At 45.6% G+C, this 71,093-nt stretch overlaps 1 protein-coding gene across 2 annotated transcripts; it reads left to right on the top strand.

Moving 5' to 3' along the window:
- Nucleotides 1–33,177: 33,177 nt before the first annotated feature.
- On the top strand, nt 33,178–70,271 carry JADE1 (jade family PHD finger 1; the record flags this gene model as incomplete). Of its 2 annotated transcripts, none has more annotated exons than XM_079706256.1 (10): nt 33,178–33,249; nt 43,072–43,157; nt 46,218–46,375; nt 48,348–48,535; nt 51,287–51,498; nt 54,446–54,613; nt 55,853–55,969; nt 59,567–60,088; nt 65,569–65,686; nt 69,145–70,271. In XM_079706256.1, 10 exons carry the CDS (start codon nt 33,198–33,200, stop codon nt 70,053–70,055), a joined length of 2,532 nt encoding a protein of 843 aa, XP_079562382.1. In that variant the 3' UTR covers nt 70,056–70,271. The 2 variants fall into 2 exon arrangements, with proteins under 2 accessions (XP_079562382.1, XP_079562381.1); XM_079706255.1 differs by having other exon boundaries at nt 33,198–33,249; nt 48,384–48,535.
- Nucleotides 70,272–71,093: the final 822 nt, after the last annotated feature.

Below are 71,093 nucleotides of genomic sequence, written 5' to 3'. Positions count from 1 at the left end.
CATGGTATTAGTATTTTTGTGTAAAGGAATCTGTATATTTAGTGTTTTAAGTTTTTATAATGTTTAGGAGAATACGACCTATTGGAATGACACATTGTACGTGTAATGCTTATTTAAAATGTGTAACTAAGTAATTTATTTACACTTGTGATTTTAAGTGGAAATCTTTCAAATGTAAATACACTATTAGACATTTAAAAAACTTAAAATTAACCTATTTATAAGATTAATTTATTAGATATATGTGAATTACTTAAGTACTTGGAAAGTGTTTTTTGGTTTTGGTTTTGGTTTGTGTTTTGGTCAGACAACTGAAGAACTTAAAAAAAATAAATTGAATATATTAAATTTATAAATGTAGTTAAAATATTTAAAGTAGGTTAATTAACTGTGACCAAACATTCATCAAAAGTCCCCTTAGAGGGACTTCGCTGCTGGTCCTGTGGTTAAGACTCTGCACTCTCAATGCAGGGGGCCCTGGTTCGATCCCGCACGTCTCAACGAAGATCCTGCATGCGGCAATTAAGACCCGGCGCAGCCAAGTCAAATACAAAAATAAATATATATATTTTAAAAAGCCCCTTTAGAAGGGGTTGTTTAAATTTAGCTATATCTATAAAATTTTATAAATTTATAAGCTTACAGGAAAATCTCCTTGGGTTTTTATTTTGTAAATTCAAGCATTAATTTTTCAAAACCAAAGTAACTTTTGAATACTTTTCCTTGAATGCACAAAAGTTAACCTTAAGTAAATAGATTCACTTTACTTGGATGGCAGTGGGGAAAGGGGGAGAAGAGAGATTTTGGCTGATGGGACAAGTCTTGCCTGACTAAGCTTGGGCCTGACTCTTGTTCCTGCCTGATGGCTGAGCTGGTCCACCAATATGAGCTCTTCCCTGCTAGGGACAGAAGGGGTGAGGGGGAGGGCAGGGAGCCAGGCCTCCACCTGGATTGTCTGTTCCCCCCTCCCACCTCCTTGATCTCACTGTGCTCTGTGCATGTAATAAGTGCATCACTAGCCTTAATACCAATTTACAGCATGATTCTCGCTCTCTCCAAAGAAGCTGAGCACGTGGTATAATGGTCTTTATTAACTTGCTCTTTGATTGTCCAAGGGACTTCTAATGGACCTGCAGGACTAATTGTGGCTGTATTAAGTAGAGAGTACAATAAAAAACATCAGAGGGTCCTGGACGTAAAAGCTGCAGATTCACCACATTGTAGTGATATGACTTACAGATATAAAACAAAAAACTAGCCAAACATTGATTAGTATGGGGTAGCACAGTCTCACATTTAGCTTTGGGTTGTAATATTGAAGTTTTAAATTTACTATAACTGAACTATGCCTGAACACCCTACCCAGCTGGGTTGTGGGCAGGAATGCTCTTGAATTTCCTGTTAACTGGGGCTTCCCTGGTGGCACAGTGGTTGAGGGTCCGCCTGCTGATGCAGGGGACACGGGTTCGTGCCCCGGTCCGGGAAGATCCCACATGCCGCAGAGCGGCTGGGCCCATGAGCTATGGCCTCTGAGCCTGCGCGCCTGGAGCCTGTGATCCGCAACGGGAGAGGCCACAACAGTGAGAGGCCCGCATACCACAAAAAAAAAAAAAAAAAAAAAAAAAAATTTCCTATTAACTGTATTTTTGTGTCTTCCATGAAAGTTCAACTCCCAGTTCATGCTTTTTGCCGGGGATGGCATCTAGGTGCCTGAAGAGAGCCTCAGCAGTCCTGAGTGCCAGAACAGGAGCTGCTCTTTGTCTCAGGATGTCCTGCTCTTCAAAATGGCACCTGTCTAGTGCCTGACCCTGCTGCCCTTCCCATGGGTTTTAGCATAGTTTCCTATTGCTGCTGTAACAAGTTATCACAGACTTGGTGGCTTAAAACAACGCTTTATTCTCTCATAGTTCTGGAAGGTGTAAGTCCACTATCAAGGTATCATCACCTCCTGCTGAAGTTTCCAGGAAATACTTCCTTGACTCTTCCTAGCTTCTGGTGGCTCCTGGCAATCCTTGGCATTCCCTGGATTGTAGCTGCATCATTCTCATTTCTACCCCCATCTTCAAATGTCCATCTTCCCTCTGTATGTCTCTCTGTGTCTTCATGTGGCCTTCTCATTTGGATGAGAAGTCAGTCATTGGGTTTAGGGCCCACACTAATCCAGCAAGATCTCATCTAAACTAAGGGCATCAGCAAAGATCCCATTTCCTAATAAGAAAGGTCACATGCTGAGGGTCCAGGTGGACATGAATTTGGGGAGATACTCTTCAACACAGTATATCATTCAACACACAAAGGTACTGGGGCTGCAAGTTCAGACCATGTTTAGAGCCAGGTGCTTGAGGACGTAGAGTGTTGTGATGGGGATGCTGAGGTTTGCTCTCTACCCAAAGAGGAGGCATCAAGTGCTCTATTCAGGAGAGTATCATGGTCAGAGTTTCATGAAGGATTGCTTTGGTCACAGTGTGTAAAATAAATTGGAGCAGGGAGGGCTAAGGAGGAAAGAAAACCAGTTTTACCATTGGATAATCAAGTGATAGGTAATACAGTCTTGAGTCAGGATAGGTGGTATAGGAAGAAGAGCAAGGGACAAGTGGGAGACGTATCGTAAATTCAGAGTTAACCAGACTTGGCAATTAATATGTGGTGGGTGGGAGGAAGCGAGGGAAGAAAGGGAAGCATGTAGGGGGCTGAACAATATGGGTGGTCCCTGAACATCGTTGAGTGGTTGCCAAATGACAGATAGTATTACCCAGAGGGCTGGGATTAAAGAGAAAGGCAAGGCTTGAGGATCCCACAGTGGTGGACCCCAGTGACATTATGAGTGGTTAAGTAGTTGGAAGTAGGCTCTTTCAGTTGGGATTACTTCCATGAAAAGTATTCTATGTTTGTGTAAGAGGATTGCATGGCATAGGCCTCACCTGCTTTTGCTTTTTTTAATTAAAAAAAAAATTTTTTAAACAAACCCAATTTTTATTTTATTTAATTAATTTATTTATTTACTTTTGGCTGCACTGGGTCTTTGTTGCTGTGCGCGGGCTTTCTCTAGTTGTGGCGAGTGGGGGCTACTCTTCGTAGTGGTGCGCGGGCTTCTCATTGCGGTGGCTTCTTTTGTTGCGGAGCACGGGCTCTAGGAGCTCAGGCTTCAGTAGTTGTGGCTCATTGGCTCTAGAGCGCAGGCTCAGTAGCTGTGGCGCACGGGCTTAGTTGCTCCGCGGCATGTGGGATCTTCCCAGACCAGGGCTCGAACCCGTGTTACCTGCATTGGCAGGCGGATTCTTAACCACTGCACCACCAGGGAAGTCCTGTTTTTGTTTTTTTTAATACTCTACCTACATCAGGTTCTTTGTCTGGATAATGTATCTTTAATTTTAATAGATATTGCCAGGTTACTTTCCTAAAAGGCTGTAACAATTCATTTTACTGGCATTGTATGAGAGTTCCCTTTCCTCCTTATTCCCACGATTAGTAGGTATTTCGCTCTTTAATTTTTGCTATTTGAAAATATGACTTCTTTAAATGGCTGCAAAACATTCCGCCATATCAACACACTGTAAAATACTTAAACATTTTCCTATTTTTGGACATTAGATTGTTTCCCATTTTTTGCTGTAATAAAATTAATAACCCAGAAATGGGCATTTTTATACATAAATCTTTGTCCATCCAATGATACTTACAATGAAACTTATAATTTGAAAGAGGATGACATAGGTATAGTTTCCTCAGGTTCCTGCTTTGTTGTTTTTCTTCCTGTGTGCCTTTCTTTCTTTTCACTGATAATATTTTGGGTGGACTGAGAGAGTTATAAGAAAGGGAAAGGGTTAAAACAAATAGATTTTTAAATTTCTTTGAATTCTGTTAGTATATGCTATTCCTTATTCACTACCAAGTGATCTGGAATTGTATTAAGCTACTATTAATTCCCTAATTTTACTATATGCGTAGATGAAGTTTCTCATTTTATGGAGGGAAGAACAAGTTCATCCTAGTATCCTAGCACTGTCTGTAACCTACAAAAACAGCTTAACTTTTTATTTTCTTAGACATCGAACTTCTGAAAAGCATCAAACTTTTCTTGCCATGATGATGAAAAAAAAAGATGAGATTTAAATCTTGATACCATGAATGGTATATATTATAATATATGACTGGAAAAATAAACAGCCTTTTCTATATTCTTCTCCCTTAAATTTTAGCTATTAGAGTCAGAATGCTTCGATTGCAGAATTCTCACTTGAGCAAGGTTTTTATATAACATTATTCATATTCTTGGCCTTGGATGCCAATTAAGTCTCTCAAGTCTAAAATTGCTTTGTTTGCTTTTTAAAGAAATCTGCCCACCTTACAGACCTACAAGTTAACTAACCAGCCTGCATTCTTTTCCCCCCAGAGGACTTTGCTCTGTTGGTTTTCTGCCAGCTCTTCCTTTCAAACTGAAATAGTTCAGTTTCTCTGTTTCTAGAACATAGAATTCATTACTCCTGGATTTTTGCCAACAATGTCCCTCTCATGTTTTTAAAACTAAGATGAATGTTACAGAGTGACCTAGTGGGCTCGACCCATCATTAGAAGTCAGTCAGTGATATATTAGATGTCTGCATGGATGCTCTGTTCTGGGTAGTGGGGCTGCTAGGGGAATGGGCCTCTGGGAGGGTGGGGAGGGCATCCAGGGCAAAGCCTGGGGACTGGAGGGGAGAAATATGTGTGAGAGATTAGGTAAGATTTGGCTGATGTGAGGCAAGACTCAGATTCTTTCCCTGCCCTCAGGGCCCTGGTGAGTCTCTACCATAGAAAGGGCATAGTCATTAATTCCTTTTGGCCATTTAGATGGAAAACAGAAAGCCAGGTGACAGAGAATATTTATAAAGGGCTCTAAGAAGAACCACTCCATTTTTTTTTTTTTTTTTAATTTTTCAGTTCTCCTTTTCTCTTCCTACCTCTGCAACCCTCCTTAGCCTCTTGTTTCTACTAGTAGTGAAAAGGTGGGCCTTCCTGCAACAAAGCGGAAGTCTTACGAATGTATACATCTGCACCACCTTAGGCCAGGTGAATTTTTCATTCATGTGGCTCTGCTGAATAACATAGGGAGATTTCTTTACCTTTTAGGTTACTTTCTAAGAATATGTTAGTGTTTAAATTCTTTTCCATTTGGCTATGTATTTTAAAATTAAGCTTTTCATGTTTAGATAATTGTAGATTCACATACAGTTATAAGAAATAATGCTGGGACATCCTGTGTGCCCTTTATCCAGTATCCCACAATAGTAACATTTTGTAAAACTATAGTTCAATATTATTGTAGGATGCATTCATGTATAATATCATTGGTATTGATACAATCAAGATATATAATATTTACATCACTAAGGATCCCTCATGTTGCCCTTTTACAGTCACATACACTTCAGTGCTTCCCTCACCCCCTCATTATCCCTTGGTAATCACTAATCTATTCTCCATTTCTATAATTTTGTCATTTCAAGAATGTTATGTAAATTGAATCATACAGTATATAACCTTTTGGTATCAGCTTTTTAAACTCAGCATAAATTCTTGGAGATTTGTGTATGTATCAATAGTTTTTTTTAACTGCTGAGTAATATTTCATGGTATGGATGTAGTGCAGTTTGTTTACTATTCACTCATTGAAAGACATCTGGGTTGTTTCCAGTTCTTGGCTACTATGAGTAAAGCTGCTATGAACATTTGTGTACAGGCTTTCATGTGAACATAAGTTTTCATTTCTCTAGGCTAAATGCCCAAGAGTGCAATTGCTGGGCCTTGTGGTAGTTGCATGTTTAGTCTTATAAGAAACTGCCAAACAGTTTTCAAGAGTGGCTGGACCATTTTACATTCCCACAAGCAATGTATGAGCAATCCAGTTTCTCCACATCCTTGCCAGCAGTTGGTGTTGCCACTATTTTTTTTTTCTAGCTATTCTGATAGTAGTGTAGTGATATCTCATTGTGGTTTAAATCTGCATTATTTTCCTGATGGCTAATGATGTTGAACATTTTTTCATGTGCTTATTTGCCATCTGTATTTCCTCTTTGGGAAATGTGTTCATGGTTTTTGCCCATTTTCTAATTGAATTGTTTGATTTTTAAAAATTGTTGAGTTTTGAGTGTTCTCCATATAGTCTAGATACTAGTTCTTTGTTGAATATGTGGTTTGCAAATATTTTCTCCCAGTCTGTAGACTGATTTTTCATCCTCTTAACAGAGTATTTTGGAGAAAAAAAATTTAATTTTGAGAGACCCAACCTACCAATTTTTCCTTTTATGGATTCTGCTGTTGGTGTCAAGTGTAAGAACTCTTTGTCTACCCCTAGATCCTTAAGATTTCTCCTATATATTTTTCTCAAGGCTTTATAATTTTACATTTAATCCATGCCACATATTTTAAAGTAAGTTTTTAGTTCTCTGCTGTCTGAAATAAGCCTTAGCATGTGGAATCCTTTTTGCCCTCATTTTCTTTCTCAAGCATCTACTGAGTGCCAACTGACTCAAGTCACTGATACAATTCCTGACTGGGTACATGATCCTGACTTTGTAATGAGTTAGCTGAGTGATGTCCTTAAAAGCATGAACTATGCAGGTAGACTGTTTGGGTTCAAATCCTGGTGCCACCTCTCAAAAGCTTTATGATCTTTGGCAAGTTACTTAATTGCTCTGAACATCAGTTTTTCATGTCATTCAGATCTGGGTAAAAATAATACCTACTTCTCAGGTTTGCTGCGAGAAGGAAATGAGATATTGGGTATAAAATGCTTAGTGCAGTGCCTGGCACTTGCACAGAAAACATTCAATAATTGTTAGTTGCTCTCCTTCCTGCTCCCTGTGCAGATTCTCTAGGCACCCTCCCCAACTCAGTCTTCCCCACAGCCTCCACTTCTTTCTTTCTACCTCTCCTGGTCTTAATCATTATACTTCTTTTATGAAACCTGTTTAACCTATTTTAGCATTTAATAGAATTTCCTATCTCCAAATTATTGTGGTATTTATATATGTGGTCAGGTTACCTTTATTGTTTCATGTACATATTATATATCTTTCCAAATATGTATCTCTTTGAGGGCATGTTCCTAGCCCTCCGTAGAGTCTAGCTCTATGCCGGGTAACTGTCAAACACTCAGCAAGTCCCCAATACAATGGTAGTGGTGAATCTAAATCACAACATGTTTGGGACTTCCCTGGTGGTCCAGTGGTTAAGACTCCATGCTCCCAACGTAGGGGGCACTGGTTTGATCCCTGATCTTGGGGACCAAGATCCTGCATGCCAGTGCAATGCAGCCAAAAAAATAAATAAATTACAACGTGTTTCATTGAAAGCAATTTGGCAAAATTAATCCAAAGTCTTAAAATCTTTGACCTAGTAATTTACTTTTTCAAAATCTATCCTAAGAATGGTCAAATAGTTAAACAAAAATTTATGCATAGGAATATTTCTTACAGCCTTATTTGTAAAAGTATGGCTTAGAGAAAAACATAAATGTGTAACAATAAAGAATCAGGAATCATGCAAATTCCATTTATATGGTGGATTATTACACTGTCAATAAAATTCCATTTTCCTAACCATGAATTATAGAACTATAAGGATATTCACTAAAGCACTCTATATTAGTAAAGGCATAGAAATAACCTAAACCCCCAACTATATGGATGTTAAGTAAAATATTGTCAGAAAACAGAAATACAGTATGATCCCATTTGTCTAAAAAATGTATGTCTATTTACACATAAATATACAAAAGACAGGAAAAATATACTCCAAAAGTTTAGTGGTAATTGTCTTTGAGTAATAGCCTTTTGGTAATTTTAATTTTGGCTTCTCTAAAATATAGTATTTAATACTTTTAGCATAAGAAAATGAGAACGAAAGTTATCTGTTTTTTAAATGGTGTTTTGGAGACTACTTAATTACACAAATATATTGATCATTCATCCATTGCATTAAAAACATTTATTAACTGCCTACCAACAGTTAGACCTAGTACTAGAAACATAACAGAGAGAACAATTGACAAAGTCCTTGAATCACAGTCTAGTGAGGGGTGCAAAAATTACAACAGTGAGGGAATATAGTGATAATACTGAGTGTCATAGAAGCCTAGAAAAAGGTGGGGTTAGGGAGGTAGGATAAGCCTATTTGGTAGAACTTGAGTGCATTAGAACCAAAACAAGGGGTATAGATAGGGAAGAATGATCCAAGTTTAGGGTTATGCATTTTCAAGGGTTCTGAATAGATACCGCTGAAGAAATGTGAAAAGCCATGGAGCAGGGGGAGGGTTGGGAAGGGGAACTAGCAAAAGTAAATAGCTATGTTGATCACACATTCTATCCTTAAGAGTAAACACAGAAAAAATGGCAATTAATGGTGTTAAATGGGAATACTAAGATCATATTTTTGCTTTAAAAGATCACACTGACTATTGAGTAGGGAATGAATTAGAGGGGGATAGGATTGGAGGCAGGGAGATAAGTTAGATGGTGGTTTAAGTCACTGAGAAGATGGTAGTGGCTGTAGGGATGGAGAGATGAAGCCTGATGTAGATGTGACCTGGTGATAGATTGGATTGGTGGTGGTGGTGATGATGGTGGAGGAGATGTCAAAGGAAAAGCAAGAGTCAAGGATGATGTTTTGACTCCTGGGTTTGCAAATTGTGGATGGTGGTACCACTAATTGAGATATGGAACACATGAGGAAGCACAAAGTGGGAGGGAAAATGAGTTCACTTTGGCTACACCGAGTTTGGACTGCCTGTGGGAAATCCAATGGGGTGTTCAGAAAGTTATTGGAGATACAAGTATGGATGTATGTTTTGGGGGGCAGTCATGAGGGTAGATGAGAACACCAAGAGATACATGTAGAATGAGAAGAGAATAGGGCTTAGGACAGAACCCTAAGGAAAACCAACATTTAAGAGACTGAAAGTGAGAAAGCAAATTGACTCAAAGCTCGTCTGGGACAGAAATTTTTTGTGTGATGTAATTTACAACTCCTTCTGGGAAGCAATTAGCATTCCTGATAAAGTGCGTGAACAGTTTTCTGACAGACTTTAATAAGACTGAGAACTCCTTCTGGGAAGCTAGGGTTACCCATCCAGCTGATTGACTAGCCTAATAATCTTTAACCAGATGTTCTTTTTTTTTTGTATCGATTTCTAAACGTGGCTGGTGAACCATTCCTTTTTTTCTTATAAAATGTCTCAACCAAAATTACTCCTGCAGTTGAATTTTCTAAAAAGCTTCTCATTTACTCAAAAACAATTCGTCTGAGGCATTGCTGTAACAAAAGAGAAAGAGGAGCCTGCAAGAGAATTAGAAGAGGCCAGAGAGATAGGAGAGAAACCAGAAGAGTGTTGATGTTATGTGAAAGAAGACTTTCACCAGGTGAAAGTATTTCAAGAAACAGGGCATGAACAGACAACAGTGTTAAATGTGAGTGAAAGGTCAAGTAAAACAAGGATGAGAAATTGCCCCTGATTTTAGCAGTAAGAATGTCAATGGTGATCTTGGCAAGGGCAGTTTCTCTGGGGTGATTGGTGGGCATAAGTCAGATTTCAGTAGGCTTGAGTGAGTACAGACCATTCTTTCAAAAAGTGTGACTATAAAGGGGAAGGCAGGGGAAGGGAGATTTGAGGCTGTTTCATTTTAGAGGGAGGCAAAAGTATATTAAATATGTTTAGGAAAGAGTCAGTAATCAGAGAAGTAGAAGGTACCTGAGAGAGAAGGGCTAATCTTGAGTCAGAGACCAGAAAAAGGTGAAGCCAGTCTCAGGAGGCTGAACCCAGGTGAAGGGAAGGTCACATGCCTCCCATTATGATAGAAAAGGGGGAGGGTGAGCCTGCAGGGAAGACCTTTGGCAAGTTTGGTGGCAGAAGGTCAGAGGCATTCCTCTCCGGTGGCTTCTGTTACATCTGTGATGTAGAAGGTTAGGAGCTCTGCTGAAAATGCCTAGGTAAGTGGCAGGATGGCAGACTGAGGACAGGGAGAAAGTTCTGAGCAAGATCCCAATAAGAATGGGAGATTGAACTGTCTGGGGAAATAGTGAGTGATTTCAGGACATGGTGGATGTGGAGGATAATGAACTCTTCGTGGAAACAACCAGCACAGGTCTGTGATTTTTTTCCTGATTTAGGCATGAGGACAAGTAAACTGGGCTGTCGTTAACGAAACCACTGAACCTTTGCAGCTCCCTCTGGCCATCCTTTAAATATGACTCCTTAGTTTGGAGCCTAGACTCTGTTTCCTTCTTACTTTATAGGCACTTCCAGTTGATCTCATCCACTCCCATGGCCTCAGTTAACCTATCTATGCTGATGAGTCCTTAACCAATGTTTGCAACCCAGCCTTCCTCTAGAGCAGCAGACTCTCAACCCCATCTGCCTCGCGGGCATCTTCAGTTGTCTCCTGAAGCTGAACTCATATTTCCACTCTCGCATTTCCTTTCCTCAGCAATTTCCTTCCTTTCGTTTGCTCCGGGAGCCAGGGGTTTGTCGTTTTCACCGCGCAAGCCTCTCAGCGCTTAGTGAATGTCTGGTGGAATTTCAAATGAAGAATCCACTCAGTTCTCTAAGCCAGAGGCCTGGGAGTCATCTTTTAATCCAACTTCTTCACCTCTGACATCCAATCCATCACACACAAGTCGTGTCCACAACTAAATGTGCCTCGTGGCAGGAAAAAGAAAAAAGTGAATGATCAAACAATTTTAACAAAGAAACTTAAGTGTTGGCTTTAACTCCTTTTCTTTGCTTCCTTAAAATTGGAACTAAACCAGTGTGTGGGGGGTGCCTCCCTCCCCGCTTTCTCTCCCCCTCCTCCTCTGCACCCTGCAGCCTTAGAGAAAGTGGGAGCGAGTTTTTCATTTGCTAATGATTTGGGCTCAGGTTATAATGGACCATTAAGGTGTTTTGTGGAAGAAAAGAGGAAAATGGAGCTTTCCGGTGAGGGATAAAAAGACTGTGGAGGGGCACCCCACGACTCGAGGGAGGAGGGCCTGGGATCTGACCCAGACTTTTCCGAGAAGCGGGGCCGAGAAGGACCCTGCGAGGGGCCCGAGTTCTCCTGACTGTGGCCGGCTCTTTGTCCGCTCCGGCTTTGCGTGCAGGGACAGGGCTTGGACAGCTCAACCCGTTCACTGCCCAACAGGACCTTCCTTTGGTTGCCTAGACGTTGCTCCCTCCCGGGACGCCACAGGGACCCCGTAAGCCCCAGAGACTTCCCTTGGGCACCTAGATGGCTGGGGGAAGCTCTCACAGCCCTGCCCGGAGCCGGCGCTGAACGGGGCCGCTAGAGACCTCCGGAGGACTGGGACAGCGTTAAGCGTGCCTCCATCACAGGCTGCTTTGCGTACTTGTCTCCCTTCCGTGCGTGATGAGTGGCTGTCCTCCACGTCTCCGTCTCTCACCTGGTAACTGCAGAGAGCCTCCCGCCTCGTGTCTCACCTTCACCATCCCTTCCTCACACAGAAGCCAGAGGTTTTGTTTAAAAACAAAAACCCAAACAACAACACCCCGCTAGACCCCCATCCTCACCCCAACCCCAATCTGGCTAACACTTGTAATCTTTCAGGTGTATGCTTCCCCCGCACCCTGTAGTTAATTGTCATCACCTGTTTATGTTTTTAACTACCCTACGGGCAGAGAATAGACCTATTTGCCTCTTGCAACCTTGTCTCCTGTGCTTCGAATGTGGTGGATGGAAGCAAGATCTACTCAGGTGGTTCTCAAACTTGAGTGTGAATCTGAATTACCTGGAAGGCTTGTTAAAACACACATTGCTGGATCCCCCTTTCCAATTCAGTAGGTCTGGGGCGGGGACGGAAATAATGGATCTCTGACAGGTTCTCAGGACCAGTTGCTGCTGCTGGTTGGAGATCACATTTTGAGTTACCACCACTCTGCGTCTAGTTAGAGAAGACTGGAGGGGTAGATTGGAGCGACTTTTCAGATAAGAAGAAAGGTGGGTGGGAAACAAGCTTTGGAAGTCTTAGAGGTATGGCTAAAATAGAGATATTTGAATTTGATATTAAATTTGGCAAAACTTCCCAATAGTTGACAAGTCTGAGGGAGTAACTATGAGAATACGTGGTTGAAGTGGCCTGTAAATGAAGTTATGATATGCAGGCTGGCAAAGACCTGGAAAAAAGTTACTTTAAAAAGTAAAATACTGAAACGATAAAGATGAAAGAAGTGAAAAGGAAGATTGTTAAATGAAATATGTACCATCATTCCAATTTTATTAAAAATGCCTAGGAAAAAACCTGAAAAGATATGGCAATGTTTATAATAGTTATCCCGATGGGTGAGTTTTATCACCTTTCTTCGTCTTTCTAAATTTCAAAAATTCTCTCCATCATCTTGTTTTCCCTTTATGACTGAGAAAAGCTTCTCCTGTTTTGAACCTCCACAGTCTTGGGCATTTCCATCTGGCTGAATTAAATTATTTCCTCTTCTGTCCCTCTGTCAGACTTACTTCTCTTTAACATTTTAGGGGCTTCCCTGGTGGCGCAGTGGTTGGGAGTCCGCCTGCCGATGCAGGGGACGCGGGTTCGTGCCCCGGTCTGGGAGGATCCCGCATGCCGCAGAGCGGCTGGGCCCGTGGGCCGTGGCCACTGAGCCTGCGTGTCCGGAGCCTGTGCTCCGCGGCGGGAGAGCCCTGCGTACCACACAAAAAAAAAAAAAAAAAAAAAAAAATCTTAAATTGTGCCAGAAGTATGAAAATCAAATTAAAATAATCAAATCAAAGACAAGCCAAAGAAAACAAAGAAAAGGAAGAAAGAACCTCAAGAAGAGAAATAATTTAGTCAGTCCTGACACCAGCAAGAAAGTATCTTGGTCATTGGCCTTCCGATCATTCTATATATTGGAAGGTTGTAACCACCTGCCTGGAGGTTGTAACCACCTGCCTGCCAGGCTGTTGATGACTGGTGACCTCATCGACTGGTCAGTCAGGTAGCTCTATTCCTAATCTCTTACCCGTCACCTCCTGTTTCTTCTCATGGGGTCAGGCATGTGCTGAGGATCATTCCCAACTTTACTCTTCCTGTACAGAGTTCTACCTACTTATCCCTCTTTGAATTAGATCCTCTCCCAGCCAAATAATATCACTCAAAATAGTTATTCTTTTCTGTAATTTATTTATAAAAATTATTAAAATAAAAAACTGCTTGACAACTTAAGCTCTCTTAATAACAAGGTTTATTTGGGGCATAAATTCAAAGTTCCAAACAGTTAAAGTACATATAAACTTTTAGAACACAACCCGTTTTATCCATGAGAGCACTTGTGCAATAAAAATTGTGTATATGTTATTTGTCGTAACATATACCAGTTGGCAATGGTATTTGCCAGGAAGAATTTCTTGCTCATTTCTTTAAAGGAATGAGATATATAGGACTTTGGCATATGTATCTACTTCATTTCAGAGATGAACAATTCTGAATTTTGTGTATAGGCCTTATAATTCTTTACATACAGAGTAGAAACAAATGAAATAACTAAGTAAACATTTATAGGTTTAATCATGTATGGTTTCAAAATCAGGAATATGAATATATACAATTTTTTTCTATAAAAATCTATAATTATGGAAGAAAATAATTAAACTGTATGCCTACAGCAAAATGAAAGGGATATATAAAATTTTAATTATCACCATGCACACTGATCAGATCAGGAAAGACTAGAATCTTGATATTTCAACTACACTGACTACTCTGTACCTATTTTCTTGAATGTCCTTTTATCTCTGATAATAAGGTGTGAATTAACAGGACCATTCTAGAGACCAGGAAATGGTGATCATGAATGATTTGGTAGGTTAAGACAATAAGTGACAGAGTAGAACCAGAAACTCATTTTCCTAATTGCCAGCTTAGTACTTCTTATTCTAGACTGTATTAAATGTGCTGCCACAAGGCAAACCATGTCATTGCTGGTCCCATTTTAGAAATAGGATGTATAAAAGTTTCCTTTGTGGTCAGGCAAAAGACACCTATTTAAAAAATGTCAATGGCTGATCATTAATGACGAAATGTTTTTACACCTTGTTTATTGATTCAAGTTGTCCTCCATTTCTACAAATAATCATTACCTTCTAAGTTTGGTAAGAACAATCAGAAATTACTGAGAAAAGGGATGTTGGATATCATCTTGCCTATCATCTCAGTGGGGAAACTAAGATCCAAAGAAATTTTCCAGAGTTATAGTGTGAGTTGATGGGAGTCTCCAGACTTTTAGTCCAGGGCTATTTATGGCACATGGCACTACCTCAGCAGATCAGTATTCTGAAACAGTGTGGCGTAACTGAGAGGATGTTCCTGGGACCATCAGTCTTGATCAACGTTATCAGTGTTGGGAGTTTGTGTGCCATTTTACCTCTTTATTTTTCTCATCCATTTATTCAATACACTTTCATTTTGTTGCCTGATGTTTTGGGAGTGGGAATAGTCAGAAAAAAACAAGTTATAAGCTAAGTGGCAAATGTGATTTAATTTATTTTTAATTTTAATTTATTTTTTTTTGCGGGGGAATGAGTGAAGTAAGGTTGGCTGGAATGTAGAAAAGTTGCAATTTTCAAGGAGAGAAGGCCAAGAAAGAGATGGGAGGGATGGCCTTCCTACTGCCAGGGCCTCTGCTGGGCACTTTTATGGAGTTATCTCATTCCCCTTAACACCCCTTTAGGTATAGGGCCTGTTAACCTCATTTTATTACTCATGAAGAAATTGAGGATCAGAGCAGTTTTGTAATTTATCCCACAGTCACACAGCTGATAACCTGTAGAGTCAGATTCAACGCAGGGTCTGTATGGCCGCGAAGCCTGTGTCCTTTTACTTTTGCAGTAGAGTATGTGAAAGGTGAACCAATGAAAATAACAGTAACTGCAGTGCAATATTAATAACAGTAATAATGATAGCATAGTGCTTTACATATGTGCTCACTTTGAACGGGATTAAGTGAGCACATAAACAGGACTGATAAGGTGTCTTTGTACTCTTCATTAGTGAAGCAGGCAAGGGAGAAAGAGGACATATACTTAAGATTTCCTTTGGTTTACTTTGCTTTCTGAAAAATAATTGGAAGGCTCAATTAGTTTTGTTTTGCCACGTTTATCAGCTTATTATGTTCTTGATGTGGGTGGATGGGTTGGTGTGTGATTGTGTGAAATCAAACCTGATATATTCAGAACAGTTCTCCCAGTGGATAAATATGCCTTGGGGTTTGATATTGAATTTTTTAATTAGTGATCTCTTTTCCTGTTTACTGAATGGGATTTTTAATCTGTACCCAGGTCTTTTCCCTTCTGAAGCTGAATGTCACATATACTCTTATTTCTTTTGGGGACCCACAAAAGACGTATGTTAAACTCCAATGAAAAAGTAAGTTACACCCCTAAATTAATCTCTGGTAACTAATTTTATATTAGTCTGAAGCTCCAGTTTTAGAATTAAGCCCAATTGTCATATTTGCAAGTCGATGTCCAGTTCTGTAACACTGTGTAACATAAAGGTGGTGTCAATTTATAAATAATTACTGTCTTCTAATGAATTAGTGCTCATTTACAACTATCATTTCGATACAAACTTAGGTAAAGATGGGTTCCAGCTCCAAAACTTGATTTTCTGTATTTAAAAATGTCATTCTAATTCGCAACTCCCCAAAACTGTTACTACGAAAGAACTATGCCATTCAGCCTAAAAATAAAACCTCTCACCCAAACTACACTCCTTAATAGCCACATTTTAATCTACATAATTTTAAACTAAGTTGAAAGAATCCATTTCTAGTGCAGTGATGTCAGACAAGAGTTGGAACTGGGACAGTGTGAAAGGGATAATTTAAAAGCCCACCCCCCTGCTTGTAGACACCTCAAGAATTTCTAGGCTCACAAGAGAGATGAAGGGAGAGATTTTAAAAGCTGAAGAGTGCTGCTCTTGGCAAGCCCCTGCGGACACAGGCCGAGCCGGCTGCGGCGAGGGCCGCGAAGAGTTAACAAGGGACCGAGCCCCCCTCGCCTCGGGCTCTCCGCGCGCTCCCCCCGCCCTCCTGTCCCCACCCTCTCGTTTTGGCAAGGGATTAAAGTGCTCCCCCCTGTGGCAGCAGTGACCCAGAAATGAGTTTGATTCACACAGTCCTTCCTCCATAACCAGCCAAACGCCCGTCCGAGAGTGCCTCCCTGCGCGAGCGCCGGGTGTGTGCGCGCGGGCGAGAGCAGGGGCCCGCCCGGCTCCCCGCCCGCCACTCAGTCCGCCCGCCCGCCGCGGCCCGAACTCATGCGGCGCGGAGCGAGCGGCGAGGAGCCCAGCGCCGCGGCCGAAGCCCTCCGCAGCAGGTACGCGCGCGGGCCGCGGGGGGCGCGCGGAGAGGGCGCGCCGGGCGAGAGTCCGCGCGTGTCCGCGTGTGGGTCTGTGTGCGCGTCCCGATCCTCCGGCGGCGGCGGCGGCGGCGGCGGCGGCGGCGGCGGCGGCGGCGGCGGCGGCGGCGGCGGCGGCGGCGGCGGCGGCGGCGGCGGCGGCGGCGGCGGCGGCGGCGGCGGCGGCGGCGGCAGGACGAGCAGAGAGGCTCAGCCATATTTGATGGTTTTGTTGCTTTGCTCGGGAGTTCTCGGGAGTAATTTAATGCCGAAGGTCGCTGCCTAGTGGAAATAATATAGTACGTCATTAATATGGCGCCAAAAGATTGGGTTCTCGATATGTAGCGAGGAGGGAGGGCACGCAGCCGCCGAGTGCAGCGTTACTATCCCACCAGTAACTTGGGCATTGCCGGGGCGGGGGCCAGAGGAGGAGGAGGAAGAGGAGAGGATGATTTTTGGATCCTGAGAATTGATCTATGTTGGATCAGTAAGTTTTATTTTGATTATTTTTCAGTTTTGGGGAACTGAAGACTTAGAGCTTTTTCTTCTTTTGGGTTTGTGAAGAACATGCGGTTTTCAGGCCAATCATCAATTAAAACGCGTTCAGGAGCAGAAGCCCAGTTTAGTTGGCTTTAGTTTATTAGAATTTTTAAAAAAGCCGAAGTGCATTAGGTTGCATGAAAGTGGAAAGCATAGTAGCAACTTGGTAGACAGATGGCAATGGCAGAACACAGGTCCGTGTACATATATGAATCCAGAGTGTGTGTGACCGTGGTGGTGATGGTGGTGGTGCGGGGGGAAGGGACGACGACTGTATTTGTCCAAACATAGGTGTGTGTGTGTATAGGTACATCTATGTAGGGTGGCCGCAGCCTTAGCTCTTGTCACCGCGTCACCACATGTCCAAAATATTGCATCAATTCAAGGGCAGTGAGGGAGGGGTGGGGGAGTGGAGGGACAGTTTAGCAATTAGATTCTTCCAAATTGGGTTTCCAATGATCAGACCTTTTACTTATAGCGAGACTGCCTGTGAAGTGTAAAACCCTTTATCAGTGAAATTAGGAAGGAGTTGCACTGGTAGAGCAAACTACCGATTAACCATGAACTTAAAACGGATTGCAACTTGCAACCTTTGGCACCATCTGCAAATTGTGGAGGTGGTATCGCTAGGTCTTCGCTGCCTGAAATGAACGTGCAGTGTGCACCCCGGGACTGCAAGTTGCAAAGCCCTTCTTCAGTGCACGTGTCTTGTGCCTGCGAGTGTGTATTTGTGAGTTGGGGGCTGTTGTTCGATAGCTAGCAGGCTTTCCGGGTTGTTGGAGCTGGCTTGCAAATGCGGGAGAGGGATGGAATGTGGAATGTTGACCGGGGAACCGAATCCTGTCGGAACGGTCCCATTTGCTGGAGAAATTCGATCCCTTCCACCTCCTTCCCGCTCCCCCCGCCCGCCTGCGGGCTGGAGGCGGGGCCGAGGACGCGGCTGCTGCTCAAAGTGGTGGAGCGCGGCGGCGGGAGGCAGGTGCACGGCACCCGCCAGTGGGGGTGCCTCAACTTCCGCGGGCGTTTAAATAGCAGCCTCTCTCCCCTCCCACCGGTAATAGGTGACCTGGCGGCCAAGGGCGGCGGGGGGAAGGGGACGGGGGATACCCGGGAGCGAGCCTCCGCGGCACGTGGGCAGGTGCTGGGTGGCCCTGGGGCCAACTTTTGTGGCCCGCCTTTGGCGTTGGAGGAGAGGTGGCTCCTTGTGGAAATGGGGGCGGGCGGCGGCTGAGGCGCTGCTTTCTCGGCCGCGGCTGGAGCGTCACCTAACGGTCCCAGCAGAGCTGCCGGGCCCGGGGTGGGGGGCTTCGGGGGCGGGGACGCCCGGCCCACCGCGCCCGCGCCGCGGGAACCCCGCACAAAGCCCGAGGCGCGGGGGCGGCCACCGCGCTCCCGCCTGGGGAACTGCCCGAAGCCCGTCGCCGTCCCCGCACTGATTCCGGCGGGCGGCCGCAGGCGTTTGTTTGTTGGTTCCGCGCCGCCTTCCTCGTCGGATGGCTTCCTGTGACAGAGGTGATACACAGTTTCCAGAACTGTCTGGGGGCGGGAGCGGGCGCCGAGCCCTCTCCGAGCTGCTCGCGGCCGCCGCTGCTCCCGCTCCCGTCTCACAACCGTTTCTCGCCGGCGCGCCCGCCCCAGCCCGAAGGTGCCGCCCGGGAGGGACTCGGGGAGGGGACGGCGCGGCCGTTTCCAGCGGCGCAAGTGGCTTCTACACGCGAGGGAGCGTTTGATTTGCAACTGGGGCCGAGCGGATTGGTGCAGCTGGCGGCGGCGGGGCGGGAGGAGCGGCGGCGGCGGCGGCTGGGGGTGGCCACTTTCAAATGGAGAGGGCGGCGGCGGGGACGCCGCTGCGGAGGGAGTGGGGCTTGGTTGCGCCACGAGAAGGTGTCATCACTGCACCGGGGCTAATTCCGGCGGAGGTGCCGGGAGTTACTTTCCCCTCCTCCCGCGCTGTTGTTTCTGTCGCCTTGGGAGGAGGAGGAGGAGAGAGGGAGGGAGGGAGCAGCGTCGCCGCGCGAAGCCGCGGCCTTGCGCACACCCCGGCGGGCCGCGGGAGCCGCGCGGTGCGTTCTCCGGTGCGGGGCGGCGGCCCAGTTCTCCCCTCCCCGGGATCCCCCTCCCCCTTCCTGGGGTCGTCAGCTTTCTCTCTGCGCAGCCCACCCGCACTCTCCCCGCTCCCACACCGGTTCCGCATCCACGGGTCTTTCGCCCCGGGTGCTCCCTCCCCTGTCGTACACCCCCGCCCCGGCTTCCCCACCCTGGGTTCCCCCTCCCCGGCGCGCGGGGGCGGCCGTAGTTCCGGCACCCGGTGAATGCAGCGTGCAAACAAAAAAGCGGGCGATTTAAACGTGCCTTCAAAACCCGTTAGGAATGCATCGTCACCCGGAGACCGTTTAAAAGCAGCTTGGGCTGGTTTTCTAGTAACGAGGAGGGAGGCGCCCACCTCGCTTCGGCGGCGGCGAAGGTCTGCCGCCCTCTGTTTACCACAGCCGAGGGGCAATTTAAATTTTCTTTTTGTAAAGTGATAGCTGCAGTTGAATGACTTCAGACGGCTACATTTTTAGGGAATTGCGAGAGAATCTGAAGTTTCCATTAATGGGAATGCTTAGGGGCTTCTTTCCCAAAGGTTTTTATTAGGGAACTATTTTTCCTTTTTAGAAAACCCGCTGCGAAAGGCTAGCTCTCTAGTTACCTACGTGGCCCGAGGCTAATATCTTTCGAAGTTAATGAACTAGTTTTAAGATCCAGAGAAATTATTTCCCTGAAAGCTGATTTAGGCAGTGATCCACCAATGGTTGGAGATTACTTTAGTAAGTGGTATTTGACCAAATCACAGCTAATCAAGATTTAATCGCTTTTAGGTGGAGGAAGGAAGCGTTCGGTGTAACTGGACCGTACTTCCACAGACAACACTCTTGATACAATAACGTGTGGAAGTAGAGTGGGGCAACACACACTGGAGAGCTAACAGGATGTTCTGTGTGTGACACTAGCAGATACCTGGAACTGAGAATTCTTAGTGTCCTTCTGTCCCAAAGGTTTCAGTCTCATCTAATGTCACTTTTAAGTCAGATGACTTTCGGATTGTTTGGTTATTTTGCTTTCTTCCTTAAGTTTGTGTATTTTTATATGTGTATTTGATGACCTGGCATTTTCAGCTACTTAAGTGTTAAACATCTCCTTTCCTTCTTACACCAGCCAGAGATAAAGGCAGTAGAACTTGAACTTGATTCCATCTTAAGGTCATAGGCTGCTTTCCAAGAAGAAAAGTTGAGTGGGTTGTCACAGAGATTTTGAACTTTTGACAAAGGTAGATATATGTTCATTTAGAAAGGAAATGATCACCCCCCCGCCCAAGTTCCTCCTCCATCACTTGACAGGTTTTCAGCCTATAAATTAGTATTTTAGTTTTATATTCCTTACGGAGGTTGAAAGAGTAGCTATAAAGGGAAAATAGTGAGAAATGATGAGTGTGCTGGAGAGACCAGGGAGAGAAACCTTTTTGGAATTTAAGGAAATGTTGTATTTTAGAAATGAACAATTGCTTAGCCCAGACACTCTGGGGAGAAGGATTAACTAAAAACAGAAACAAAATTTGGGGGACTTGTTGAGAATACAAGCAGATCTCCATGTGTTTCACCTTCATAAATACTGATTTTTGACTTCAAGGAGCCCTTAGTGGCTTAAAGCATTATTACAGAAGTGGTGTTATGTGTACATTGTTGAAAATTAGAGAAGCAAATATAAAAACACGTTCCTACCACCTAGAAATCAGCGTTGTATTGTTTTCCAGATAATTGTGTATATGTATGTATGTATGTTTTAATCGGAATGAGTCATACTGTCTATACAGTTGTGTAAGGAGTTTTTGCTTTTTGGTGTTTTTAATTTTTTTTTCACTGTTAGCAAGCTTGTCTCTTATTGGGAGATATTCAGATTTCCTCACTCGGCCCCGAAATATAACACGTAGCTTTGTCTAAAACGCTGTCCAGTCAGAGATCATTTATTGCATCTGGTTATTACCCGTAAGTAGGTTTTAGTCTGTGTAGTAACTTTGACAGAACCTCTGGCATTGAGGAGGCATGCCTTTGGAATCAATCATGACTGGATTTGAAAGAGCTGGAATTAAACTAGCATTTTATTGTAATTTGGAAGTCTTCAATTTGGAGATTGTTTGAAAACTACTTGAAAGACATTTGCGTGATGTTTTTATCCACAGACGTGCTGGAAAAAGAATTATCACCTGTTTGTGTTCCAGTACTGAGGTGGTTAGAATAGCAAACATCGAGACATCAGGCACTGACCAAACGCTTTATCTTTAGGGTTTGTCAGGAGTTGAGGAGGAGGCGTATGAATGTCACGGTTCTTTTTGCTTCCTTCCTTTCTGTTGGGGAAGCTCTTTCCTCATTTAGTGATGCGGGGCATCTGTTACACTCTTAATGGTCTGTCAGAATTTGCATTATAAACCCAGTTTTCCCACATGGTTAATAACAGTAAGACATCCTCTGGAGGGAAATATGACATCTTAGCCAATATCTTGCTTTTTATTTGGATTGGCATTAAAAATTGTTCAAACAGCGGAAGTTATACCAGTTAAATTTTTTCCTCCCCTCCTTGTCCAAGCCTGTGATAGCTAGAACTGTTGCCATGTTTAACAATACCTTAAAAAAAGTATTTTTTATTTTTCAAATGAAGGCTGGCTTTGCTTGGAATTGTTAGTTTCTTAGGTGGTATCAGAAGCCTGGTAGGAACCTTAATTGGGAAAGTTTTAGTTCCTGAGACAGTAAGTTGTTTCCTTGAACGTTTTAGTGTTCAGTCTATTTTGTCTCTTTTCAAGACCTGGCAGCACTTTATTTGGTTATGAATTAAAATTTGGACAATTAATATGTTTATTATTTGTAGTATATAATATTTCAAAAAGTTGAGACTTAATTGAAACAAAGTCTTGCCATTTGCCTGGTGTACTTATACGAAAATATTGTTCTGTGATTGTGAGGGGTATATATTTTGATGTTTTCACAGTTGGTGGGCTCTGATGGAATAAGTTAACCCTGCATTCCTAATAAATGGAAGAGTGGCCCTGGAGGGCCTTTTTACCTTTGAGTGGAAGTGGCATCTTGTCTTTAAGTTTAGCTAGGGTTAACTGTCATGGAACAGAGAGAAAATCTAGTCTAAGAGGATATTATTGATCCTGACTCCGGCCATGTTATTGTGGCCTGGCCTTATCTAGCCTAGACCTTGAATGATTATTAAGGATGTCTTCCTTACCTGAAAGCAACAAAAATAGATTGCCAGAAGTGGAATGTAAAGCCTAGTCTCTGGGGAAGAGACTGGGTATTTCCATTTTTGAGTTCTTTATTAACTCTAGAGCAGTGGTATATTATGTGCGCCTAACCAAATGTTCAAGGACCAAGCTTTTGATGAATATTCTAAAACAAGTCAGATATTAACTTTTTGCTTTTGGTTCTTCAGGTAGAGTTAAGACATAATAAGGTGACTGAGGACAGTTGAAGTAAGTTCATTTTTAAAACTTCAGGTTCTTTTGGGCTTATTTGCTGAAGGAATTAATCCACAGTTTTCTCCTGGTTTGAAAGCTCTTCCAATTGGCAATAATATATACTTTTTAACATTGAGCATTTACTGTTTGCACAGGAGATTTTAATTTGAAAATTCATGACAGCTGCTAAGACAGTTTCTAAGCAGTTAAAAGTGAAGGTTTCATGGCTGAGGGTCCAAACTGAAGAATAAAAGAGCATTTTTTTTTTCTTTTACTCCTTACTCCAGGGTAAGCAGCAAGAATTGGCAAGGTTAACAAGTTGCTGGAGTTTGAGCTACCTGGTTTGCATTTGTTTAGCACAAAGTACACTTAACATGATTTAAGGTTTTTCTTAATGACTGATGGTCATTTTTATGAGCATCAGTTATTTCAGTGTTGAAATAAAATGATGCACTTAAAGATGTGTAGGCTGATTTCTGGTGGCTTGTAACTTTTTTAAGGTCAAGGACACTTGAGATCCAAAACCTGTGGAATCTCTCTCACAGAAAAAGCGAGTTGCACCGAAATTTGCATGTCATTTCAGGGTTTGGATGAATACCTTTAAGTGCATCCTGGGATTTCAGTTTAGCATTTAAATTCTGGTGACTTCTTTTTATGATTTCTCTCTGATCCTTTTACATCCCTGTTAATCATGTATTGTAGTTAAAGTGCCTGTCTAGAACAGTCATTTTTCTGCTTATTGGTCACTGGCTTGAAAATCAGATAAGCATGTTAGAAGTTTTTATAACATAGTGTACACTGGCCCCAAGTAGGAGCCTCAGGGCTTTTCCTTTGAGAAAAATTCATGGGTTTCTTGGCCTTTATTTAAGTTGTTTAGAGCACCCCCCGCCCCTCCCTCTCACCCCCTTACTGCCAGTCTGTTGATTTATAGCAGGGATCAGTAAACTTTTTTAGTAAAGGGCCAGATAGCAAATATTTTAGGCTCTGTGGGCCTGACGGTCTCTATTACAGCTGTTCAATTCTGCCATTGTTGCGAAAGCAATCAGTGGACAAGAGGTAAATGAATGAATGTGGCTGTCTCCCAATAAAACTTTATTTACAGACAGTGAAGTTTGAATCTGGTATAATTTTCAGGTGTTCTGAAATGTTCCTTTGATGCCCTCTCCCCAAACCATTTAAATATGTAAAAACCATTCTTAGCTCAGGGGCTGGACAAAAACAGGCTATGGGCCCCTGATTTATAGTGATGCAGCCTTACGATACTATATGTACTTATAATATATACCTGTAGTATAGTATAGTGGTAACAGCATTACCTAGTCACCAGATTGTTTCTGCTGGGGCTGAATTCCCTTTCTGATAGGAATCTGAAATAACAAGTTGAAATCAAGTTTGTTTGATAAATATGGAGGGAGTTGGCTAGTCTGAGGGCTGTGGCTCTTAACTCTTTGATTCCTAGATCCCCTTTGAGGATAGGATGTGTAATACAGGACCCTGTGTACCTAGGAAAGCACAGCTAGGGAGTCACACCCTCCAAGGGGACCAGGCCAAGTAGGGGGTATACATTATAACCTGGGAATATATCCAGAGGGAGATACATCCAGAGGAAGATAACCTCTCTCCAGGTAGGGTGTATGTGTTACCAATCAGAAGTTAATGCCAGCTGCTCAGAGGACTCATACCCCTGTGATAGTGTCCAGGGAACTACTAGCACACTCTCTTTCCACCTCTACCTTTTGTATGCTCCACCAGGCAAAATGGCATTTGCAACCATATTCACATCAGCTTCCAGGAAACCGTGTTTTCAAGTTCCAAGTTAACAGACTGTTACTTACTGAGTACATTTCAGTTGTCGGCTCCCTGGTAACGTGTAGTCCATGGCCTTAATCTTTGAGATGACCTCTTTCTAAATCACAGGAGGTGTCCAGGAGCGGGAAGCCTGTGGTTCAGGCGCTGGGAGGAGGGTGGATGGCACAGGAGGGCCACCCATCTCAGGAACTGGTCTTTGGTTCAGCCACTGGCTTTGCCCTAGACCTGCCTGCCTGTGTGTCCTCGCTCACGCTGCTCAACCTCGCCAGAATTTATTGTCTTTTTAAAGTCGGGAAAGGTAAATTATCTCTAAAATGTTTTCTAGTGCCGCAATTATGATTTTATGGGTTTCTTTGGGGAGGGTTTCCTATAGACACAATCCATGAAAAGGGTGAGACTCTTCAGCTTTCGCCTCAGAGAATACTTTCCAGACCTTGTTTGCTAGGCTTTGAGACTGTCTTATGTTTCCATGACCATAATAACAAAACTTGTACAATGGTGATGAAATGTTTGTTTTCATATGTAATTCAGATGATGTATAAATGCAGTTTTTGTTAAGTGTGCCATCTAGGTCTTCTAATGTACAACACTGGGAGTCTGAATTTTTTTTAAACAGTACTTTAAAAATTTTTGGTGACTTAACATTGTTAGTGGTAACTGATAGTTTCTGACAACCGGCTATAATCAGGGAACAAAGTTCCTCAAAACAGCTGCATTTCAATCTGTGCACAGTGTAATTGTCATTAACTGGTTGAGTCTGGTTTCTGCAGAAGCTGCTTTGTATATCCTGTATAAGAACATCTGGTTTGAGCATTTTAAAATCTTTTAAAATTACCCTTTATCACTTGGCATTTATTGGCTTATTCTTCCAAGGGTAGAATAAGGGGTTGTAGACTCCTTTCCATCCTTTTCCTTACCTTGGTTCATTCAGAACTATCTCCTGCTAGCTAAGTTACACTTAGTTTTTTCTAAAGTGTTATTCTTCAATGAAGTTTTAGAGTTTGATCTGAAGATGTGCTTGTGTATGTGTTATAAATTAGAATTTGGTTCAGAGATCCCAAGAATATATTCTGAAGAGATTGGTCTTACCTTAGTTTCCCCTGGTAAACTGTCAAAAGAAAAGTGTGAAAAGAGGACCTATAGGGCAAATAGGCTTTGTTTTTCATATGAATTCTGACGAATAGCAATGTGTTAAGGAGGATTCTGAAGTCACGCCTGGGTTTGCGGGGGGTGGGGGGTGGGGAGAGTGACCTAATTTATTAACCATGCCTGCAATGGGTAGAGGAAATGGTGTGTTTGGTAACCATCTCTGGAATGTAGCTTTTTTTTTTTTTCACTTTTTTTTTCCAAAATAGTACTGCTCTTAAAGCGAATAGGAAGTTGAGTATTTATTCTTTAAAGGTAGTTTAAACCCTAGTTTTCCTGTCTGCCTTAGTTTTTCTAATTGCATATGTTTTTAGTGACCTGCTACTGGCACTGGATATTCTTATGTTTTGAAACCTTTACTTTTGAAGTAAATAATGAATGAGTGATAGTAGCATTTTACAGCATTATCCTGTTACCTTTTTTTCCTCCTGTGCTATTTTATCAGGTATTTTGAAACAAGACAAGCCTTTGATACCCCATCTCAGGAAGGAGGTGGAATATATATAGTTTATTGATGGCTGCTCATTTTAGGCTGGTACCTGCCAGGGGCCAAGAAGTTGTGTTCCCGGGGTCTTCTGTAATGTGAGGAGCAGGGAAGAAAGGTTTTGGATTTTAAATCTTTACAATTATAAATAGCGTAGTACAGGGTCATGGTAAAAGATTAACAACATGTAAAAGGTCATAAAGGGAGGTAAAAGTTCCCAACCTATTCTGTCTGGAACATTTCAGTCACATTTCTCAGAGATAAACACTATTAACCTTAATGTTCTTCCAGAAATTTTCCCTGAGTATGCAAGCATTTGGTGTATATATTCTCTTCTCTCCTCTTTTATATGTAAATGGGCTGATATTTCATTTTTCCCCCCCTGGTGTTTCTTTCTTGATATGTCTTTGGTATCTTCCATATCTGAGCATATAGATCTAACAGAAAGGAATTTTGGGTAGATGGAAATAGGGATAGAAGCTCAGGATTGGAGGCCAAGGTGCTTGATTGCTTTTATTGTTTGGGGTGAATTCATTTACTCTCATGTAAAGTGAAGTTAACAAAGATACATTACAAATACAAGTGATGGGAATGTTTTGTCATAACTGCTCTTTGGGTGCTGACTCTAATTGAGTCATCAATTACAGAGACCTGGGAAGGGTTTAATAGATTGCTTTAGGGCTCATAAGCAGAGATTGGATTATTTATAAATTGCCGTATGGGAGCTGCCTGATTCATTCAGAACCACTCTTACTTATAAATTCCTTAAAATCTTGAAAAATTGTTTTATTAACTTTTAAAGTCTGAGTTTAAAAATAATTTATAAAGAATTTATGGTGAGCTAATGTGTTGTAGCACTTGGACTTTATTAGTAACATTCATAGGAGTAAATATTGCAGTTACGATTATCTGGTCAGTTCTTACAATCTTTTCTTTTGGGAGAGGTGGTTGTTTATTGCTAATATAAACTCTTTTCAGCTGAATATTTTCAAGTATGATGTCTTTGCAAAGGCTCTCTAATAGCTTGGGCAGCATTTCTTTTTTTTTTTCTTTTTAATAAATTTGTTTATTTTTTGGCTGCGTTGGGTCTCCGTTGCTGCGCACGGGCTTTATCTAGTTGTGGCGAGCGGGGGCTACTCTTTGTTGCGGTGCGCGGGCTTCTCATGGTGGTGGCTTCTCGTTGCGGAGCACGGGCTCTAGGCGCACAGGCTTCAGTAGTTGTGGCTCGAGAGCTCAGTAGTTGTGGCTCGTGGGCTCTAGAGCGCAGGCTCAGTAGTTGTGGCGCACGGGCTTAGTTGCTCTGTGGCATGTGGGATCTTCCCGGACCAGGGCTTGAACCCGTGTCCCCTCCATTGGCAGGCGGCTTCTTCACTACTGCGCCACCAGGGAAGCCCCTTTAAACACGTTTTGATTTACGACATTATAAAGGACACATTTTTACAAGTTCCGTTTTTCTGGGTTGAAATATTTAGACAAGGTTAAAACTTTAACATTTAATATCTAAGCAGTTTGTCAGTTAAATCAAATCTGTGACTATCTTTTTGACCAGATATAACCCTTTGTTTAAAGTGAGAAATCTGGGTTTGAGTTACAGTCACACTAGTATTTTTATGCTCTGAGCATATGAATTAGATAGTGTTGTCAATTTGAAAACTACTATCTAGGCGATTAATGTTTGCTTTAAAAACTGAGGTAAGAAACCAGCTGGATTTCCTTCACATTCATTTAGGGATAGGAGATTACTGTGAAGTATAGGTCATTATTATATTTGGGTATTTTGTTACCTTGGGTACTGTATACTTCATAGAAGACAAAAAGAAAGAAGACATATTAAGGAAATGTAAATCATTTTTTATAGGGGAGGTAATAGTCTATGACCAATAACTTAGCAATAAAATTATCAGTTGCATAGTGTTTAGAAATAATATTTGAATTGTGTGAACTTAGCAGACAGAACTTGCTCATTATAAAATACCTTTATCTTTATGTAAGACTACTTGGTGTCTGAAAATACATTCATTAATGTGCATTTTTATATTATACATTTTAAAATATAGTACATTTAAGTATTAGATCATTAACTTTGACAGAGAATGGAAGGGCACCTATAAATTTGAAAATAAAGTAGTGGAACTTACTCCAGTGAAAGGTCATTTAGATATTAAAGTGAAGCATTTTAAATTCCATAAAGCTGAGTGAGCATAGGATACAGTTTATGTACAGGAACTCAGTCATTCATCCTATTGGTTATTTTAACACATAGCTAATCCATTACATTGCATTAGGTAATACATAGAGAAGTAGTATGTAGAGGTCTTTAATTCAACTTTAATTGAAGTTTTAGAACTTCTTGAGTGAAATAAATAAGAATGAAAACAGAGTGGACAAAATTGATACTTCGAAGGAAAAAACAGCCTCTCTGCATATAAACCATAAGATAATTAAAACCACTAGGGTGTAGTCCTTATTGTAGCTGTAGAGTTTATGGCCTGATAAATGGTCCCTGTTCCACCACAGAGAGTAATTCTAGTGACTGGACAGTTTGTTTTCCTCAAATCTGTCTTCTTCCCAGGAGTAGCACTGAACAAACATCCTCAGATTCTTAATCATCTTATTCTTTTGTAAAAGCTCTTCTCTCTTTGTCCTCCAGGTCATTTCCCATTCTTTCTTAGCTGGAGTCGCATGCCAGTCATGCCTCCCTGGCACCACACCCAGGTCACTGAACTTGCTCCCTTACAAATTCCTGAACCACTTGGGGATGGGTTCCTTCAGCTAATGGCTGCTCTTAACTTAGTGCCTGCTGATTTTCCCCCCTAATTTCAGTCTGAGGACACTTAAATTTGAAGGTTTTGAGGTACCTTGCCATCTCACATACATATCCCATGTCCCACTATAATCCATGAATCCTGTAACCTTTATAGTAGTTATCACACTGAGGCTACTTATCTAGTTGTTTGCTTACTGTATCTCCCTGTGGGCCATTCTGTATCTTGTTCACCATATTTTTGGCATCTAACTTGATTCAATTTTAATTGAATTAATATATTAGCTAATCCACCTCATTTAAACCCCTGTGACAGAAGAGGCTGCAGGAGAGTGATCTGCATGTAGGATGTTACCTGTGCTTCCTGAGGAGATGGTGCTCTGAGCAGCTGCCACTTGTGCCTGGTTGTCTTGGCATGTCCCTCCGTGCTGCCAAAGGATTGTCGCTTGACTGCTGCAGCCAGGGTCTTTGGCCAGTGACTTCCTCTTACTTGGCCTTTCCAGGCAATGTTCTGATTATAATCAGGCTTCCTAGGTAATCTTTCGCTTTTTGGGCAAAGTCCCAAATGCCCAATAATTAGTGTTCTGTCTGCCTAGCTGTTATGCTTCTCATGGCAAGTGGACACTCCAGGCTCCTATAAATTGCATCACTTTGAGCCAGTTTTGATGAAGTCAGACAGGATGTCAGGACAAGCCCTATTGAGGACTGGACCCAGAGTTCTGGGGGTGTCTGTTGTAGCTGCCCTTTGAAGTCCTGTTTTGCTCAAGACCTCTCTCTGTGATGTCTTTATTTCACATTTAATTCGAGAGAATCTCTTTTCTGGAACTTACTATAACCTTTTAGAGACACATATATAGAACATTTAAATGATAACGCAAGGCAGGAGTTGATTGGCTGTTAAAGAAAATAGTACATTAAAAAGTAGGGTGAAAAAGTTCTAAAAGAAGGAAAAATGTGAAATGAGTGGTATAGAATGTAAATGCTTTTAACTGGAATGGTTGACAGGGTACTTAGTGACTTTGAGCTGAGCCCTGGAGAAGAGGTGGGATTGGGATGGATGGGTGGGGAGGAAAGGGCCAAAGGACCACTGTCAGCAGAGACTGAGGATGGAAAGAAGAGGCGTTTTCAAGGATAGAAGCCAGGCAAACTGGTTACAGGGGCTTGTTAGGCGAGATGTTTGGGTAGAGCAGGGAGGGGCCAGCTGGTGGAAAACCTCGTGAGTTTCTGGCTGGACCCATTTGCAGTGTGGAACGGAGGGAGAGATTGGCATAGGGAACAGCTTGATGAGGTCACCTCGTAGGCTGGTTTAATTTGTTGTAACAATTGGAAGGGGTAAAAACTTGAGGGCATGGAGGACAGAAGGGTGGTGCCTAAAGTAATCTTCGGTATAGGTGGCTGAAGACCTCGTGGGGCAGTAGGGGGACTGGAAAGGGTCATACGTTATGAAATGACAAGCCTTGGCAATTGAATAGAAAGGTAAGAAGGGATGTATATTAGTAAATAAATGAGCAAATAGCAAGATTCTGAATGTGAAGTTGCTGCACAGAGGAATATGCTAGGTTATATGTATGTTAAGTATCACAGTGTTTTGCCCAAAATGTGCTGCTGCTTTTTGTTACCTCCCCTTTGTTCTTCAGGACTCGGCTCAGAATCTTACCGACTCAGTCGAGCTGCGTTTCTGTAGTCTTGTGTTTACCACTGTCAAGCACTAAGCATACTGAATTCCTGTTGACTTGTCTGTCTTCTCTACTAGACCAGGAACTCCATAAGATCAGGGATAGTCATTTTGCTCCAGCGCCTCCTAATACATTAGGTATTCATATGTTTGTGGGATGCATTATATATGCTGTTATATTTTCTTGCTGCTTTCTCTGGAGTGTTGCAAGTAGCCCTTTTAATTGATTATTACTTATCCTACTACCATCTAGATAATAATCAGTGATTGCCCTAAATGATGCTAAGGGCCCTCTGCTTTCTCTCACTGGCTTTCATTGGACAGATGTTTGCAGCATGCAACCACTCTAGTGTCTGTCTTAAAGATAGTAACATGTGTGTACTTGGATTTCTTGATGGAGTAAGTAACCCCAGGTGAAATACATCAGGCTGATGTCAAGGATTAAGTACGTTAGAGCCACAGAGGAGGCGATTCTGGCGTGCACTCACCCCGTTGCTGTACCAGGTTCCCTGGAGAAGTACAGCACAGCATTCTCAATCTTCTTTACTCAAAATCTTTTAGGGCTGGTGAAAACGGAATTTATTAAAACAAAAGTACTATTTTTACTCTTCTTTTCCTTGCATAGTTTTGCATGAGAGTATATATGTGTGTTTAGGAACATCATTCTATTTTGGTCAATGCTTGCATTCTGCATACAGTGACTGAAGCGCGTGCTTTCTCTGGGAAACTGTGTATGAAAGCTAGCAGGAAAACATTTTGATTTTAAAAGATTCTCAGTTTTCCAAACTCTTCTCTTTAGGTAAATGTTAGTTGTCCAAATCAACGAAGCTGTGACCAGCGTTTGTTTCCTCGTTTCTAGCTGGGGAGCGTTTGTGCGCTTTCTCAGCCTCTTACTCTTTCTCACAGTTCTTACACCCGCTCCTGAGGTGGGAACTGCATTCTTCTTGCCCTGATGCTTCACGCTGTTAATTTTAAGGAATTCCTCTTTCGGTAGCACTCTCCTTTTCTTTTTTTCTTCTTTTAAAGCTCCCTTGTAACGTAGGCCCTAGGGAGCTGAGGCTGAAGCTGTTGCTGGGAACGAGTGGTCTTCGCCTTTCTGTCCCCTCCTTGTGCCTTCTGACAGGTCCGGAGCGGGAGCAGGGGTGCCTTCTAGGAGGCTGGAGGAGGGTTCAGCTGTCAGCAGTTGGTATTTTGGCACATGGTGACAGGGCGGGGAAGATAATCGTTTCAAGAGGGGAGGGGGCCACAGGAGTGTGTTGTCTGCGGAAGGTTTTCTGGGGTGGGCCTGCCCCAGGCCAGAGTTGTAGGTTGCTGGGTGAACGGGGCTCTGCAGAAAAGCCGGGGAGGGGCAGTGAGGGTGGACTTTAGGACTGTGACCCCGCCCATGACTCGGGTCAGGAATCACGTCCTGGCTTCCTTTGTAGAAGTTCTTTTAATGGTTTTGGAAGAATCATTTGGTAAAAACACACAAACTTTAACTGGTGAGTGTCTCAGAAAGAAAATATAAAATAGAGATTAGGAGCCTGAATATTTGAGAGAATCATACAGGTCTGTTTTGTAGGTGTGAGCAGACTGCAAAACGGTGTGCTTTCTGCCCTTTTCTGCTCCACTTAGAGTGGACCTTTGGGTTTTTAATTTCCGACTTGTTGTAGAACAGTTTCTGTCTTGTTTCGAGCACAGTGGTTCTCCACATTGTTTTCCCACACCATTCCTGTGTGCCCCACTCTTAGAAGCTCATCACATTGTAATGCTGTGATTCCCAATGAGGGAGAGGTTGGGATATACTTTTTTGAGGGGCTGGATGGGTAGGGAATGGATGACCAACCATACTTTGACTTGGAAAGCCCTCCTCCCTCATTGGGAGTCACTGATCTGGCAGTAAGATCAGGGCCCTAAAGATGTCGAGGTGATCAGTAATTTTAGTTTGGAAAAGCTTTTCAGATTTGTTTAGAAAGCTGCCCTTTGTGAATATAACCTCGAGTTCATCTGTGTAAGTTCAGTGACTGGCCATTCAATCTTGGTGCACTGCCCTCTTTCCTAGATGCAGTCTTTCTCTCTTCTGTGGTGCTGGAGGCCTGTCACCACCTGGCAGGAGTTGGCAAGGTGGGCTGGGTGTCTGCACAAACTGCTTTCTTAGTTTGGCTGAGTTAGGTTCGACGAGGCCTGTAAGGAGTTGGGGTGAAGGGTAGTGAAATTGGATTTGGAATTAGAAGTTCCCTACTCACAATGTGACCTTGGGTAAGTGGCTGCTTAAGCCTTTTTTTGGCCTGAGTTTCCTAATGAGCAAAGGGGAGGGGTCTGGATCGGAGTGAATCACTGAGGGGTTGGAGGTGACTAGAGGATACGTTTGCATTCCCAGTTGTCCCATTGGTTTTGTTCCTAGGACTCCAGGTACTCAGCTTTTAGACTTCTTTTAGCAAAATTTGCCTGAGAAGCAGAATCATGCCCAGCGCAGTGTAAATACTCACACGTTCCGGCACAGCCCCAGCCCCACGCATACACACACGCGTAAAATACATACGAATCTGTCTGTGGTGAGGAGGCAGTGTGCTCATTGCCATGGGCTTTTCCCTGCAGGGCTTGCTGCCGGTCAGCTAGAGAGACTCCTGGAGTAGTTGTAGTGATAATGTCACAGGAATGAGAGAGAAGGCCTGACACCTTTGGGAGACCTGCTGATGTGTGATTTCTCCACCCCTCCCCCTCCTTTTTGAACCTGTTCTGTTAATAATTGCACCTAATTATGTATCTTTGGTCTTTTTACTGCTTATAATTCAAATGCTACTTAAAGCCGATTGTTTGCTCTTGTGTGCTGTAAATCCTGGGCTGCCATCTGAAGCACAACTTGATGATTGTGTATTATCATCTTGGGTTAAGTGCTGTCTCATTGCCTTGCAGGCTGCCTGCTGTTTCCCGGGGAGATCATGAAACGAGGTCGCCTTCCCAGCAGCAGTGAGGATTCTGACGACAATGGCAGTAAGTCCTGCTTTGTTGTTCTTGGAACCTGCCAGGGTTTGGGTCAGTGTAAAAACATGGTTCTTTAATGTAATGCTTTAAATAGCTGAGGCCCTTCGAATATCAGGGAGGCCAGAGAAGAGCCAAGGCCTGAGAAGCACATCTGAGTGTGACACTGCGGGTCTGTGACCAAGTCTTTCTGGGTAAGGTTGACTGCAGGCAGGCATTCCTCAGGCTTCCTGCTTGTTTTCCAGAGATGAATAATCCAGTTTCAAGAGTCACTGGTGTGTCTGTTTTTCCTAAACAGCATTTACAGCACTTCACAGTTGCTCTTTATGAAAAGGGAACTTAATCGAAGTCAGTTAATTATTAACTAGTCCAACCCCGATACAAAGGGAGATTGAGGACTGCCTAGTGTGATGTGAAAATATTAAGTACACGAGTCAGCGGTCTTCAGTGGATTTGAACATGCCTGTATTTAATAATACTACTGTATGCATCTCAGCTCTCTGGCATCCTCATATTTTCACAGTGCAGCTGAGAACCAGAAGTTAGTTGGCTTCCAGGCAGGCAAAATAAATGTCACACAGCGTCTGTGTATTGGGAAGCTAACAGACGATCCGGGGAAGAGCTCCCTTCAGATAACAAGGAAATTTTGTACCTAGCACAGTGCCTGAGCTCTGGCCCGTTATCTTATGTTTTATATGACAGATCAAATTTGGGAAACCTTGAAAGAATGCTTGCTCTGCTGAGTGACGGGAAAAGTATTGGGCCTGCTTTCAAGGAACTCTCTTTGGCATATATAAGATTGAGCTCCGATGGAAAGTCACCAGGACAGTCGGAGATGCCTTTTTGATGCACTGTGGAAATGTATATATGTAGACACAAACTCTGGAGGGGAGGGCAAGGGAAACCTACAGAGGAGATAAAAGTTGGGCAGGTCCTGAAGGATGAAATCGTTTTAGGCAAACAGGGCTCTTTTTCCGCGCTCCAAGTTTTCGGCAGATTAAAAGCGGCAAATTAGAAAGCAAAGGTTTGCTGTAGGTGGCCACACCGACAGCCGCCGGAAACATGAAAAACAGAAGAACTCAAACACAGCGGTTTGACTGGAGCGTTGGGTGCAGGCATGGAGCAGTGGGAAAGAGAACTGGTGGTGATGGGAGGGTGTTGGGTGTTGGGGTACCTGCGAAGTAAGCTGAGACCGCAAGGTGAAGGGCTGGGAGCTCTTGGGACAGATGGTGGGAGCTAAGTTTGGCCTGAGGGAAGAGTGAGCTGGGTAAGCGCTCCAGAGAGGGGCGTTCCTTCTGTTTCAGGGAGTGGAATTAAGGGGCTGTACCCGTCTGTGGGAGCCGTCTGTGGGAGCCTTCGGGAACCCTGAACTTCTTAGCGCTTATCTATTCACAGCCCTCACTACCTGTTTTCTCTATTTACTTAGGCTTTTTACTCCTTGAGGCAAAAACATGCTTAGGTATTTCTTTTCTGCCTCCTGTGGTGCCTGTCAAAGTGTCCTCTGGAGTTATAAGCACTCAATAAACGCTTGCTGTTAGTTCATGTACACAGTTTGTCCTGCAGCAATTAAAAAAAAACAAACTTGCTTTTTAAGTTCAGAATTAATCAGAAGAGGGGTTCGTGAATTATGTCCGTGTACTAACAGTGCCTGGTAAAAGGCTAAGAGTCCTGTTTCCCTCTGACTTTGGTTGGGGAGCCGGTCCTCGCTCACTCTGTTGACTCTCAGCACTGCCTCATACCCACTTTGGGAGAGCTGGGTTAGAAAAGGCTCTCCTGGAATGTCCTCTCAGACTTAGACTCTTCCCCTTTCTGGACTAGAGGGTGTGCATTCTTGATGTCTCTGTGTGTGTCTAAATGTGCTCCTGTAATCCAGTGACATCGGATTAGGGCCAATCATTTTAATTTAAATGCCAATTTAAAGGCTTTATGTCCAAATACAGTCACATTCTGAGGTATTGGGGGGTTAGGCTTCAACATATGAAATTTTGGGGGACACGGTTCAGCCCATAACAGCCCTAGAAGACCAAATGCTTCATCTAAACCTATATTTCCACCCAGAACTCTAGGGGAAGAGAGTACCCAAAGTCCCCACTGAAAGTCGATCCATCAGGTCACCTTACTGGTAATGGGCCTTTTTTGTCCTCCAGCTAATATGCTATGTCTGTGCTGGCCCCCCGAAGAAGGCAGGGATGGAGGACCAAGGTAAATACTTATAGGGCACAACCTGTGTTTTGTTCTACACTAGGCTACACGTGGAAATAGAGTGGTGGTGGTAGAGGATGAGGATGATAGCTGCCAGTGGAAAGGAGGCAGGCTGGCCTGTGTCGTATAGTTGATTCAGTGTAAAGCGAGTGGTGACACTTCATGGCTGTGCTGTCTGTCCAGGCCTGATGATTTGGTCATTATGGCGGATGATGGTCGTGGTAAATAGCTCTCATTACGACCCCTAGAATGCCAAGCCGTATGAACACACCTACATTATCTGCGCCACGGAGCACACTTTCTACCCTTTCTGAGGGCAGCTGCTACCCAGTGTGGGCTTCTGCCACCAGCCTGCCTCTTTGCACTGGAGCTCATCCTCTTGTGTAGGCACATGGTGGGTGTGAGTAGGTGCCTTCTGCCCCTGCAGTCAGGTGCACAGAACTGAGCCTGCCCTTAGCCGAGTCTGAGTACTTGGCAGCCCTGCTTGTGAGATGGGCGGTCTGTGCAGTGGCCTCTCCCCAGCCTTTCCAGCCTGCAGTCCCGACGGAAGTTTGGCTGCAGCTCCCGGCCCAACGCAGAGCATGTCAAAGTGGAGAAGAGGCAGCTGCGGACGTCAGCTTGGGGCCCCAGCACCAGCCACAGTCACAGCTAGGCCCCGCTGGCCTCCTGGGCTGGAGCCCTTTGCTTTGATTTCTGGCCTGGTCCAGGGGAATACCGGTGTGGTATTTACAGTTGGGGATGGACGGGCATCTTCTGTGCCAGTGCAAGCCCTCATCCAGCTGCAGTCATAGTTGTTGAAGCTTTTCTCCAGGTGCCCTGGACTGCCAGCCTTGGCAGTTGGATGAAGTAGCACTGGGGTGTTTGCAGGCTGTGTCTGTAATTGCTGGGCTCCTGGGACTGGGTGGCTCAGCCAGTCTCTGAAGTTATGCATTGTGCCAGGGTGTGGCTTGGGGAAACAAGCACTTTATTTCCTGCTTCCCAGTCCATGGTCCTCTGTGTTAGGGGTTTTGGCAAATGTGGCGGTGGGTCCACCAGCTATTTTTGGTGTTTCCATCCAGCCTGCAGGGAGGAGGGAGGAGCTGGAGGTTGAATCGGTCATCATTGGCCAGTAATTTTATCAATCATGCCTCGGTAATGAAGCCTCCATAAAAACCCAAAAGGACAGAGTTCGGAGAGCTTCCAGATGGCGGGCGTGTGGTGACTGGGAGAGAATGGTGCACGCTGAGAGGGCATGGAAGCTCTGTGCCCTTTCCCCATACCTTGTCCTACGTATCTCTTCATTTGGCTGTTGGCTCATATCCTTCAATATCCTCTTAGAATAAGTTGGTGACCTAGTAAGTAACATGTTTCTCTGAGTTCTGTGAGCCGCTCTAACAAAGTGCTTGAACCCGAGGAGAGGGGCTTATGGGAACCCCTGCCAGTCAGAAGCACAGGTAATAACCTGGGCTTGGCAACTGGCATCTGAAGTGGAAGTTGGTCTCATGGGGCTGAGTCTGGAATCTAATTCTGTCTCCGAGTCAGAATTGAGTTGAATTCTTGGACACGCTGCTGGCGTCTGACAGTTGCTTGTTGGTGTGGGGAAGCTTCCACAAGCACGTGTTGGAATTGGGTCTGGGAACCATTTTCACCTGCCTAATGCCCTAAATTTCAGGGCTGTGTTGACCTCCCTGTGGGAAGGCCTGGCGTGTGGCGAGGGGTCTGGGGCCAGGCACCTTGTGAGGGCCCTGCCTGGTCTCCCGGTTTTCACACCTGCGCTGACCCTGAAACACTTCTGTCTTCTTCAGTTATCCAGCCAGCTTCTGCTCCATCACTGGTGATAACGAAGGCACAGAGAATAGCTGAGTAAAATTCAAACCTACTAATTCTGCACTTAGTAATGCAGGTCGATGAGTGGCAAACATGAAGATTTGTGAGGACTTTTGTTTTTCTGGGCTCTCTCCAGCTTACAGATAAAAAATGAAGAAAGACCAGAATTTTTAGTGGATGAAACATACTTTCTGCTTTGGACCCTTTATGTTACATTTTTTAATAACTTGCTGTCATTTTTTTGGTTTGGCTGTGCTTGGTTTCCTTCATGGCAAGTCTTTGGTGGTTTCTCTTTTGCATAAAAGTTAACTTTGCATCCACTTCTCTTCCTGTTTGACTGTACCTTTAATTTGCTCCTTTCCCCCCATCAGTTGCATCTTGTGACACCGCAGAGTTGTGTAGGAATTCTTGAAATGTGGAATTTTTGGCTCAAGTACTGCAGAATGTGGGCTGTACCCGTGTCTCCTCCAGGCACATGGAGATGGCTTTACCCCTTTTCAAACCCGGCTTGTGGCTTGTCCTTGACATTGATGGGCAGAGCATCATCTTGGGCTTGAGGAGTAACTAGCACAGCATGATCTGGTCTGTGGCCTTGGACTTAACAGAAGGGCTGGGTGACCATGAAACATTGTGTCAGTTGGTCAAAGGCCCAAGTATGTTGAAACATTCCTGGGCCAGTTCTCTTAATGTACCCTATTAAGCTTTGTTTTTTGGAAGGTGGAAGTGAGTTGGACGGTTAGAGCTAAGCCATGCTGGGATGGAAGGGCTGGGCTGTGGGAGACATGGGGTCAGACCCTGATGGAAACAGCAGTGGTGTGAGAGGCTTGTCTTCTATCATGCAGTTCAAGCAAATAGAACTACATTACATGTGTTTTCTTCTTGCAGATAGGGCTTTCCAGAGCACCACTTTACTGGCACAGGGCTGGCCTTGCCTTGCTCTCTCCAGTCTGCTCTGTTGTGGTGACACCAGCTGGCCTGCAGGGTTCCACCCTTGCTGGTCCTGAGCACCTTCCTTTGTTAAGCTGGTTTAACACTCCAGAAGACACGAGAGTAGTGTTTAGCATCTAGAAGCGGGGTCTGAGACACAGGAGATTCGCCATTTGGTCAGTGGTGAGGTTCTTTTGTAGTTTGCATTTGTGGTGATGTGAGCAGCCACCCAGGCTGCCATTCATTCTCATTTCTGAACCTTTCATGCGCTGCACCACCTGGGAGGCTTAACACACACGAACTACCAAATGTCGGAGGTGTGTGCAATATGTATTAGATTTACTCTTGAGGGTTTTTCCTTATTTTAGATCTAGGGCAAGACAGCATGACTATTTTTAATATTTCAAAGGAGAGTGTTTGAGATAAATGCATAACAGCACCAGAAAGCAGGGTTCGTAATGCAGTGCATGCACAGGATCCACGCTCATGATGCTGTGACCTGTGAGCCTTCTATAACTTATTATTCCCCCCACATTTCTGTTTTAAGGGAAGTTGGGGATAGTAAAACAAAGCAAGGGTTTATTTTCTGTTAATTCTTCTCAGTGTTTCATGGATATTAATTGTTGATACTCAAACAGCATATATGTCAAGAATTTAAAAGTCATGTACATTTGTCACTAGAGCGGACTTAAATTTAGGTAGTAATATCTTGTGTGTGGGCAATAAAATAATTTTAGACATTATTGCCAAATTTTTAGAGTTCCTAACTTCTCCTGAAAGCAACAAGAAAATAAAATAAAATTTTGCTTGCCATATTCTTTTTTTTTTTTTTTTTTTAACGGTACACGGGCCTCTCACCGCTGCGGCCTCTACCGTTGCGGAGCACAGGCTCCGGACGTGCAGGCTCAGCGGCCACGGCTCACGGGCCCAGCCGTTCCGTGGCATGTGGGATCCTCCCGGACCGGGGCACGAACCCGTGTCCCCTGCATCGGCAGGCGGACTCCCAATCACTGCGCCACCAGGGAAGCCCCACTTGCCATATTCTTAATTTAGCTTGTCATTAAATGTTAGCATTCTGAAAACAACAAAATGCAGCACCAACCCAGCATAATCTTAGCATGTGGTTTTTAAGAACAGGTGGCCAGTGTTTTACTATAGTGTAAATCAGAATCTCCCAGTCCTTTTGGTGTTTGAAATACTCTAATTTCTGGTTTAAAATTTTTTTTCCTCCAACATACTTTCAAAAAAAATGTTCTGTGACATAACTTTTTAAAATTAAAATGGGTGCAAATTATTTTTGCTTGGATAATATTCTGGGAAGTATCCAGAGGGAACATGGACGAGGGAGGAGAACTGGCGTAGGAACGTCAAGGCACTTGCTTGGAGTCTCCTGTGGACTTGCCGTGGATCTGTTTGTAGATGGAGGTGTGTTCCAGTCAGGAAGCAGTGCCCCCGCCATGCTGTCTTTAAAGGCATTAGTGCTTTGTTTTCCATGGCCTCATCTTCCTCGAGCTCAAAAGCATGTCTTCTAATAGGTGAAACAGAGCCACCTTCGGCTCTTGAGTTACAGTCCCAAACAACGACGCTGTGTTTTTGTTCACTTAAAGACTTTTTTTTAAAAAAATTGAGGATCTGCTGTGTGCACAGCACTGACTTAGGTATACTGTATGTTGTAAATAGTTATTACACAGTTTTAAAGTGAATTAGAGGGAGGAAATCACCATCAACAACTGTCTGCTGCTGGACGTGGGAGGATCCAGTTTCTCACTGTTCAGCAGCAAAGTCTAGGTTTTACACAAACCACCTGTGTAGGGTAGAACGGAGCATTTTCTTTTCCTTTACTGTTAATGTTAACTTTAATGTTAATGTATAGGATAAAACGGAGCATTTTCTTTTCCTTTACTGTTAATGGATGGTCAATTATAGAAGATCAATTATTTTCTGCACACATTTAAAGTTGTACGCTTTGATACATTTTGACATGTTTACACCCATGAAATCATAAAGCTCATGATAATCCTTCTCTCCCCACTTTCCCCAGTCAACCTCTGATCTACTCTCTGTCACTATAGATTAGTTTATATTTTCCAGAGTTTTATATAAATGGAATAATACAATACATACTCTTTTTATCTTTTCACTCCACATAATTATTCCTACATTCATCCGTGTTGTGTGTATCAACAGCTCATTCTTTTTTATTGCTGGGTAGTATTCCATGGTGTGGATATGCCACTGTTTGTTTATTCATTCACTCTGTCGGTGGATGCTTGGGTGGTTCTATAAATAAGCTAAGAACATTCCTTATGTCAGTGATAATTTAAACTTAGCTTTTCCCCCAGTCTTTCCCTTTCTGCAAAGTGAGTTTAATAAGATTAATTTTTCTCTTCCTCTTTTTGCATTAGGCAAATTAAAGGAAGAGGAACAGACTTTCTGGGTGGACCAGAATTTCTCTTGGGTAATACAATCAGATACCAAATTTGTAGCATTTTTGAATATCTGTTTTTAAAAGCAGACAACATTTTTCAAGAATATAAAAGCAGCCCTGGAAAAAGTTTCTAAATGATTGCCATTACTTGGATGTGTACTATGCCAGCAAAGCTGCAAACTTCCTGGCAACCTTGGAAACTACCCTGGAGGGATCCTGACAGATCCCCAAAAGGGCAAAAGAGGGTCGTAAAACTTAAGAATGCATGAATTTGTTGTTGCTGCTTTAACTCTGAAAGTGTTTGACATAAGCGTTTGTGTCCCCCCGACCCCATGTTAGTTATTGAAGTACAGCAATGGAATGGTTTAAAATTTCTTGTCATTTATAACCCTGTACATAGTGATGCACAGTAAAGGGGGCATCCCTGTCTGCCCTGCACCTCTTTGCCCTCCCTGAGGCCCGGGGCTGTCCCGTCTGCAGTTGTCTTGTGCTTTTCCCCGTCTCTTCTTTCCGCCTGTGGGCTGGCCAGACGATGGCCTGCAGGACCGGACGGTGGAAGAGAGGCCTGTCTGGAGACATGAGCTGCCTGGCTGCCTTCCTCACCAGGTTCCTAATTTGGCTTCTGTCTTCCTTTTTCCAATGATGACCAGATTCAGAACTTCCTACAAGTCAGGCTCACCCCAGTGTGCCCAGAATATTTCTTTCAGTGTGGGTGTGAACTTTATTCTTGTTCATCTAGGAGTCTAAAGAGATATACTTAGGATTGTTTTTTAAAGAAGAATTTTCGAAACTGTTACTGAACAGTGCAGTAGGGTCACCAATAGGAAATCTAATTCTGCTGGCCTAGCAGCAGACAGTCAGTTGATCCAGTAAACAAGCCTCAGGACTGGCCATCAAGGGTAGTGCCCTTCCCTGTCAGAGGGAAGCTTGGCAATCCCCTTTAGTCTCTGTCATTGCAAATCTGATGATAGGCTTATGGGCAGAACCTACTTCTTAATGCCCCCAAGGTCTTAAGGATACTTTGATTCTGTGTGCCTTGTCTCTGGAATCTGTGGAGATAAGGGTTTCCTGTTCTGAGTGGCAAGTGATTTTACTGGTAGAATGGCAGTTCCCTCAGTTTTTAGCTTTTATTTGGGGCGGGGAGTTGTTAATTTCTGGGAAATGGTACAGTTTGTTCACCATGGAGGCAAGTTACTGGGAAGGTAGACAGGTCGTTAGGAGGGCTGTTTCAGATCTCTGGTGTCAGTATGGCACCCACAGACAGGAGGCGGTGGCAGAGGCAGAGAAGAGGAGCTGGGCTCTGAGCTGTTGGGCCGTGGAGTGGATGTGTCCTGAGTGCAGAGAGTCTAGAATGACTCTGATTTCGGACTTCAGGTAGAGATGGTGGTGATATGCGTCAAAGTAGGAATAGGAGAGCAGGTTTGAGTAAAATGTCTAGCCCAGTTGCTGTTGTGCTGGGTTGACTGATCTCAGGAACGCCGTGGGCTCGACTGATGTCTGATCTGAAGGTGAACATGGACCTGGTGCTGGGGAGGGAGGTTAGTGTGGGAACGCAGGTCTTACAGTCTCCTGGGCCTGCCAGGTAAGACTGTGGGCGTGGATGGGTGCTCCCCGGGGAGGGCACTGGAGCAAGAAGGTGAGAGAGCTCATGCGTGGAGGACAGGGACCCACAGAGTAGGGACACCAGGAAGGAGAGTTGCCGCTGCGGCTGAGGGAGCGTCTCAGGCAGGGTGGAGCCAGTGCTGCAGAGGGTCTCAGGTGCGAGAGGAGCTCAGACTTGGTGGTGGTTAAGAGACATAGGTGGCCTGTTAGGGCTTCCAGTTTCCATGGCTTGGTGGGGGAGAGACCCCACGACAGAGGATAAGGGCATCTTGTCCTCAGAGCTCAGAAGAGAGCTGACAGGCATTCTCTGGGGAAGCGGAGTAGGCAGTTTTAAAGGTGATTTGGCCGGAGCACCTAGTCTATGGCGGGTCTGAGTTTCCCTTTTTTAGGGATTGCTAAGTTCTTTTGTGGAGTCAAACCTTTTGGGGGATGGCTTTAGGATTTAGTACAATGATGTTAGTGTTTAAAAACTTACTGAAAATTAAAAAAGAAGTTTCTGGATTTATATTTACCAGTGCAAGGCTTTGAACCTCTTAAGAAGTGCAGGCTTGTGGATGAAGAAGGCTCTGCCTGCATGGTGTTCTTGAAAGGCCTCTCCCCTCCGTGAGTTGCACCTGTGATGCAGCAGCCCTGAACACAGTGTGTGCGGAGTGGTCTTGTTGGCCTGCTGTGGGAAGTGAGCGTTTAAGTGAGCAATGGGGGTGGAGGAGCTCCAGGGGAGAGAGGAGAGCTCTGGCAGAGCATCGGGCCGTCTCCTGGGGTGGTGCTGAGGGGCGCCTTGCTGAGTCTGGTTAAAAAAAAGAACCCTGTGAAACCCTCAGTGATTTGTGTACTTTTAATTATTCCTATTCGGATATTTGTTTCTTTAGGCCTGTCAACTACTTGGTCACAGAATTCCAGATCCCAGCACAGGAGAAGTTCATGCTCCAGACATGAAGATCGAAAGCCTTCGGAGGTATTTCTTGAATGCTGGCATGACTGTGCATGTCGTACCTGTGTGCATGAGTACATATGGTTGACACACACACCTGGTTGGTTGATATTGGTGTCAGTCTGTGCATTCTTGGGCAAGTTACTTAACCTCTCTGTGCCTCAGTTTCCAAATCTGTAAGATGGGGATAATACAGGTGTTCACCTCGTAGGATTTTTGTGAGAATTAAGTGGGTTAATACCCAGAGGTTAATATGTAGAAGGTAAATCCTGCTCAGTAAATGTTAGCTATTATTATTAATTCTTTTTATTTTTATTTTTTTTCCTTCTCGGTTTCACCTTTGCTGGCTCCCAACAACTTTTCCTGTGGCCTGGAGGTCAGCATGTTCAGCTGCTGCCAGTCACTGCCAGCCTCAAGTTAGTTTTAGTCATGAATTTGTGGCTTGTTTGGCAAAACCCAATGTAATTCTGGGATTTTGTTTAGGGGATTATGCTTAAGGCTTTCTCCCCTTCTTTTGAAATTTGTTTCTCATCTTACATTTCCCTGCTCCCTCACATTTTGTTATTATCTACCTATCTGTCATCTATCTATCCAGAATTGTTTTGGGGTGAGTTTCTTTGTGGCTTTTGTTGGTTAGGGGCCCCTCCCACTCCTGAGATCTGTGTTTTCTGAAAACCTTGGACTGGGCTCTGAGGATCTAAGTGATTGAAGGAAAGGCATTTTAGTTTGTCACAGTGTTTAGGTGAGCAGGTTATGGGGAAGAGAGTTTTCGGTCCAGCCCCTTGGTTTTGCACTGCCTCTTAGTGGGATGACTTCAAAGACAGCCTCATCCTGTAGCGACTGAGCAGAGGCCACCATCCATGAGGAACTTCTTCGACGGTAGCGGGGAAGCCGGGGGCGCTGTGTTGAGGAGCGTAGGATTATTTAGTTGTGGAATAACTTTCTCCATGAGGAAGTAGTATATAATATACTTTAGAATTGTGGAAAACCATCCCAGGGGACACTTAAACATTAGATCAGATGTTCATGAGAAGGTGGCCGTTTTATCACCTTGATTTATTCCAGGCCTTTGTACTTTTGAATCTGCAGTGCTGCCTTCCTTTCCTCTGGTATTGGGAGTGACTCTGCTGCTCTTTTTTATCTCTTTAATTCCCTCCACAGCCCCCTCAATACCCTTCTGATGTCCACACTGCACTCCTGTTATTTCAGGGCAGGAATACAGGGTGCTCCAACAGGGAGCTGATAGCTGTGTGAGAGCACCAGTGCCCCGGGTGCAGCTAGAACCCCTCCCAGAGTCGGCACTGGGAAGTGTGGATGGCTCCAGTCTTGTCCTTGACCTGTGTTTTGTTCCAGGGTTGTTGTGTTTTTTTTCTGAGTTGAAATTACTTTCTACTTGGAGTGCTAAGGTTGAGCCCTGCTGGGGACTCGGGAGCTCATGTCCGTTTGAGGGCATCTGTTTCAGTCCTTGACCATCCTCATCCAGGTCTCTGAGTGCAGGAATGTTGGGCTGCCTTTTCTCATCTTGTTGCTTCAGTTTGATTTTCCTTCTTCTTGGGCAAAATCCCTTATTTATTACTTATCAGACTTAGTTGGAATGTGTTTTTAACTGTTGTGCTTCCGGAAGATGTAGATCTGTGACTTTGTTTGAAAGGACTTTTTGGGGGTCTGGAGGGCATGGCCGACAAAGTTAATGCTCCCTGGGGCATGGGCATCTGCTGAAGGGCTCAGTGCCACAGGGGGGCCTGATCTTGTGCTTTTGTGGGAGGTGCACAGCCAGGTTCTTGCTTGTTACTGGGACTTTAGAGATGAGGAGCGGCAAACTGGGGGAAAGTCAGGCCCAAAATGGCAGGCTGGAGACATGGCCCTCTTATTCAGACACTGCCTCAGACTTGGTTACGGTGAAGTTCATTAAAGTGATCACCAGCCTGAAAAGCCACCAGGAAAAACAAATACGGACCTATTAGCAGGCATATAATGTGAACTGTGCTTAGCAGCACAAGAAAGAACTCCCTGTCCCAAGAAGAGAGAGTTCAGCATTGTGACTTGTGTAAACAGAGAGTGTAGCTTACAGATGCAGGCACACTTGGTGCCAAATACAACTTTGGGCCAGCGCTAATGCCAGGGTCAGAGCTTCCTCGTGTGGCCCTGAGACAGGAGTGGACTGGGCTCCGGCCGCTTCCCGCCCCGCCAGGAGGAGCAGGCACGCGGGGGCCACCTTTGTGGTGCTCCTCCCCTGGCCCCAGATGAGGCCTGAGGGGCCCTCTTGGCCGAGGGGTACTTCTGAGTCTTGTGCGTCTGTTTGTGGCAGGGTGAAGAGAGGGTGGTAGCTTGCTTGCTTTCTTCTTTCTTCCTCTCTGTCTCCTCCCCTCCTTCCCTCCTCTCCTTTCCCCACAAATGCTGCTTTCCTAGTAGAAGTTATGCCAGGTGAAGGTGTGCAAACACATTCTTTACCAACCCATTTTCTACCTTGCCTCCACTGGTGTGTTGTTGCTTGTTTCCCAGATGTTTCCATCCTGTACTCTGCCTGGCTCTAGCCAACCAGGACCCGCCCTCCCCGGACACCTTGCTGTAAGCCCGGGTGCCTGGGCAGGTGGGAGGTGGGGAGAGGCAGTCTGAATAGAGAAGAGGGATCCCTGGTGGCCCTGGGTTTTGGCTCGGAGTTGTTACATGGTTAGTGGAGTTTTATTTCTTAAACATTTACGAGAAAGGCACCCTTGAGTGAAATATCTCCCTCCAGGGATTTTTTTAGGCATGTGTTTTCAGCAGCCTGCTTGGTGAATTGGGAGTTCTTAGAAGTTTTTCCGGGGACGGCAGCGAGGCTCCTGTGTTGCAGTAGCTGGTGTAGACGTCGCCATCTCTCGGAGCTGGCGAGGGAGGGAGGGCAGTGTGAGCTGCTGCCACCTCCGACCCTGAGCGAGGCCCAGGGCGTGGCAGGCCGAGGGGTTTCCTGTAATAGGTCAGACTGGTTCTCTGTTGAAACAGTGACCTTGTTACGTGGCAGCTCCATGGTTACCCTGCAGCTGCCAGCGCTCTGAATAAGAATGCAAATATCCAATGTCAGTGACCCTTTCTTTCCCTTTCCAGGTGTTTAGGACAGACCTGATCACCGCCATGAAGTTGCATGACTCCTACCAGCTGAACCCGGATGAGTACTATGTGCTGGCAGATCCCTGGAGACAGGAGTGGGAGAAAGGGGTCCAGGTGCCGGTGAGCCCTGGGACCATCCCTCAGCCCGTGGCCAGGTAGACGTGCCCCAGGGGAGGGGTGCCGCCTCTCCCCTGACAGTTGCCTTTCTGCCCCGACAGCCGGGTGCCTGAGAGGAGCAGCAGCGTTTGGGTCAGCAGTGAGGCTTCTGGGGAAAGAGAAATGCAGTAGAAACACACCTCAGGTCCGAAGGTAGTGCTTTTAAGGGCCATGGGCCTCTGAACTTAACATTGCAGCCACCTTGGGAAGGTGCCTCTCTCTTAGAGAGGAAGGTAAATTCCAAGGCTTCCTGGGAAGTGGCTGGCTGGGGGAGGGACATTTGGATGTCTGCACAGCTGTTTCCCCTCCCCTCTGGAGGGCCGCTGTGCTGGAGAGAGGTGTCCGTCGGTTGGGTCCTGCTGTGGTCCCTCACCTCTGGGGGAGGACGGGTGTGAGCAGTCCTGCCAGGTTAGGGTCCTGTGGGCGGGGAGCTTAGCGGAGGAGTGTGTTGATGAGTAGTCCTCGGATGGACTTGGTCTGGTTGCTCTTGGGCTTTCTCTGGATTTACTTCTAACCACTTTTCTCCTTAAGGGTCTTGAGGGTCGGCTCTTCGCTGACCGGCTTCAGCGTGAAGCTGGGCCGGTTTGCTTGTGTCCTCTCCGGCCGGCTCCACTGGCCTTGAGGCTCCTCGCAGGGCGAGGGAGCTGAGTGCCCTCTGTGCTTGGCTGGCAGCCGCCTTTGCCGCCGCCGCGTGGTCAGTCACCTGCCTGCTTTGCGAAATGACCTCTTTCACCATTGCCGAGTGTGGACTGAATTTACCCCTTGGCCCTCATCCACATCCTGTCCCTCAGGCACCGGCGGTGGTCGAGTCTGATTATTGTGTTTGGGATCTCGGTGACAAATGTCCCCATAAAGATGCAGGCTGAAATGGCCGCTCCGATGCCTCCACAGGTCAGACTGCAGCCCGTGGAGTGGATGGAGTGTTTCACTGGGCTCTGTAGGAGAAGCACGGTCTGGTTGCCTCAGGGCTGCATCTGGGGCACAGCACCGACTAGCTGTGCAGCACTGGCGACCCCAGTCCAGGGGTTACGAGCCCAGCACAAGACGAGTAAACGCTAACACAGCTCATGGAAGTGTCAGCTGGAACCCTGCCCTTAGTCGAGTAGGACGAATAACTCCCTTAACTGTGCCTGTCTCCGTGTCCTGTAGATAAAGCCACCCTGGCGATCATAAGGTGACGGAAACACCTTGACGGCCTCTTTGGACAGCTGGGTGTTAACGCGAGCTGCCTGCACACCGAGACGTGCAGGTGGAGGGCCGGTGGCCATGTTGTGCTCCCGAGGCCCCTCACTCCCCATCAGCAGTGACTCACCCTCTTCCTGCGCGGACTTTGTTTTGTGGGGGCCGGCACTTCTCCAGGCGTTCCCGGGGCCGGGGCGAGGGTGCAAGTGCAGGAGCGGAGGGGACTTGCGCTCCTCCCTGGGCCCCCAGCTGTGCCGGGAGCATCCCGTCCGTGGCTGGGACTCTCTGGTTCTCAGACTGCTTAGTGATGGACAAGGCCTGAGTTCTAGAACCAGAGGTGACGGGTTTCTCCCCTTGGCTTCCCGGCCTTCTGCTGTGTGTGCCCTGCCGTGTGGCTGCTCTTGCTGCCTCCATGTCCCTGAGAACCCAGGGCTTGGTGGCCTCCAGCAAGGGTGGGCAGGCCTGGTTAGTGGAAAGTGATGTAATCTTTAACCCTTGACACTGCTGTCACAGCTGGTGGCTGGGCACGGCAGCGTCCTTGGAGGCCACGTGGGCGAGGCTGATTTTGAAGACTTCTGCAGCGTTTTCACTTGCATCTATTTCTATTTTAGGGGTTTTAACGACTCCTGCTTTGTTTTGTCAGCGGTGGCGTTAGGGTTTTAACTCTCTGAACCTGGCAGTGACCTAGGGTATGGGGGTTGGAGGTGGAAGCTCGCTTGGGGCCTTCTGGCAGACTTTCTTTCTTGTGGCAGGAAGGGTAACCTGGCTGCCTGTTTTCTTGTTAACCAGGGTCGTGTCTGAAGAGAAGTCCCTCATGTTCATCAGGCCCAAGAAATACATCGTCTCGTCGGGCTCCGAGCCTCCAGAGCTGGGCTACGTTGACATCCGGACGCTGGCCGACAGCGTGTGTCGTTACGATCTCAACGACATGGACGCTGCGTGGCTGGAACTGACCAACGAGGAGTTCAAGGAGATGGGTGAGGGGCGGGGTCTCTGCTGCTTGGTTGCGGATGACGAGCAGCGAGCGCTTGAGGCCTGCGGTTCAGGGGCGATGCCAGCTCCGTCTCGGCCTCAGTCCCGTCTCAGAATCACGGGCTCTTTGTTGGAGGTGTGCGTGTCCAGCTGCGGCAGGTGTGCTGAGAGGGACTCAGTCTGTGTGCGTCTCGTGGACAGAGAGGTGGGATCGAGGAGGGGTGTCTTCCACGGGCAGGAAAGCGGGGCTCCCAGTTCCTGCCCTGCCCTACACCCTGCAACCCCGCCAGTTACCTCAAGGGAACTGAGGCCCAGAGAAATGCAGTGCTTCCCCAAGATAACACAAGGATCTGGTCCACAGCTTCCTGCTCCGGTGTTCTGTTTCTTCCTCCTCCGGCGGTGCTATTCGGATGCCGCCTTCTTCAGCTGTGGCCTGCAGTTTCTCACAGGAAACGCCACTCCAGCCAAGCTCACCGTTTTCCAAACATATCCCTCGTGTTTTCACCTCAGTGATTCCCCTTAAGTCCTTTTCCAAACCTGAGTGCTTTCTCCTCTCACCCCTTGATCGGTCCTGGCTTTCCTTTGGTGAAGCCCTACCTTAGCTGGGTGCCCTGCCCATTGTGATCTTTTCTACAAGTCAGCCATTCTCGTGTATGTACAGCTCAGAGTACCTCGTTTGCTTGCATCTCCTTGTGTCACGACCAGGATGACACTTGGATCTCGGCTCACACACCACTTCTGATTGCTAAGGGTTGCCTGAAGTGTGGTGATGGCAAGTCAGTGAGACCAAGTCTGGGCTTCCTGTGAGAGACGTGAGGATTAATTAGCATTGTGCTGTAGGTCAAGGTCGGGAAGTGGTGGCACAGGCCGTTTACTTGCAGTCTAGCACGTGGTAAATATTTACAGAGTGTTTCATGGTGGATTTCAAAGCCCTGAAGGACTAAGACTTCGTTTTGTGTGGATGCCTGAGCCTAGCACAGGGCCTGGCATGTAACCGATGCTGCCATGCATGCTGCTCCCCAGCCTCTGAGTGGGAATGATGGTGTGGACTGAGCTGGGAAAGCCGTTACTCCGATATTTTGATAAAGTAGATTTCCTTCCTTATGGTCCTTGGTTTTAGGTATTAGTGGCCAGGATGTTAGCAGGCTAGGAGGTGGGAGTCTGTTCAGAAGTTTTCAGTGCTCTCTTGGAACTGAATACTATGTTTTAGCTTCATAGACTATAAAATTCTACTTTGTAAAGACAACTGTATGCACTGGACTGGCTGGGTGTCCTGTGTTAAGGCAGAGGGACAGACGGCCAGGGACCGGGGGCTTAGGTGGATGGTCTAGGTGGTGAGTGCTGGGCTTGCTCATCAGACTGCAAGGCAGTGCTGAATACTTTGGCAGGATAAGCGATGCAGTTGTATAGCATGTATTGAACGCATGCTTAAAGACGTTTGTCTTAGCTTTTATTGGTCTTTTTAATGGTAAAAATTAATTATAGGGCATAGGACTGTATTTTCAAAGCCAGTGGTGTTTTCAGAACTGGTAGGAGGAATTGAGATGAAACCTCCCGGCCACGCAGAAACGACCTCGTCATGAAATAAGGTTTGAGATGATAGGTGGCTTTTTTGACTATGTGTTTAGGGCTTATCACAGTGTCAGTGCTAATGTGTTCTCCAAGTTTTCAGAAACTTGAAGTGTTAATTATATTTACGATAATGCATATAATTTGTTGTTGGCCCTAATGACACTTCTGTTGTTTCTTGCCAGTTACATGTGTTTGAATATTTTTTACAAGCTGTTTTTTCTTTCTGCGTGAGTATTTTCATTGTAGGAAGTTTAGAATACGTCCACAAATGGAAGAAAATAAAAGTCTTATCCCCACCACTAGCTGTAACCATACATGATAACCGCTTGAAGTTTGTTTTTGGCCATTCTTGCATAAGAATGCATTTTCTTTGATTCACCAGGAGCTGTCTGTCTCCTTTGCTTGACGTCCCTTGTGTTTCCGTCTTTCATGTGTCTGACTAACTATGCGTCTCAACTTAGTAAATTCAGAGGGTGAGGAGGGATAAACCAGGTAAAAACATTTGAGTGTTCACAGTGAAATCTGTTCTCAGAGCGCCATTTTAAGTAGCAAGAATGGAATGTTTTTTGGAAAAAAATACCCAAACCATAATAGGTGGTCATGGTTTTGAAGTCACTTACATGCTAGTTGTTATATATAATATTGTAATGAAATGACAGTCTAACAACAATATATGCATTTAATATCCTGGAACCCTTTTGGGAATGATCTTTTTACAGCAAGCACTCCATCTTCAGTAAGGAACAAACTGTTGGGTGGAAGTCTCTTTCTGCGTTTTTTTTTTTTTGTTTTTTTTTTTTGCGGTACACGGGCCTCCCACCGTTGTGGCCTCTCCAGTTGTGGAGCACAGGCTCAGGACGCACAGGCCCAGCGGCCATGGCTCACGGGCCCAGCCGCTCCGCGGCATGTGGGATCCTCCCGGACTGGGGCACGAACCCGTGTCCCCTGCATCGGCAGGTGGACTCTCAACCACTGCGCCACCAGGGAAGCCCTCTTTCTGCCTTTGAATTTAAAGACCCTTCCTTGGAAGGGTCTGAGGGACATCCAATAGAACATATTTGGGGGCACTCAGGATAGATTTGTTTATAATATTATTTATTCATTGTGCATTTTTATTAGTATAAATAGTATTATATTTATTAATATGGGTTTATTAAAATGGTTTTGTGGCACTTTCCCTCCAGGAATGCCTGAGTTAGATGAATACACCATGGAAAGGGTCCTGGAGGAATTTGAACAGCGATGCTACGATAATATGAATCATGCTATAGAGACTGAAGAAGGCCTGGGGATTGAATATGACGAAGACGTTGTCTGTGACGTCTGCCAGTCGCCTGACGGTGAGGACGGCAATGAGATGGTGTTCTGTGACAAATGCAACATCTGTGTGCACCAGGTATGTGGGCAGCGGGGCCCGGAAGGAGGCCACCTGGGGTGGTTCCTCCAGACAGGGTCCATGAGTTAAAAACGTGTGCCCATCTTTTTGTTCTTGTCAGCTGCTTAGTGTTTGAGGTACTTGTTACTTTTACAACCAGGAGAATAGGATCCTCTGTGGACCTCATTCTTTCTTTGCATAGTGTCTTTATTCCCAGCCACAGAAGTCAGGTTTACTTAGACTGTATGAGCCCCTCTGCCCTGCTCTAACACCTGGCTTTATAGCTATTGAGAACACTGGTGGGACTCTTGAAAAGGCGGTTAGTTTGCTGTGTTAGTTGCCCTTGCACAAGCTCGATGGCTTAAAATAACAAGAAGTTTATTGTCTTGCTATCTGGAAACTAGAAGTCTGAAATCAAGGCATCGGCAGGGCCATGCTCCCTCTGAAACCTGGAAGGAGAATCCTTCCTCGCCTCTCCTGGCTGTTTGCTGGCAGTTGTTGGCGTTCCTTGGCTTGCAGCTGCACAACGCTGGTCTCTGGCTTTGCCGTCACTTTGTGTCCTCCCCATGCATCTGTGTCTTCACACGTCGCCATCTTCTTGTAAGGACGCCAGTCACGCTGGATGAAGGGCCCACCCTACTCCAGTGTGACCTCATCTTAACTGACTACATCTACTGTGACCCTATTTCCAAATCAGGTCACATTCTGAGGTACTGGGGTTAGGACTTACTTTAACATATACTTTTCGGACACTATTCAACACATAACATTTGCTAACATGTTAGTATATAAACTGAGCCCTTGAACAAGAGGAAAGGGTCCCCTTTTCTTGAAAGTTATTTCCTGTCCTCCGTGATGTCGAGAGGATTTGGCGGTTGCTTCAGTAAGGTTGGGTACTGGGTAATTTAAAAAGCTTGGGAGAATCTTAGTCTTGACCCTTACCTCTTTCATTTATTTTTTAATGCAATAATGAAGTAATTTGTATTTCTGTGGGGACATGTGTTCACATGCACTCTTTAGTTAATAGGCTCTCCAGAGGTACTTGCTTTGAATTCACCTGTTGATGCTGAGATTTAAAACAAACTTAAGGGCTTGTGTGGGACAGTGGCTTGGGTGACCTCTTGGGAAGAAGAATCAAGTTTACTTTGTGAAGTTCCTGACTGTTGTTTTCTTTGTAATGTGTCTGCTTCCTGGGTTTCCCTTCTGCCTGAGGACTTTACCAGCGGTGACCTTGTCCCATCTCATCCTGATGGGGAGACCACAAGTCTCTTGCTTATGAAGTCATGTTATAGCCCATCTTGTAGCTCTGGATTTTCAAATTATCTAGGCGCTTTCCTTGGGATAATTTAGAATTCTTATAGAGATTTTGTTGTTTCAAGATCATGAGCATTGTGACTGCCATTGTTGCTTTTATGTTGTTGGTGCCATTTACTTGGATGATGTTTCAGTTTTTTTCCTGCCATTTTTACCCCCCCCAACCCCCGCCATGAGACAAATCTTGTTTGAAAAAAAGGGTTCTGCTTGAAAACTGCTCAAACCCTGTGCTTATAAATGAGTTAACTGAAGTCAGGGTGGGCTGTTCAGCATCCCACTGCGGGTTAGAGGCAGAGTTGGAACTGGAACTCGGGGAGCTCTGGACGACACGCCACACACCCCCCCCATCCCGTGCCTGGTCTGCTGTTCTTTCAGCCATACCACATTGCCTATTAGCATTTCCTGTGGTTCCTTTTTCTTTTGAGATGTTCTTCATGACTTGTCTTTCAGGCATCCTTTATTTAATCTTCTATTTTACTTAGACTTGCTTATCCAGTAAAAAAAAAAAAAAAAAAAAAATTACCTCTTCAAATGAGACTTTGTCTAGAGTGCCTGATACAGACCTTTCTGATATTTGAAACCTTAATAGTGTCAGTTAGCTCTATTAAAAAAAATTTTTTTTTTCCTTCAGTAAGTCTGTGTTGACAGTGGCTCATTCATGGCACCGACACAGCACTCCTAAGCTCCAATCTTAGTGTCACTTAACTTCCCTGAACTATCATCCTGTGGTTTCCTTTTTGCGTCCTGGATATTCAGATTGCATAGCGGCTGTGTTTTTCCTGTCTGGAGAATTGGAACTATGTTACTCTGTCTCTCCACTTCCTGACTTGTAGTTCATTTAAGGATAAAGTTCTGAACAGTTTGGTGTTCTTAAAAGGCTCTGAATGTGCTCCTGGTACCATCATGGTTTTGTTTCTTCACTTCTTTAACGTTTGCCTTTTCTTTCTTTGAACGGTCTTAATGACTTTAAGTTGCCTTGATTCCTGCAGTTTTTGCTGTCTTGTGTAATTTACCATCTTATGCAAAGCAGGCTTTGTTTTAAATATCCACCAAAGAGACCAAATTCTCTTTGTCTAGAATGTCTCATTTTTCTGCGCCTGCTGTGCTCACTTGTGTGTGGGAGGCGGGCGGGGTGTCGGCGCCTGGTCAGTAGAGCTTGCTTAGCCCAGGGGGCGAGGCTGGTCCTTAGTTCCTTCTCGTTTTCACTGGTGTCTCGTGTAATAGCTTTGGGAGGCTCTCAGCTGCTTTGTGTTTTTTCCCTCACTTTATAGCCCACCTACATCAGTAAATCAAAGAGGGATGCCTTCTGCCATCTAGCCCTGGAGAGAGTTTTGAGGATTTACTGCCCAGTATTTAGAAACTTGGTATATAGATGGGTATCTGTAGCAACACAGCAGATGTTTTACAAACCTTTCTGTCCTCAAGTAGTTTTCAGGACCACCCTCTGGTAGGTAAGTACGTTGTACCTTGTACCCACCTCCTGACTGCTGCTGTGAGGCTGCCCGGCACTGTTCCTGAAAGGAGTGCCTCTATTTTGGGGGGTGCTTCTGTTAAAGTCTTTCTAGGCGTTTTAAAATTTGTAGACACACAGGGTAAAAATAACTCTTTTTTTCTCTTTCTCTCTTTTCCTTGGGGATGTGCTGTGGCTTTACAGGCCTGTTACGGAATTCTCAAGGTCCCAGAGGGCAGTTGGCTGTGCCGGACGTGTGCCCTGGGGGTTCAGCCCAAGTGTTTGTTGTGTCCCAAGAAAGGCGGAGCGATGAAGCCTACCCGCAGTGGGACCAAGTGGGTCCACGTCAGCTGTGCGCTGTGGATCCCCGAGGTGGGTGCCCTTGTTGGTGGTTCACCTTGGGAGCCCGTGGCTGTTCATCCTCACAGGGAGCCATTCATCACTGGGCCACATTGTAGCTGATGAGTAAAAAGACACCTTTGAGTTGCTACCCTTTTTTCCACCTTAAATTGAATCTCGAGCATGCTGTCATGTGGTCAGTGGTGTGTAAATTTGTGGAAATGTTAACTGGAGGCAGCAGTGAGTTGGACTCTGGGTGGAGGTGTTCAGACTTCCCTTCTGATGCCACTGCAGCTGACCCTCCGCTGCTGTCACGCTCCCAGAAGCGGACCCGCGGCGTGTGTTCGCGCTGCGGCCTGGGTGTGTGGCTCTGTCCTTTCCCTGGGATGGGCCGTAAACTCCTGGGCCCGGTGAGCCATGCATACAGCACCGTCACGGTTAAAGAACCACTGCTCTAGGTCACATTTTTGTGATTTTTTATTAAAATTCTTACTTAGCCTCAACCTTTTTAATTTCAGGTCTGGTCTAATGTATTTCACGTCCCAGACCTTGACTAATTTAACTTGCTCGGCTCGCTCTGAGACTGTCATTTGTGATTCAGATTTCAGCATTTTTTGGCATATGATTTTGGTGCATTTTCCTCCTGAGGAAAAGTATCTGGGAGTGATTTGGATTGAGGCTTCATGACTTGGGTCTTGGTAGCTTGGGATCTCACGGTTTGGTATTAACAGGGATGCAGTTCAGTGATCCAGGCTGAATATGGAGAGGAAGGGGACCTTGTTTATCTTGGTAGTTTTCCGCTTTGTATGTAGTGATAGTTTCTGACTGAAGAGAATGGTTTTCTTTACTGAGAGAGAGATTAAAGGTGGTCAATATTTACTTCTACTCCATTGTTCACAACTGATTGCAGAATGTTTAAGACGGGTTTCCAGTCTTGACCACTTCTTAGTGGACCAGAGGTATAGTAGATTACCTTGTCTTTGCTGTCACTCGGGTGAGCAGTGAGCACTGGGTGTCTGAGTGTTTTTACAAACAGGACGTTTGTGTCAGATGACCCCCCGAGGAGGGCGTGGAGTTGGCCCAGAGCTGGCCCCTGTGCTGTCCTGATGCTTTAAAGTGGGGTTTTACCTGCGCTTGGAGGGTGGGTGCCCCTTGGCACCCTCTGGTATGAGGGCCGTGGGGAAGGAATGGATCTCTAAGTTGCTACTGTCTGTGTTCAGCCCCTGTCTGACGACCTCTGCCACCCTGTCTTGTTATTTCTTGGGCCTCCAGGTGAGCATTGGCAGCCCCGAGAAGATGGAGCCCATCACGAAGGTGTCTCACATCCCCAGCAGTCGGTGGGCACTGGTGTGCAGCCTCTGCAATGAGAAGTTTGGGGCCTCCATACAGGTAACCAGCCTAGTCGGGATGGCGTCATTACCCTTCCTTGTGTTCCGGGGAGCGGGATGGGGGAGGGCTCTGAACTCACCGTCACAGGGTTCGGAGATGGGACTAGAATCCAGGAAGCAGGACGAGGTTCTCACAGCCCTTCTGAGGTTGCTGAGGGACGTCTCCAGCCCAGTATGCACACCCTTATTGGTGGATAGTGTCCAGTGTGACTGGAACCCCAGCTGTAACCATCACAGGGCAACTCAGAAGTCCTCCTGAGCTGCAGGGCAGCTCCAGTTTGTATCTGGTTTCTCCCTCCCTCCCTGCCCCAAGCCTGGCATTGCAGCTCTTTCCACAGGCCGACAGCTCTGGGGAGGAACTGGAGTCTCGGCACTGGAGGCTCAGTCACCCTCTCGCCTGCCGAGCGGCAGCCCCGCCTCTGCGGCTGCCCCCGACGCCGCTGGTTTCAGAGGTGTGCGCGTGGGGTGTCTTGATGCGGTGTGCACTGTTGGAAATCAGCTTGGCACGCCAACCCTTTTGCATTTGGTAAAACGGGGACTCCTTGGAGCACCGACCGGGTGGGTAGAGGGACACCCATGAGGTGCTGCACCAGGGGTTCTGCCCAGTCTGAATATCTGATTTTTTTATGGTACCGTGTGGGGGAGGGTGGGGCTGGGGGAGGGGAGCTTGTACGTAAGAAGTCGGCCTGAGTTTTCTGTGTCCACGTACAGGCAGGTGTAGACAGCCATGAGGCAGATAACAGAATCACGGAGAGACTATTGATGGCGCGCTGTTTCTTGGTGTTGTCTAAAGCGCTGCCTGAGAAGTTCCTCTCCGGGCCTCACGTTTTTGGCGTCTAGACAGTCGTGACCTCGGAGGCCTGAGGTCCCACCGCGGTCTCCAGGTGCAGTCTGTGGCTGCCGTTGGCCCTTTGCCTCTGTGGGGCCACCAGCTCAGGGACGCCGCTCCTCCTCGGTCCCCACGTCACAGTCCGTGGGCAGAGGTGCCGGTTTGGGGCGGCTGCCCTCTTGATGCAGGACACGCAACGGCTCGGCACGCACGCACGCGCGCGCACACACTCACTCACTCTCTCTCTCTCTCTCTCTCTCTCTCTCTCCCTCTCTCCACAAGCTCGGTCAAACTGCCAGTCGGGGGTTTTAAAGAAATGACCTCATTTGGCAAACTCACTTTGTATTTTGCCTGATAAATATTCCTCTCTGTAAGGTATCCACTCACTGGTGTTTCTTTTTAAAAGTTTTCATTTTACACGCCAAGCTGTTGTGCTTTTCTTCGTTATCACTTCCACTGGTGTTCAAGAATCCAGAATGTAACAAAATATTCAGAGGGTGAGGCATGAGACAGCTGGTGGGATTTGGCTGTGGACCTTGAAAATAGTGCAGATTTTTGTATGTGAACGGAATCTGCTCAAAATTAAAACATGACAAAAGCCTCTGGCCTGAGCGGTGTGTTAGGAGGGAGTGAAGGAGAAATGTTTTAAAAGCCACAAAATAAAAGAAGACACAGAGCTGGGTGTGTGTGTGTGTGTGCAGACAGCCCGTGCGAACACTGGTAGGGAACAGGCTGGGGCAAACCAAGGAAAATGGAAATCGTTTTCTTCCAAGTTACCCGATGTTCTTCTGAGGATAGAAATTACGCCCTTTACTGAGTAGGTCCTTCACTCATGTTTCCAGGAGGCGGTCAATTGGGATCTCTGTGTCTCTTTTGAAGAGAGACGATAAAATGACTTTTTTGTTGCCGTTGACCTCTTTTTCCCATAACATGAATTTGAAGGAGGAGAGGCCAAGGAAGTTTTTGATGATTTTTCGTATCTTCACAGAATAGACTGATTTTATTAAAGAATTCCTGTCTGAAATGTCTGCAGCTGGAAAGGCTCTGGCTTACGTTTCTGTAACATCTGTTTGCTGAGTCAACCTGAATAGGAAAACCCAGAGGAAGGCCATTTGGCGTCTTTACAAAGCCCCGTAGAAATGTTCTGCCGTGGCGAGTTCCTCTTTTCAGGTCGCGGCGCTGAGTTAAAGTGTCGTTTAAGCCAAACACTGGTAGTGTCTCCGTCACCTGTTTCCACTTTACTTCCCACTTGGCTGCCTGCTAGGAGGGAGGAGCACTTTGTCTTGTACTGATAGTGACCAGGTGTGTTTGTGTGTGTGTGTACTGATAGTGACCAGGGGTGTGTGTGTGTGTGTGTGTGTGTGTGTGTGTGTTCTGCCACTAAAGCTGATTTCACACATTTCTTGGAATTGAGATTATTATAGATAAAATTACAGATTTATGTTAGTTCATGCGCTTTTAAGTGTTTTCAGTGGGGGAATTGATTTTCTGTGAAGGGAGCTAGATTTTCTGTACTTCTGGGTAAAAGCAACTTTTTAATAATGGAAGAAATCATGACTGGCAGTGAGTCACGTCTTAAAGACTGAAATGATTAGGGGAAGAAGGCCCAACCCACGCCGCTGCGATCTGTGGGGGTGCTGTGCAGGCCTCTACTGAATGAGTTTAATTAATTAAGCTTTTCAGCTGGCCTGGGGCCACTCAGTTCTGCTCCTGTCTGCAGCCCTGGCGTGCCCGGATCCCTTGGCCTCACACAATACAGTGTTGCTTTTTAAGGGACTGGCTTCAGTCACCACAAGGAACCTCCTTCCAGGAATTCGCCTAGCAAGATCAGATGGGGAGAAATCACTTTTCTCCTGCTAGGTCTCTGGCTTGCCCTCTGGATCCAGGCACTACGGGCTTCCCCTGGTGGGGCGGTGGGGGGCGGTGTTTGGTGGGGCCGGGGCAGAGCTGGGTGAGGCCTGGCCTCTACGTTGACCTCCCTTTGGCCCACAAGCAGCAGGTCCCTCACGGTTGCGCTGCCAGGCGAAGCGCACACAGATCTCAGAGCTTGTCCCCCACTGGCCTGGAAGCCTTTGCGTCTGGCAAAGCTTCCTCGGGTGCGGAGACCGGTCCTGTCCTTCCTGTCCTGGGTTGTCCTGGCCTCCTCTTCCTTTCCAGTCTTTGGGAGTTTCTAATTCACCCTCCTCAGTCCTGAGCACCCCTCACTGCTGGAGGATGAGTGTGCCGTTTATTTTCCCACTGGTGTTGGGACTCGTCCTGGCTGTGGCTTAGAAAGGAGTATCCACGTTCCTTTAAAAACTCTGGCTAGTGGTCATTCTTCCTGAGGAGATTCTCACCACTCAGGCTTTTTATATAAACGTTAAAAAACCCCAGACCTATAAGAAGAGACAAATGAATGCCTCAGAATATACTCTGCATACTGAGCACACGTTCTCTTGAGTATAATCGGAGTGCTGGGGCCCCCTTTGTCTACACGTGCCATCTGTATGACTGTGTCTGCTTTAAGAGGCGATTTTGGATGCAGTTGCTTTTCTAGGAGAGTTATGGTTCGGTTTATGAAAAAGAGTTCCCTTAAATCCCAAGCTGTAGCTTATTTAAGACACGACTGGATCTGCCAGGGTTAATCCACGTGAAGCTTCTCTGTCCCGGCACGAGCTCCAAGTGCAGCTCTTCCTGTGCGTGTGTAGGGAGGGGGTGCCTGGCACCCAGGGCTTCAGTCACTGTCACCCCCTAATCTCTCTCCTCTTGCTGTCTGCGTGTTCTTGCCAGTGCTCTGTGAAGAACTGCCGCACAGCCTTCCACGTGACCTGTGCTTTCGACCGGGGCCTGGAGATGAAGACCATCTTGGCTGAGAACGACGAAGTCAAGTTCAAGTCCTACTGCCCGAAGCACAGCTCACATCGCAAGCCCGAGGAGAGCCTCAGTGAGGGGGCCGCTCAGGAGAATGGGGCCCCTGAGTGCTCCCCCCGGGATCCGCTGGAGCCCTTTGGCAGCCTTGAGCAGAATCAAGAGGAGGCCCACCGGGTGAGTGTCCGGAAGCAAAAGCTGCAGCAGCTGGAGGATGAGTTCTACACCTTCGTCAACCTGCTGGATGTTGCCAGGGCCCTGCGGCTGCCTGAGGAGGTCGTGGATTTCCTGTACCAGTACTGGAAGTTGAAGAGGAAGGTCAACTTCAACAAGCCCCTGATCACCCCAAAGAAGGACGAAGAGGACAATCTCGCGAAGCGGGAGCAGGATGTCTTGTTTAGGAGGCTGCAGCTGTTCACGCACCTGCGGCAGGACCTGGAGAGGGTAATGATTGACACTGACACCTTGTAGTGACTTAGAGAAGAAGATTGCAAAGAGGCGACCGCTTGCCCAGAGCAAGGAGTGGTAGCCAGTGCATTTACTCTCAGACCCTTGTACATACTTCAGCATGAGGTTGTGTTGGTTAAATCTATTTATGGGCTGGTAAACTCGCTGTACACACACACAAGATGGCCACAGAGTGGGGAGCTTCTCTGATTTAATTTTAAACACTTTCTCGTTAGTTCTTACTGTTCTTCTGGAAGATCAAATGGGGTGTGTCTTCCCCTCCCCCTCCCCCCTTCATTCTAGAGCTAGAGGGAACTGAGCCCCCCAGGAAGATGCCCAAGGGGTGGGCTCAGAATTGTTTACAAACTGAGTTAGAAAACCAGAGTGGATTTAATTAACGGTGAGGGGGTGGGGCGGGCAGAGGTAGGGCAGCCTCTTGTTGAACCTGGGGAAACACTTTCTAGGTGCTGGTCATGGGCTCATTAAGGAGAGGGAAGCACTGCCTCTCTGACGCAGCTCTGCCTCTTGTCTAACTGACGGGGGCCTTCCCGGTACAGTCGCTGAGCAGAGCAGGCTGTGGGTGCTGATGTGTGTGCATGAACTGCCATACACATGCATATCTGTTCCCCAGGGTACTCCGGCAGTGAGGTGCTAAGTCATCACTCAGGCTGTGTATATGTTGTGTGTGCATGTGTGTCTGTATCCGTGTGTGTCTGTGTGCTGTGTCTAGAGTGGGCGTGGGCCGGGACTCCTGGTGTACAGGGGCCTCCGATCTGACCCGGGGAGCCCCCGGTCCCGCGCAGCGCGCTTCAAACGCCCTCACCACTGGATTGGCCCGCGTGGTGGCTCCCGGCTTCCTGGAGCCTCGGCTGGTGGCACCTTCCTGCAGCTTTTGGCTGGTTGGCGCCTCGCCCACTCTCCAGTACCTCTGGAGTCCCAGTCTGGACCTCCCTTCCGGCTACAGGCTACAGGCATAACTCTAGGAGCGGGCTGGCTTTTCCCCAGGGCCGCCTCCTCCCTGCAGGTAGTCTCTGGTCGGCGACGTGTCTTAGAGCTCTTTCTCGCGTCAGCGCCCCTGACTGCCCCGACTGCCGACAGTGATTAAATTCATGAGTGCTCAGATGGAACTGAGGCTTCGGGCCCAAAGCAGCCCGTGCTGAAAGGCACCTAAGTGGCCTGAAACGGTTAATGCGTCTCCCCCAAGCGCCTGACTTATTAATGGGGGCGGTGGTTCACCTGCCTGGGAGAGAATCTGACTCAGACGTGATTTGCAGCGAGAGTGTAGGCAAAGGATAGGGACAGGGGAGAAGTATGGAACCGAAAGACCGAGCTCTCCCAGAGACCTGCACTGCCCTGGTAGAGAAGGCGTAGCAGTGAGAGTGTTTGTAAGTGTTCCGTAGAAGAGACCCTGTTAACACCTGATGGTGCGGGCTGCTTGTGACGCCCCTTCCAGGCACCAGGTTAAGATTCCGGATTCAGGCGGATTCAGGCGGAGGCCAGGCGGGAAGAGAGTGTGTGAGGCTCTTGTGCTCCCGTGCCCCCCCTGGTGGTGAGTGTAAAGAAGACCTCGCCTCTCAACCACATGTATGTGTGGCCTTTTTGTTAGAGATGAGAAAGGGATTCAGAAGGGAGAAACTCGAATCCTGGTGAGAAGCCTTATCCCACCCTGACAACTGCTGTACTTGGGGTGCATGAGCTTTGGAATCAGATAGTCCTCAGGAGGGAGGACGACAAGTCTAATGTTTGGACTGTGTTTGTCTCGCAATCACCACAAAATAAAAGTGTAGAAAATGCTTGTGGTGTACTAACTCTTTTCTGTACTTAAGTTACTCAGATTAACACGCACTTATGATTAAATTCTAAACTTTTTTTTTTTTGGAGTCATCACTGTTGCGTTTTAAGTAGAATGATGCCAATGATGTATGAGAAACAGGGAATAAATCAGGATTTTTGTGTGTGTGGTATTACTTATATTTACTTTATTAAAAAGTCTAAGAGATTTGAGGGCATTTAGTGTCAGTTTAAAACGGGCTTATTAAAATGAAAAATGTGCTTTCCAGAATGTTCCATGAGGCCTGCAATGGTGGAGGCTTTAAAAATTGGAAATCTTGGCCGCCATGCCCCAGAGTGCACAGTTATTTGTAACTATAAACAAGAAGTGTATTAAGCCAAAGACTCATCAGGGCAGGGGTGACAATAAGAATAAATCATAAGTCTGTTTTTCAAGTAACTTAAAGTCCAGCCCAGTTCACACAACAGCATTTCGTAGCAGGTTAATATGTGGGACTGTGTTCAAGGCATGTGGTCACTTCAGAACTGACAAGTGAGTAGCCTTCATTAGAGAGGCAGACAACTCTTTGAATGATAATGGTAGTTGCTCTTTCCCGCAGATATACACCGTGGGGCATTTTGCACATCTGGCTTCCAGTTCTGGATCAGAAAGTTAGATGACAGGAATGGACTCAGGAGGGTTTGGGAACCTGAAGACATGATTGCCGATATATGGCGGGTGCCATGCCAAGTTCCCAGGGCTGCCACTTCACTCTGGTGGGATTCCTTTCCCCCAAACATTGTCTTCTAAAGGATGCAATAAACATGAGTTCAGCAAATGAGTACTTGCTCAGATAAAAAACATGCTACCTCTGCACTCCTGCCTGGGGCATCGAAAGGGGCCAGGTCCCGGGGGACCATTTTACTCAACATTTGGTGGAATGGTCACCTCTTGACAGTCTGACAGAGGCTACAGTTGTCCCTGAACAAGAGGCAAGTTAAGCTTTAGTGTTGCAAGCAATGTTTGGGATTCAGGAAAACTTGAGATCATTATTGAGTTCCTGAGGGCAGTGGTTCTCGGCATGTGGTCCTCAACCAGCAGCAACATGACCTGCAGATTTTTGGATCCCACCTCTGACTCCAGAAACGGTGGGGTTGGAGGCCAGCATTCTGTGTTTTAGGGCCTCTCCGTGTTTGTTTGGGAACCACTGCTTTTGGGGAAAGCCTGACTCTTGGGTTTAACGTGGTATGAGGGTGCAGCAAGAGCTGGTGGTTTTGCGTACTACCTCGCTGGCAATTGGGAGAAGATGAAGCGGGGGGCGGGGGCGGGGAGGCTAGGTCTAGCAGTCTAGCAGTGTACAGGAAGGGCCAAGCAGGGTGTGTGTTGAGGACAGAGCCTCAGGTCAGCTCTACATACAGGGGCTGCTTATGGAAGTTGCCCTTTAGGGTGTTCTGTGCATTAGAGAGGTGAGGTTTAGGGCACTCACTATACTAATGTGGTCAGCCGGCCTGGTTTATTCAGGGACTGATTTGCTCCAATTGAAAACCCCGACCTTTGCTTCTTGGGGTCACAGTTAGATGTCTCTTATCAGAAATCATGGGGAATGGAAGTGGGATTTTCCCACTTAACAGCCAGGGTGGAAATCTCTCCTGGGGGAAGTGGTTGAAGACACCAAAATTAAATTTGAGTGATATACAAAGTTCAGGTTCTCTGGCCCTGCTCTTTCCATTGACAATTTTAAGTAACAAAGATGTATCTCTTTTGTACATCTGACTTGAATAGGAGAGTAACCTTGTCCACTCCTAGGATGTCAGAGAGTTTGTTTCCATTTCCTATTTCCACAAGTTGGATTCCCTGTCTTAATGTAAAAACTGTTCTGTATGTTTTCCAGTTGTTTTGAGCCTGTGATAAGGATCTAGGTTCGGCCCCTTCCTCTTTTTGACCTTCTACTCTTAATCTCCCCTGGGTGGAACAATATTTATCAAAGAGAGTCGCCTATTAGCTACCTCCATCCCCAAACTGGTCAGAATTCTTATAAAGGACACCTACTTCCTGGTCTGAGGGTGTGTGGCTGTCAGAGAAAGAATGTGCTTTAACCAGGGTGAATGACACTGAAATAAGATTTACTTTGAGACAGGAAGAGTGATTTTATTCTCAGTTCTTTAAGATAATTTTTATTTTTATCAAGAAGTGTGAGGAAGATCCTAAACAAATAGTGAAGCGGTTAGGATCAAGAGAAGCCTGACTTGGTGGTCCTGCTTTAGGCCAGGAAATTACACCACTTACAGCATGAACAATGCAAATGTGAAAGCCAGCTGACCCGTTCCTCAATGCCTCGTGTCCTCTTGAAAAGGAGGCTGCCTTGAACACAACTGGGGAAGAACAGCTGGAATTGTTAGGGTTCTTTAGGGGTGGTGTATCTGTACATAAGCCAAAATGCAGGGGCCGTGTGTGTCGCTTGTTGCCACTCTCGCTGCCAAAATGTTAATGACCTTCGGGGAAGGTGGCAGGAGAAGGGATTGCCCAGGCGTTGGAGAGTGCAGTCCCGCCTTTGGTGTAGGAGCTGATGGGGATACGCAGTCACTGTTTTCAGTCTTGCCACTGAGCTTACTGGGGTGGCCTTGTCCACATCTTCCTGAAGAAAGGTTTAATTGTGTTATCTGGTGTGTCGCATTTGATGTTTGTGTTTTCAGGCCCACGCAATCTAATCAGGTTTTACCAGTAGGTTTTAGGACTGGGAGATTTAAGGGGGTTTATTGATTAAGTCATTAAAATTGTGATTCTGTATTGACTGATCACAGGTGGCTTTGAAAATGGGGAACAAATTTAAGTGTTTATTAGTTACTACTGGTTAATGAGCATCTGTATGCAGTTCCCCAGTGGTTGCACATCAGATGCAAAGTGGAGCTCCTAGTGCTGGGGTCTTCTCAGTTACTGACCAATGAATCGGGAAGAGGGCAGTATCAATTTTTCAGGTGGTGATACAGAAAGCTGGCCTTGAGAGGCTGACCTAGCAAGTCAATGGCAAAGCAAGAAGGATGTTCCCTAGGTGTTCACACGCTGTAGGAACACATTAGCGACCTGTAAGTTCCAAGGTAATTCAGAGAGTTCAGTGTCAACAAAAGAAGTTTACTTGGATTTCTGGTGACTACTTGGCCTTCTGGTGAGCCCTGTGTGGGGACACTGTGAGGGGCTTCTCCCTCTGATGGCCCTTGACCCTAATGCTTATCTAGTTCCATCTTCAGAAGATGCTTGATGAAGTGCAGCAGAGGTGGCTTCTGAACTGCTCTGAAGCCTCTGACGATAGAATTCCTGGGAAGAGGATACTGAGGGGTGATAAGCAGAGTCCTTTGGCAAGAGCTGGCATGTTTGGACTTGGACACCGATGGGCGTCTGTCTGTCTCTTCGCCAGGAGGAGCCTATGGCCAGGTGTGGTGCAGGAGCAGGACCTCCTCTGACAGCCTCTATTGCGCTGCTACCCACCTTGAGGGGTATACACAGAATACTTGTCAGCACCCCAAAGGGAGGCTTAGCGATTAGCTAAAATGTTTAAAGTACATTTGGATATCAAAAGTCACTCAAGGACCTAGTAGGACAAATTTTTCTCAGGTAAAGAGAAAACAAACAAACAAACAAACAAACAAAACACACCAAAGTCCTGTTATAATGTATTGCTTACTTAGAATCTTTATTCTCTACGTTCTAGGTTCGGAACCTCACTTACATGGTGACCCGCAGGGAAAAGATTAAACGATCTGTGTGCAAAGTCCAGGAACAGATATTCAATCTTTACACTAAGCTTTTGGAGCAAGAAAGAGTTTCAGGTATGCATTAAGCCCCGGTAGGTCAAACAATAGGGCAGGGGTTTGTAAGCCCTCTGTTAAGGGAAAAAAAATGCTAGTTTCTTTAATTTTCTTTTACACTGTAGAAGAATCAAAGAAGCAAAGGCTTTTGTTGTTGAAGAAAATCTTTAGGCATTCGAGGCACCATGGTCTAGAGGAGAGGGCTATGAACTGGGCTTCATGTATGGGTCAAATCCTATATTGTCTACTTAAAGGCTCAACACAAGTCTTAAGTTTTCCAAGTCTCCCCCATTTCCTCACATGTAACGTGAGGATGAGATCTCCAGCTATCTCCTGGGAACTACTGTGAGACTCGAAAGAGTAACTTACATATTGCAAAGCACTTGATAAATGTAAAGTATCATGGGGATACCTAAAAAGATTTATAATTATCTAGCCTTTGGATCTACCTGTAACATATGGTAAATATATCTTAAGACTGTGTACTTAAGGCACATATCCGTGTTTAGATAACATTCACAGCGGATTATTTTGGTGTAGTTGGAAGTTTGAATACTTTTGAGATTCGGCACAACATATTTATTTAGTGCTGTTTATGTTGCATTGCTCTGGCAAAGAGAAAGAGAAAACTAAGACATGGACTCCCCCCCACCCCCACTCTGGAGAACACTTCAGTGACTTTGAGATCAAGTGCATAGCAGGGCAAGTTGTTTAACCTCTCCGGGACTCTGTTGGTCTGTAAGAGGTTTGGTCCAGAATCCTGCCCTCTGAAGTGCTTTTCAGCACTAACGTTCTGTGATCAGAAGCCCCAGAAAGCAGGCGTTATAAGGATTTCAGAGGAGGAGGAGTCTGTTGAGTGCGGATCAGGCAGAACCATGACCCAAGAGCAGGCAGGTCTTAGGGGACCTCGTGTCTGCTGCCCTTTGAAGTTACAGCAGCAGTGTCTGCACTGCTTGCCTTTTGTACAGAGTCCACCGGCTTGCTCTTTCCTTCTGCTTTTGTGGCTTTCCGCCTCTGTAGATTAGGAAACACAGATACAACAAAGAAGTTGTTATAACCTATTATGTTGAAATCCACATTCTGGGTTTACCTAAAACTAACTGGATATGTGTGACTAGAGGCAAACTGGTCAGCCGAACAAAGAGAAAAAAAGCTTGGGGAGTTTTAAATGATATTCTTGAAGTGTGTTACATTGTTTTGATAGCATTAACGTATTAATAATATTATCCTAGGTAATTTCCTTACCAAGAGTAAATATTTCCCAGATATATCAAGTGTATATCATCAGCTAGACTTTAGAGTTTAGTTGTCAAACTTTTAAAATAAATTTTCCTGAGTTGGGGTATCACAAGTACAAGCAGTTTGACTCAGATTCTTTAAGGTGAACTTCTGTCTCTCCATTATTCCTACTTGAATGCAAATAAAATAGGGGACCTGTTTTCTCCCTTGCCCGTGTGTAAACAGCAGCCCCCTGCCCCAAGGCTATCTGGTGTGTATCACCCAGCCTCCAGCTGCAGAGGCCGAGCTGCTGTTGCCCAGGGTCATTAGTGCAGGTTGTGTCTGTGGAGCTTTGCCAGTGGAGGGCTTTCTCTGACCCTTGTTAAAAGTCCTTACATAATGAGTGATTACCTATGAAAATAAGCTGTAAAGAACGTTTTCATCTGATTTCACTTGAGTCGTTTTTCATGGTTATTGCAGGCAGTTTTTTTTTTTTCCCCCTTGTATTTCATGGCTGAGGTTTTTTGGTAAGTGGTTGAGCTTCTTAACAAGGTTAGGAAGTGTTTTGTGTAACAGCTGTAATGCAGATCTATGTTCAGAAGTCCTACTGCTGTTCCAGAACAGGAAAAGGGGTCCTCCCCACCCTCTGAGGAATGACCCACACTAGGTATGATGGGTTGGAAGCAATGGTAATCTTCCTGTGAACTGCCCCAGGGAATGAAGTGGAAACCCCTTAGGATGCCTTTTGTCTTCTTCCAGTTTCAGACTTTCAGTTGTGTCATTCGTGCCTCACACTGATCTACCTTGTAAGAGAGATGATTCCGAGTGAGGCAGAGATGGCCCTGACTTACATGTGTCACGAGGGTCCATGGTTTAAACTGTCCCGTGGTTCCGATAATGGGCAGGGCCCTTCTGCTGGATGAGTGTCCTCAGTGGAGACAATACTTACGAGAGTCAGAGGCTCTTCAGAGACATGGATCCCAAGTCAAGAGAGAAATCAGAGCTCGGAAGATTGTCAGCCCCTCTTACCTTTCTATTTTCCCACAGTAGGTGACTGAATAAAAGAAATAATACGTGTGGTGTGACGGTTGACCCTGAGTTTGATTATTGAGAAAGCAGGCATTTCTAAACCAGCAGATTGTAAAACACCCTCCCCTACGGTCATGGTAATTTTACGTTTCGAGTTGCTAGCTCTGTTCTGTTTACGTGCAGTGTCCGTTTCCGCTCAGCAGTTAAGCTCTCACACGGGCTCCTGCCTGTTACTCTGGGGTGGGACCTTGTTTTCCTGGTGGTTCATACCTCAGAAAACATGAAAACTGCTCTTTGTAGAAGCTCTGGAGGCTCTTGCAGGAACGTGGTCCTTCTGATGAACTCTAGTATGTTATGAATTCACCCTGTATTTTTCAAACTGAGGGTTACAATTTATTACCGGGTTGTGAGATGAATTTAGCAGGTCCTCACTAGCATTAAAACAAGTGAAACAGGACAGAAACTGTCAGAGGGCCTATCAGGCGATGAAGGCTAATATGATTGCAGGAAAAGTGAGCTTTTACTGGGTTACATTGTGAAACTTAGTTCTTACTGTGACTTGCCTCAGAAATGTTTGAAAAACACCAATTTAACTTATCCTTGTGTTGGATGGCAATTCAGTTTAATTCCACAAATGGGTTTTACATATGAGAGTAAACAGATGTACTCTGTGTCAAGAATGATTTCAAACACCTTCCTTTATTTTACAATTGACGTGTATTTATCCTCATCATAGCCATGTAGCCCTGTGAGGGTGTAAATAATTTGGAGAAAGAACCTTAAAAGCCCCAGTCCCCGCCCCGTGCTTGTGGTACTCCCCGCCCCCCGCCCCGTCTGTAGGCGTGGCAGGTGGCAGCTCTTGGCAGGCGCTGCTCTGAGACCGGGTGGAAGCACTGCTTGCTTCACCGCAGACGGATTCCGCAGTGAATCCCATTTGAAAATCAGATCAGTTATTTTGTTTGACGGAAAATGTATTCCTTGAAAAGACATTGTTTCATGAAAAAGTACATGAACTTAAGCTGTTTTAGAAAATAGAGCATACTGAGTATTCAGATTCTCACGGCAGGTAATACCTTTACTATAAAAACCGAACTTTTACAAAGTGGGTGGCTGTACGTTTTATCGTTGGGTGGGAAGTCTGCATTAGTAGGCCCTGCTAAGGGTCTGGAATTTTATTGTTCTGGATTTGCCTCTGCTGTAATTTTCCTTTATGTGTGGTTTTGTGTTCGTAGGTGCGCCGCCTTCTTCTTCCTCCTCCTCCTCACTGGAAAACATGCTTCTGTTTAACAGCCCTTCTGTGGGCCCCGATGCCCCCAAGATAGAGGACTTGAAGTGGCATTCTGCATTCTTCAGGAAGCAAATGGGTACTTCCTTGGTTCACTCGATGAAAAAGCCCCATAAGCGAGATCCATTGCAGAACAGTGCTGGGAGTGAAGGCAAAACCCTGCTAAAGCAGCCAGACCTGTGCAGTAGAAGGGAGGGGATGGTGGTCCCAGAGAGCTTTTTGAGTTTTGAAAAGACCTTTGCAGAAGCACGTCTCATATCAGCACAACAGAAAAATGGTGTGGTGATGCCAGACCACGGGAACAGAAGAGACCATCGTTTTCATTGTGATCTCGGTAAGGGAGACTTGAAGGACAGACCTTTCAAACAGAGTCACAAGCCTCTCAGGTCCACAGACGTGTCCCAGAGGCATGTGGACAACACAAGAGCTGCCACCTCCCCTGGAGTGGGGCAGTCAGCACCCGGCACGAGGAAAGAGACGGTGCCCAAGTGCAACGGCTCCCTAATCAAAGTAAACTATAACCAGACTGCAGTCAAAGTGCCTACAACACCTGCTAGCCCAGTGAAAAACTGGGGAGGATTCCGGATTCCAAAGAAGGGGGAACGGCAGCAGCAGGGAGAGGCCCACGAGGGGGCCTGCCACCAGCACTCAGACTACCCCTATTTGGGCTTAGGCCGAGTTCCAGCCAAGGAAAGGGCAAAAAGCAAATTGAAATCAGACAATGAGAATGACGGGTACGTCCCTGATGTAGAAATGAGTGACTCAGAGAGTGAGGCATCAGAAAAGAAATGTATACATGCCAGCAGCACTATCAACAGGAGGACAGACATTATCAGGAGAAGCATTTTGGCCTCTTGATGAAGCAGAGATGGCTTGGGAGCACCACGGGCTTGTCATCGGGTAGGCGAGAGTTCGGACACGGGGGATGAGCAGAAACCCGTCACTCCTGAGCTGCACAAACACATTTACTTGCAATTCAGATTGAATTTTTTTTTTGAGTCATTTAGAAATCGTTGTGAGAAGTGTGTTATTTGCAACTTGTTGAGGAAACACAAGAGATTGTAACCGTAAGACACTGCTAAGACTAGAGGCTGAATTAAACACTAAAATAACAATGGATGAAATAAGTTTCTAAAGAGGGAAGGCTTTTTTAAATAAGCCTCATGAGTTTTTATTGCCCTCTGTATTCTTCCCAAAGCACAAACTCTTGGTTACCTGAATATACAGAATCAGATACGGTTCTTGAGAAATGCTCACGTACCATTTAATAGCCCATAAAACTTATTTTCTAGGACTGTGGTGGATCTTGAAGTTATATTTATACTTTGGCCCACAAGGCTGTTTTTGTTGCATTATAGTATACGGGCAGTAGCTCTGAAGCTTCAGTAACTCTAGGGAATTCATGTGTAAATATAGCAGATGAGGGAAGAGAAAATTTAAAAGTCATTACTGGAAGATCTGAAGGGACAGGGTAGAGCTGCTGGAGTTTGGAGATTTAGGGTAAATGTAAGCAAGGTCCTGCTGCCGGAAGCCCTTGCATGTGTTGTGGATATAGGGCTGGTGGAGAGTGAAGCCATTACAAAGTTCCATCTATGAGAAAGGGCAGTTGAGGTCCCGTCTTTACCAGTCCTCTTGACCTTTCTCTTCCCTAACCACTGCTTTTTGGGCCAGCTTGGGATTTCGCTGGCCATTGGCAAAAACTGACCATCTGGCTTCCAACAATACAATGGCTATTCAAGTTCAAGTGATGAACTTCCAGACTCTGGTGACTCATATTTCCCAGAGCCGACCACTAGTGCATATGTTGGGGAATCCGGCCTTCCAACATGAACAGATTCCTTAAAAAAAAAAAAAAAAAAAAAAAAAAAAAAAGGAAAAAAAAAAGCAAAATAGGTT

Source organism: Hyperoodon ampullatus (assembly GCF_949752795.1).
Source record: "Hyperoodon ampullatus genome assembly, chromosome: 1".
Taxonomy (NCBI): Eukaryota; Metazoa; Chordata; class Mammalia; order Artiodactyla; family Ziphiidae; genus Hyperoodon; species Hyperoodon ampullatus.
The sequence above is the reverse complement of the archived record's forward strand: the minus strand, read 5'-3'. Positions and strand labels throughout refer to the sequence as shown.